Source organism: Leptosomus discolor, unplaced genomic scaffold (assembly GCF_034619465.1).
Source record: "Leptosomus discolor isolate bLepDis1 unplaced genomic scaffold, bLepDis1.hap2 HAP2_SCAFFOLD_28, whole genome shotgun sequence".
NCBI lineage: Eukaryota > Metazoa > Chordata > Aves > Leptosomiformes > Leptosomidae > Leptosomus > Leptosomus discolor.
The window spans coordinates 127024-197147 of record NW_028237857.1 but is presented as its reverse complement, the minus strand read 5'-3'; positions in this window follow the sequence as shown (position 1 = coordinate 197147).

Genomic DNA, 70124 nt, shown 5'->3' with positions numbered 1-70124 from the left:
CTCTACGTCGGGATTTAGCTTACTTCCGGCTCTACGTCGGGATTTAGCTTACTTCCGGCTCTACGTCGGGACGTGTGTTGGGCTCTACGTCGGGACGTGTGTTGGGCTCTACGTCGGGACGTGTGTTGGGCTCTGCGTCGGGACGTGTGTTGGGCTCTACGTCGGGATTTAGCTTACTTCCGGCTCTACGTCGGGATTTAGCTTACTTCCGGCTCTACGTCGGGATTTAGCTTACTTCCGGCTCTACGTTGGGATTTAGCTTACTTCCGGCTCTACGTCGGGACGTGTGTTGGGCTCTACGTCGGGACGTGTGTTGGGCTCTACGTCGGGACGTGTGTGGGGCTCTACGTCGGGACGTGTGTGGGGCTCTACGTCGGGACGTGTGTTGGGCTCTGCGTCGGGACGTGTGTTGGGCTCTACGTCGGGATTTAGCTTACTTCCGGCTCTACGTCGGGATTTAGCTTACTTCCGGCTCTACGTCAGGATTTAGCTTACTTCCGGCTCTACGTCGGGATTTAGCTTACTTCCGGCTCTACGTCGGGATTTAGCTTACTTCCGGCTCTACGTCGGGACGTGTGTTGGGCTCTACGTCGGGACGTGTGTTGGGCTCTACGTCGGGACGTGTGTGGGGCTCTACGTCGGGACGTGTGTGGGGCTCTACGTCGGGACGTGTGTGGGGCTCTACGTCGGGACGTGTGTGGGGCTCTACGTCGGGACGTGTGTGGGGCTCTACGTCGGGACGTGTGTGGGGCTCTACGTCGGGACGTGTGTGGGGCTCTACGTCGGGACGTGTGTTGGGCTCTACGTCAGGATTTAGCTTTCTTTCAGGTCTACGTCGGGACGTGTGTTGGGCTCTACCTCAGGATTTAGCTTACTTTCAGCTCTACGTGGGGACGTGTGTTGGGCTCTACCTCTGGATTTAGCTTACTTTCCGCTCTGCGTCGGGACGTGTGTTGGGCTCTACCTCAGGATTTAGCCTACTTTCCGCTCTGCGTCGGGACGTGTGTTGGGCTCTGCGTCGGGACGTGTGTTGGGCTCTACATCATGATTTAGCTTACTTTCAGCTCTACGTCGGAACGTGTGTTGGGCTCTACGTCGGGACGTGTGTGGGGCTCTACGTCGGGACGTGTGTGGGGCTCTACGTCGGGACGTGTGTGGGGCTCTACGTCGGGACGTGTGTGGGGCTCTACGTCGGGACGTGTGTGGGGCTCTACGTCGGGACGTGTGTTGGGCTCTACGTCAGGATTTAGCTTACTTTCAGCTCTACATCGGAACGTGTGTTGGGCTCTACGTCGGGACGTGTGTTTGGCTCTGCGTCGGGACGTGTGTGGGGCTCTACGTCGGGACGTGTGTGGGGCTCTACGTCGGGACGTGTGTTGGGCTCTGCGTCGGGACGTGTGTTGGGCTCTACATCATGATTTAGCTTACTTTCAGCTCTACATCGGAACGTGTGTTGGGCTCTACGTCGGGACGTGTGTTTGGCTCTGCGTCGGGACGTGTGTGGGGCTCTGCGTCGGGACGTGTGTGGGGCTCTGCGTCGGGACGTGTGTGGGGCTCTGCGTCGGGACGTGTGTTGGGCTCTGCGTCGGGACGTGTGTTGGGCTCTACGTCGGGACGTGTGTTGGGCTCTACGTCGGGACGTGTGTTGGGCTCTACGTCGGGACTTGTGTTGGGCTCTACGTCGGGACTTAGCTTACTTCCGGCTCTACGTCGGGATTTAGCTTACTTCCGGCTCTACGTCGGGATTTAGCTTACTTCCGGCTCTACGTCGGGATTTAGCTTACTTCCGGCTCTACGTCGGGATTTAGCTTACTTCCGGCTCTACGTCGGGATTTAGCTTACTTCCGGCTCTACGTCGGGACGTGTGTTGGGCTCTACGTCGGGACGTGTGTTGGGCTCTGCGTCGGGACGTGTGTTGGGCTCTGCGTCGGGACGTGTGTTGGGCTCTGCGTCGGGACGTGTGTGGGGCTCTACGTCGGGACGTGTGTGGGGCTCTACGTCGGGACGTGTGTGGGGCTCTACGTCGGGACGTGTTTGGGGCTCTACGTCGGGACGTGTGTGGGGCTCTACGTCGGGACGTGTGTGGGGCTCTACGTCGGGACGTGTGTGGGGCTCTACGTCGGGACGTGTGTGGGGCTCTACGTCGGGACGTGTGTGGGGCTCTACGTCGGGACGTGTGTGGGGCTCTACGTCGGGACGTGTGTGGGGCTCTACGTCGGGACGTGTGTGGGGCTCTACGTCGGGACGTGTGTTGCGCTCTGCGTCGGGACGTGCGTTGGGCTCTACCTCAGGATTTAGCTTACTTTCAGGTCTACGTCGCGACGTGTGTTGGGCTCTACATCGGGACGTGTGTTGGGCTCTACCTCAGGATTTAGCTTACTTTCCGCTCTGCGTCGGGACGTGTTTTGGGCTCTACCTCAGGATTTAGCTTACTTTCCGCTCTGCGTCGGGACGTGTGTTGGGCTCTACGTCGGGACGTGTGTTGGGCTCTGCGTCGGGACGTGTGTTGGGCTCTGCCTCGGGACGTGTGTTGGGCTCTACGTGGGGACGTGTGTTGGGCTCTACGTGAGGACGTGTGTTGGGCTCTACGTGGGGACGTGTGTTGGGCTCTACGTGGGGACGTGTGTTGGGCTCTACGTCGGGACGTGTGTTGGGCTCTACGTCGGGACGTGTGTTGGGCTCTACGTCGGGACGTGTGTTGGGCTCTACGTCGGGACGTGTGTTGGGCTCTACATCATGATTTAGCTTACTTTCAGCTCTACCTCGGAACGTGTGTTGGGCTCTACGTCGGGACGTGTGTGGGGCTCTACGTCGGTCCGTGTGTGGGGCTCTACGTCGGGACGTGTGTGGGGCTCTACGTCGGGACGTGTGTGGGGCTCTACGTCGGGACGTGTGTGGGGCTCTACGTCGGGACGTGTGTGGGGCTCTACGTCGGGACGTGTGTTGGGCTCTACGTCAGGATTTAGCTTACTTTCAGCTCTACATCGGAACGTGTGTTGGGCTCTACGTCGGGACGTGTGTTTGGCTCTGCGGCGGGACGTGTGTGGGGCTCTACGTCGGGACGTGTGTGGGGCTCTACGTCGGGACGTGTGTTGGGCTCTGCGTCGGGACGTGTGTTGGGCTCTACATCATGATTTAGCTTACTTTCAGCTCTACATCGGAACGTGTGTTGGGCTCTACGTCGGGACGTGTGTTTGGCTCTGCGTCGGGACGTGTGTGGGGCTCTGCGTCGGGACGTGTGTGGGGCTCTGCGTCGGGACGTGTGTGGGGCTCTGCGTCGGGACGTGTGTGGGGCTCTGCGTCGGGACGTGTGTGGGGCTCTGCGTCGGGACGTGTGTTGGGCTCTGCGTCGGGACGTGTGTTGGTCTCTACGTCGGGACGTGTGTTGGGCTGTACGTCGGGACGTGTGTTGGGCTCTACGTCGGGACGTGTGTTGGGCTCTACGTCGGGACTTAGCTTACTTCCGGCTCTACGTCGGGATTTAGCTTACTTCCGGCTCTACGTCGGGATTTAGCTTACTTCCGGCTCTACGTCGGGATTTAGCTTACTTCCGGCTCTACGTCGGGATTTAGCTTACTTCCGGCTCTACGTCGGGATTTAGCTTACTTCCGGCTCTACGTCGGGACGTGTGTTGGGCTCTACGTCGGGACGTGTGTTGGGCTCTACGTCGGGACGTGTGTTGGGCTCTGCGTCGGGACGTGTGTTGGGCTCTGTGTCGGGACGTGTGTTGGGCTCTGCGTTGGGACGTGTGTTGGGCTCTGCGTCGGGACGTGTGTGGGGCTCTGCGTCGGGACGTGTGTGGGGCTCTACGTCGGGACGTGTGTGGGGCTCTACGTCGGGACGTGTGTGGGGCTCTACGTCGGGACGTGTGTGGGGCTCTACGTCGGGACGTGTGTGGGGCTCTACGTCGGGACGTGTGTGGGGCTCTACGTCGGGACGTGTGTGGGGCTCTACGTCGGGACGTGTGTGGGGCTCTACGTCGGGACGTGTGTGGGGCTCTACGTCGGGACGTGTGTGGGGCTCTACGTCGGGACGTGTGTGGGGCTCTACGTCGGGACGTGCGTGGGGCTCTACGTCGGGACGTGTGTGGGGCTCTACGTCGGGACGTGTGTTGCGCTCTGCGTCGGGACGTGCGTTGGGCTCTACCTCAGGATTTAGCTTACTTTCAGGTCTACGTCGCGACGTGTGTTGGGCTCTACATCGGGACGTGTGTTGGGCTCTACCTCAGGATTTAGCTTACTTTCCGCTCTGCTTCGGGACGTGTTTTGGGCTCTACCTCAGGATTTAGCTTACTTTCCGCTCTGCGTCGGGACGTGTGTTGGGCTCTACGTCGGGACGTGTGTTGGGCTCTGCGTCGGGACGTGTGTTGGGCTCTACGTGGGGACGTGTGTTGGGCTCTACGTGGGGACGTGTGTTGGGCTCTACGTGAGGACGTGTGTTGGGCTCTACGTGGGGACGTGTGTTGGGCTCTACGTGGGGACGTGTGTTGGGCTCTACGTCGGGACGTGTGTTGGGCTCTACGTCGGGACGTGTGTTGGGCTCTACGTCGGGACGTGTGTTGGGCTCTACGTCGGGACGTGTGTTGGGCTCTGCGTCGGGACGTGTGTTGGGCTCTGCGTCGGGACGTGTGTTGGGCTCTGCGTCGGGACGTGTGTTGGGCTCTGCGTCGGGATTTAGCTTACTTCCGGCTCTACGTCGGGATTTAGCTTACTTCCGGCTCTACGTCGGGATTTAGCTTACTTCCGGCTCTACGTCGGGATTTAGCTTACTTCCGGCTCTACGTCGGGATTTAGCTTACTTCCGGCTCTATGTCGGGATTTAGCTTACTTCCGGCTCTACGTCGGGATTTAGCTTACTTCCGGCTCTACGTCGGGACGTGTGTTGGGCTCTACGTCGGGACGTGTGTTGGGCTCTATGTCGGGACGTGTGTTGGGCTCTACGTCTGGACGTGTGTTGGGCTCTGCGTCGGGACGTGTGTTGGGCTCTACGTCGGGATTTAGCTTACTTCCGGCTCTACGTCGGGATTTAGCTTACTTCCGGCTCTACGTCGGGATTTAGCTTACTTCCGGCTCTACGTCGGGATTTAGCTTACTTCCGGCTCTACGTCGGGACGTGTGTTGGGCTCTACGTCGGGACGTGTGTTGGGCTCTACGTCGGGACGTGTGTTGGGCTCTACGTCGGGACGTGTGTTGGGCTCTACGTCGGGACGTGTGTGGGGCTCTACGTCGGGACGTGTGTGGGGCTCTACGTCGGGACGTGTGTTGGGCTCTGCGTCGGGACGTGTGTTGGGCTCTACGTCGGGATTTAGCTTACTTCCGGCTCTACGTCGGGATTTAGCTTACTTCCGGCTCTACGTCGGGATTTAGCTTACTTCCGGCTCTACGTCGGGATTTAGCTTACTTCCGGCTCTACGTCGGGACGTGTGTTGGGCTCTACGTCGGGACGTGTGTGGGGCTCTACGTCGGGACGTGTGTGGGGCTCTACGTCGGGACGTGTGTGGGGCTCTACGTCGGGACGTGTGTGGGGCTCTACGTCGGGACGTGTGTGGGGCTCTACGTCGGGACGTGTGTGGGGCTCTACGTCGGGACGTGTGTGGGGCTCTACGTCGGGACGTGTGTGGGGCTCTACGTCGGGACGTGTGTGGGGCTCTACGTCGGGACGTGTGTTGGGCTCTACGTCAGGATTTAGCTTTCTTTCAGGTCTACGTCGGGACGTGTGTTGGGCTCTACCTCAGGATTTAGCTTACTTTCAGCTCTACGTGGGGACGTGTGTTGGGCTCTACCTCTGGATTTAGCTTACTTTCCGCTCTGCGTCGGGACGTGTGTTGGGCTCTACCTCAGGATTTAGCCTACTTTCCGCTCTGCGTCGGGACGTGTGTTGGGCTCTGCGTCGGGACGTGTGTTGGGCTCTACATCATGATTTAGCTTACTTTCAGCTCTACGTCGGAACGTGTGTTGGGCTCTACGTCGGGACGTGTGTGGGGCTCTACGTCGGGACGTGTGTGGGGCTCTACGTCGGGACGTGTGTGGGGCTCTACGTCGGGACGTGTGTGGGGCTCTACGTCGGGACGTGTGTGGGGCTCTACGTCGGGACGTGTGTTGGGCTCTACGTCAGGATTTAGCTTACTTTCAGGTCTACGTCGGGACGTGTGTTGGGCTCTACCTCAGGATTTAGCTTACTTTCAGCTCTACGTGGGGACGTGTGTTGGGCTCTACCTCTGGATTTAGCTTACTTTCCGCTCTGCGTCGGGACGTGTGTTGGGCTCTACCTCAGGATTTAGCCTACTTTCCGCTCTGCGTCGGGACGTGTGTTGGGCTCTACGTCGGGACGTGTGTTGGGCTCTGCGTCGGGACGTGTGTTGGGCTCTACATCATGATTTAGCTTACTTTCAGCTCTACATCGGAACGTGTGTTGGGCTCTACGTCGGGACGTGTGTTTGGCTCTGCGTCGGGACGTGTGTTGGGCTCTACGTCGGGACGTGTGTTGGGCTCTACGTCGGGACGTGTGTTGGGCTCTACGTCGGGACGTGTGTTGGGCTCTACGTCGGGACGTGTGTTGGGCTCTACGTCGGGACGTGTGTTGGGCTCTACGTCGGGACGTGTGTTGGGCTCTACGTCGGGACGTGTGTTGGGCTCTACCTCAGGATTTAGCTTACTTTCAGGTCTACGTGGGGACGTGTGTTGGGCTCTACCTCTGGATTTAGCTTACTTTCCGCTCTGCGTCGGGACGTGTGTTGGGCTCTACCTCAGGATTTAGCCTACTTTCCGCTCTGCGTCGGGACGTGTGTTGGGCTCTACGTCGGGACGTGTGTTGGGCTCTACGTCGGGACGTGTGTTGGGCTCTACGTCGGGACGTGTGTTGGGCTCTACGTCGGGACGTGTGTTGGGCTCTACATCAGGATTTAGCTTACTTTCAGGTCTACGTGGGGACGTGTGTTGGGCTCTACCTCTGGATTTAGCTTACTTTCCGCTCTGCGTCGGGACGTGTGTTGGGCTCTACCTCAGGATTTAGCCTACTTTCCGCTCTGCGTCGGGACGTGTGTTGGGCTCTGCGTCGGGACGTGTGTTGGGCTCTGCGTCGGGACGTGTGTTGGGCTCTGCGTCGGGACGTGTGTGGGGCTCTGCGTCGGGACGTGTGTGGGGCTCTGCGTCGGGACGTGTGTGCGGCTCTACGTCGGGACGTGTGTGGGGCTCTACGTCGGGACGTGTGTGGGGCTCTACGTCGGGACGTGTGTGGGGCTCTACGTCGGGACGTGCGTGGGGCTCTACGTCGGGACGTGTGTGGGGCTCTACGTCGGGACGTGCGTTGGGCTCTACCTCAGGATTTAGCTTACTTTCAGGTCTACGTCGCGACGTGTGTTGGGCTCTACGTCGGGATGTGTGTTGGGCTCTACCTCAGGATTTAGCTTACTTTCCGCTCTGCGTCGGGACGTGTGTTGGGCTCTACGTCGGGACGTGTGTTGGGCTCTACGTCGGGACGTGTGTTTGGCTCTTCCTCGGGACGTGTGTTTGGCTCTGCGTCGGGACGTGTGTTGGGCTCTGCCTCGGGACGTGTGTTTGGCTCTGCGTCGGGACGTGTGTTGGGCTCTACATCGGGACGTGTGTTGGGCTCTAGGTCGGGACGTGTGTTGGGCTCTAGGTCGGGACGTGTGTTGGGCTCTAGGTCGGGACGTGTGTTGGGCTCTACGTCGGGACGTGTGTTGGGCTCTACGTCGGGATTTAGCTTACTTCCAGCTCTACGTCGGGATTTAGCTTACTTCCAGCTCTACGTCGGGATTTAGCTTACTTTCAGCTCTACGTCGGGACGTGTGTTGGGCTCTAGGTCGGGACGTGTGTTGGGCTTTAGGTCGGGACGTGTGTTGGGCTCTACGTCGGGACGTGTGTTGGGCTCTGCGTCGGGACGTGTGTTGGGCTCTGCGTCGGGACGTGTGTTGAGCTCTACGTCTGGACGTGTGTTGGGCTCTACGTCGGGACGTGTGTTGGGCTCTACGTCGGGACGTGTGTTGGGCTCTACGTCGGGACGTGTGTTGGGCTCTACGTCGGGACGTGTGTTGGGCTCTAGGTCGGGACGTGTGTTGGGCTCTAGGTCGAGACGTGTGTTGGGCTCTACCTCAGGATTTAGCTTACTTTCAGCTCTACGTGGGGACGTGTGTTGGGCTCTACCTCAGGATTTAGCTTACTTTCCGCTCTGCGTCGGGACGTGTGTTGGGCTCTAGGTCGGGACGTGTGTTGGGCTCTAGGTCGGGACGTGTGTTGGGCTCTAGGTCGGGACGTGTGTTGGGCTCTAGGTCGGGACGTGTGTTGGGCTCTAGGTCGGGACGTGTGTTGGGCTCTAGGTCGGGACGTGTGTTGGGCTCTAGGTCGGGACGTGTGTTGGGCTCTACCTCAGGGTTTAGCTTACTTTCAGCTCTACGTGGGGACGTGTGTTGGGCTCTACCTCAGGATTTAGCTTACTTTCCGCTCTGCGTCGGGACGTGTGTTGGGCTCTACCTCAGGATTAAGCCTACTTTCCGCTCTGCGTCGGGACGTGTGTTGGGCTCTACGTCGGGATGTGTGTTGGGCTCTGCGTCGGGACGTGTGTTGGGCTCTACATCATGATTTAGCTTACTTTCAGCTCTACATAGGAACGTGTGTGGGGCTCTGCGTCGGGACGTGTGTGGGGCTCTGCGTCGGGACGTGTGTGGGGCTCTGCGTCGGGACGTGTGTGGGGCTCTGCGTCGGGACGTGTGTGGGGCTCTGCGTCGGGACGTGTGTGGGGCTCTGCGTCGGGACGTGTGTGGGGCTCTGCGTCGGGACGTGTGTGGGGCTCTACGTCGGGACGTGTGTGGGGCTCTACGTCGGGACGTGTGTGGGGCTCTACGTCGGGACGTGTGTTGGGCTCTGCGTCGGGACGTGTGTTGGGCTCTACATCAGGATTTAGCTTACTTTCAGCTCTACGTCGGGACGTGTGTTGGGCTCTACGTCGGGACGTGTGTTTGGCTCTGCCTCGGGCCGTGTGTTGGGCTCTGCGTCGGGACGTGTGTTTGGCTCTGCGTCGGGACGTGTGTTTGGCTCTGCGTCGGGACGTGTGTTTGGCTCTGCGTCGGGACGTGTGTTGGGCTCTACATCGGGACGTGTGTTGGGCTCTACCTCAGGATTTAGCTTACTTTCAGCTCTACGTGGGGACGTGTGTTGGGCTCTACCTCAGGATTTAGCTTACTTTCAGCTCTACGTGGGGACGTGTGTTGGGCTCTACCTAAGGATTTAGCTTACTTTCAGCTCTACGTCGGGACGTGTGTTGGGCTCTAGGTCGGGACGTGTGTTGGGCTCTAGGTCGGGACGTGTGTTGGGCTCTAGGTCGGGACGTGTGTTGGGCTCTACGTCGGGACGTGTGTTGGGCTCTAGGTCGGGACGTGGGTTGGGCTCTACGTCGGGACGTGTGTTGGGCTCTACGTCGGGACGTGTGTTGGGCTCTACGTCGGGACGTGTGTTGGGCTCTACGTCGGGACGTGTGTTGGGCTCTACGTCGGGACGTGTGTTGGGCTCTACGTCGGGACGTGTGTTGGGCTCTACGTCGGGACGTGTGTTGGGCTCTACCTCAGGATTTAGCTTACTTTCAGCTCTACGTGGGGACGTGTTTTGGGCTCTACCTCAGGATTTAGCTTACTTTCCGCTCTGCGTCGGGACGTGTGTTGGGCTCTACCTCAGGATTTAGCTTACTTTCAGCTCTGCGTCGGGACGTGTGTTGGGCTCGACCTCAGGATTTAGCTTACTTTCCGCTCTGCGTCGGGACGTGTGTTGGGCTTTACGTCGGGACGTGTGTTGGGCTGTACGTCGGGACGTGTGTTGGGCTGTACGTCGGGACGTGTGTTGGGCTCTCCGTCGGGATGTATGTTGGGCTCTACGTCAGGTTTTAGCTTACATTCAGCTCTACGTCGGGACGTGTGTTGGGCTCTACGTCGGGACGTGTGTTGGGCTCTACCTCAGGATTTAGCTTACTTTCAGCTCTACGTCGGGACATGTGTTGGGCTCTACGTCGGGACGAGTGTTGGGCTCTACGTCGGGACGTGTGTTGGGCTCTACGTCGGGACGTGTGTTGGGCTCTACGTCGGGACGTGTGTTGGGCTCTGCGTCGGGACGTGTGTTGGGCTCTGCGTCGGGACGTGTGTTGGGCTCTGCGTCGGGACGTGTGTTGGGCTCTGCGTCGGGACGTGTGTTGGGCTCTGCGTCGGGACGTGTGTTGGGCTCTACCTCAGGATTTAGCTTACTTTCCGCTCTGCGTCGGGACGCGTGTTGGGCTCTACCTCAGGATTTAGCTTACTTTCCGCTCTGCGTCGGGACGCGTGTTGGGCTCTACCTCAGGATTTAGCTTACTTTCCGCTCTGCGTCGGGACGTGTGTTGGGCTCTACCTCAGGATTTAGCTTACTTTCCGCTCTGCGTCGGGCTGTGTGTTGGGCTCTACCTCAGGATTTAGCTTACTTTCAGCTCTACGTCGGGACGTGTGTTGGGCTGTGCGTCGGGACGTGTGTTGGGCTCTACATCAGTATTTCGCTTACTTTCAGCGCTACATCGGAACGTGTGTTGGGCTCTGCGTCGGGACGTGTGTTGGGCTCTGCGTCGGGACGTGTGTTGGGCTCTGCGTCGGGACGTGTGTTGGGCTCTGCGTCGGGACGTGTGTTTGGCTCTGCGTCGGGACGTGTGTTGGGCTCTACGTCGGGACGTGTGTTGGGCTCTACGTCGGGACGTGTGTTGTGCTCTACGTCGGGACGTGTGTTGGGCTCTACGTCGAGACGTGTGATGGGCTCTACATCAGGATTTAGCTTACTTTCAGCTCTACGTCGGGACGTGTGTTGGGCTCTACGTCGGGACGTGTGTTGGGCTCTACGTCGGGACGTGTGTTGGGCTCTACGTCGGGACGTGTGTTGGGCTCTACGTCGGGACGTGTGTTGGGCTCTACGTCGGGACGTGTGTTGGGCTCTACGTCGGGACGTGTGTTGGGCTCTACGTCGGGACGTGTGTTGGGCTCTACGTCGGGACGTGTGTTGGGCTCTACGTCGGGACGTGTGTTGGGCTCTACGTCGGAACGTGTGTTGGGCTCTACATCAGGATTTAGCTTACTTTCAGGTCTACGTCGGGACGTGTGTTGGGCTCTACCTCAGGATTTAGCTTACTTTCAGTTCTACGTGGGGACGTGTGTTGGGCTCTACCTCTGGATTTAGCTTACTTTCCGCTCTGTGTCGGGACGTGTGTTGGGCTCTACCTCAGGATTTAGCCTACTTTCCGCTCTGCGTCGGGACGTGTGTTGGGCTCTACGTCGGGACGTGTGTTGGGCTCTACGTCGGGACGTGTGTTGGGCTCTACATCAGGATTTAGCTTACTTTCAGGTCTACGTGGGGACGTGTGTTGGGCTCTACCTCTGGATTTAGCTTACTTTCCGCTCTGCGTCGGGACGTGTGTTGGGCTCTACCTCAGGATTTAGCCTACTTTCCGCTCTGCGTCGGGACGTGTGTTGGGCTCTACGTCGGGACGTGTGTTTGGCTCTGCGTCGGGACGTGTGTTGGGCTCTGCTTCGGGACGTGTGTTGGGCTCTGCGTCGGGACGTGTGTGGGGCTCTGCGTCGGGACGTGTGTGGGGCTCTGCGTCGGGACGTGTGAGGGGCTCTGCGTCGGGACGTGTGTGGGGCTCTGCGTCGGGACGTGTGTGCGGCTCTGCGTCGGGACGTGTGTGGGGCTCTGCGTCGGGACGTGTGTGGGGCTCTGCGTCGGGACGTGTGTGCGGCTCTGCGTCGGGACGTGTGTGCGGCTCTGCGTCGGGACGTGTGTGGGGCTCTACGTCGGGACGTGTGTGGGGCTCTACGTCGGGACGTGCGTTGGGCTCTACCTCAGGATTTAGCTTACTTTCAGGTCTACGTCGCGACGTGTGTTGGGCTCTACGTCGGGATGTGTGTTGGGCTCTACCTCAGGATTTAGCTTACTTTCCGCTCTGCGTCGGGACGTGTGTTGGGCTCTACGTCGGGACGTGTGTTGGGCTCTGCGTCGGGACGTGTGTTGGGCTCTACATCAGGATTTAGCTTACTTTCAGCTCTACGTCGGGACGTGTGTTGGGCTCTACGTCGGGACGTGTGTTTGGCTCTTCCTCGGGACGTGTGTTTGGCTCTGCGTCGGGACGTGTGTTGGGCTCTGCCTCGGGACGTGTGTTTGGCTCTGCGTCGGGACGTGTGTTGGGCTCTACATCGGGACGTGTGTTGGGCTCTAGGTCGGGACGTGTGTTGGGCTCTAGGTCGGGACGTGTGTTGGGCTCTAGGTCGGGACGTGTGTTGGGCTCTAGGTCGGGACGTGTGTTGGGCTCTACGTCGGGACGTGTGTTGGGCTCTACGTCGGGACGTGTGTTGGGCTCTACGTCGGGATTTAGCTTACTTCCAGCTCTACGTCGGGATTTAGCTTACTTCCAGCTCTACGTCGGGATTTAGCTTACTTTCAGCTCTACGTCGGGACGTGTGTTGGGCTCTAGGTCGGGACGTGTGTTGGGCTTTAGGTCGGGACGTGTGTTGGGCTCTACGTCGGGACGTGTGTTGGGCTCTGCGTCGGGACGTGTGTTGGGCTCTGCGTCGGGACGTGTGTTGGGCTCTACGTCTGGACGTGTGTTGGGCTCTACGTCGGGACGTGTGTTGGGCTCTACGTCGGGACGTGTGTTGGGCTCTACGTCGGGACGTGTGTTGGGCTCTACGTCGGGACGTGTGTTGGGCTCTAGGTCGGGACGTGTGTTGGGCTCTAGGTCGGGACGTGTGTTGGGCTCTAGGTCGGGACGTTTGTTGGGCTCTACCTCAGGATTTAGCTTACTTTCAGCTCTACGTGGGGACGTGTGTTGGGCTCTACCTCAGGATTTAGCTTACTTTCCGCTCTGCGTCGGGACGTGTGTTGGGCTCTAGGTCGGGACGTGTGTTGGGCTCTAGGTCGGGACGTGTGTTGGGCTCTAGGTCGGGACGTGTGTTGGGCTCTAGGTCGGGACGTGTGTTGGGCTCTAGGTCGGGACGTGTGTTGGGCTCTAGGTCGGGACGTGTGTTGGGCTCTACCTCAGGGTTTAGCTTACTTTCAGCTCTACGTGGGGACGTGTGTTGGGCTCTACCTCAGGATTTAGCTTACTTTCCGCTCTGCGTCGGGACATGTGTTGGGCTCTACCTCAGGATTAAGCCTACTTTCCGCTCTGCGTCGGGACGTGTGTTGGGCTCTACGTCGGGACGTGTGTTGGGCTCTGCGTCGGGACGTGTGTTGGGCTCTACATCATGATTTAGCTTACTTTCAGCTCTACATAGGAACGTGTGTGGGGCTCTGCGTCGGGACGTGTGTGGGGCTCTGCGTCGGGACGTGTGTGGGGCTCTGCGTCGGGACGTGTGTGGGGCTCTGCGTCGGGACGTGTGTGGGGCTCTGCGTCGGGACGTGTGTGGGGCTCTGCGTCGGGACGTGTGTGGGGCTCTGCGTCGGGACGTGTGTGGGGCTCTACGTCGGGACGTGTGTGGGGCTCTACGTCGGGACGTGTGTGGGGCTCTACGTCGGGACGTGTGTTGGGCTCTGCGTCGGGACGTGTGTTGGGCTCTACATCAGGATTTATCTTACTTTCAGCTCTACGTCGGGACGTGTGTTGGGCTCTACGTCGGGACGTGTGTTTGGCTCTGCCTCGGGACGTGTGTTGGGCTCTGCGTCGGCACGTGTGTTTGGCTCTGCGTCGGGACGTGTGTTTGGCTCTGCGTCGGGACGTGTGTTGGGCTCTACATCGGGACGTGTGTTGGGCTCTACCTCAGGATTTAGCTTACTTTCCGCTCTGCGTCGGGACGTGTGTTGGGCTCTACCTCAGGATTTAGCTTACTTTCAGCTCTATGTGGGGACGTGTGTTGGGCTCTACCTAAGGATTTAGCTTACTTTCAGCTCTACGTCGGGACGTGTGTTGGGCTCTAGGTCGGGACGTGTGTTGGGCTCTAGGTCGGGACGTGTGTTGGGCTCTAGGTCGGGACGTGTGTTGGGCTCTAGGTCGGGATGTGTGTTGGGCTCTAGGTCGGGACGTGTGTTGGGCTCTACGTCGGGACGTGTGTTGGGCTCTAGGTCGGGACGTGTGTTGGGCTCTACGTCGGGACGTGTGTTGGGCTCTACGTCGGGACGTGTGTTGGGCTCTACGTCGGGACGTGTGTTGGGCTCTACGTCGGGACGTGTGTTGGGCTCTACGTCGGGACGTGTGTTGGGCTCTACCTCAGGATTTAGCTTACTTTCCGCTCTACGTGGGTACGTGTTTTGGGCTCTACCTCAGGATTTAGCTTACTTTCCGCTCTGCGTCGGGACGTGTGTTGGGCTCGACCTCAGGATTTAGCTTACTTTCAGCTCTGCGTCGGGACGTGTGTTGGGCTCGACCTCAGGATTTAGCTTACTTTCCGCTCTGCGTCGGGACGTGTGTTGGGCTGTACGTCGGGACGTGTGTTGGGCTGTACGTCGGGACGTGTGTTGGGCTGTACGTCGGGACGTGTGTTGGGCTCTCCGTCGGGATGTGTGTTGGGCTCTACGTCAGGTTTTAGCTTACATTCAGCTCTACGTCGGGACGTGTGTTGGGCTCTACGTCGGGACGTGTGTTGGGCTCTACCTCAGGATTTAGCTTACTTTCAGCTCTGCGTCGGGACGAGTGTTGGGCTCTACGTCGGGACGAGTGTTGGGCTCTACGTCGGGACGAGTGTTGGGCTCTACGTCGGGACGTGTGTTGGGCTCTACGTCGGGACGTGTGTTGGGCTCTACGTCGGGACGTGTGTTGGGCTCTGCGTCGGGACGTGTGTTGGGCTCTGCGTCGGGACGTGTGTTGGGCTCTGCGTCGGGACGTGTGTTGGGCTCTGCATCGGGACGTGTGTTGGGCTCTGCGTCGGGACGTGTGTTGGGCTCTGCGTCGGGACGTGTGTTGGGCTCTGCGTCGGGACGTGTGTTGGGCTCTGCGTCGGGACGTGTGTTGGGCTCTGCGTCGGGACGTGTGTTGGGCTCTACCTCAGGATTTAGCTTACTTTCCGCTCTGCGTCGGGACGCGTGTTGGGCTCTACCTCAGGATTTAGCTTACTTTCCGCTCTGCGTCGGGAAGCGTGTTGGGCTCTACCTCAGGATTTAGCTTACTTTCCGCTCTGCGTCGGGACGTGTGTTGGGCTCTACCTCAGTATTTAGCTTACTTTCCGCTCTGCGTCGGGCTGTGTGTTGGGCTCTACCTCAGGATTTAGCTTACTTTCAGCTCTACGTCGGGACGTGTGTTGGGCTGTGCGTCGGGACGTGTGTTGGGCTCTACATCAGTATTTCGCTTACTTTCAGCGCTACATCGGAACGTGTGTTGGGCTCTGCGTCGGGACGTGTGTTGGGCTCTGCGTCGGGACGTGTGTTGGGCTCTGCGTCGGGACGTGTGTTGGGCTCTGCGTCGGGACGTGTGTTGGGCTCTGCGTCGGGACGTGTGTTGTGCTCTACGTCGGGACGTGTGTTGGGCTCTACGTCGAGACGTGTGATGGGCTCTACATCAGGATTTAGCTTACTTTCAGCTCTACGTCGGGACGTGTGTTGGGCTCTACGTCGGGACGTGTGTTGGGCTCTCCGTCGGGACGTGTGTTGGGCTCTCCGTCGGGACATGTGTTGGGCTCTCCGTCGGGACGTGTGTTGGGCTCTCCGTCGGGACGTGTGTTGGGCTCTCCGTCGGGACGTGTGTTGGGCTCTCCGTCGGGACGTGTGTTGGGCTATCCGTCGGGACGTGTGTTGGGCTCTCCGTCGGGACGTGTGTTGGGCTCTACGTCAGGATTTCGCTTACTTTCAGCTCTACGTCGGGACGTGCGTTGGGCTCTACGTCGGGACGTGCGTTGGGCTCTACGTCGGGACGTGCGTTGGGCTCTACGTCGGGACGTGCGTTGGGCTCTACGTCGCGACCTGCTTTGGGCTCTTCGTCAGGATTTAGCTTACTTTCAGCTCTACGTCGGGACGTGTGTTGGGCTCTCCGTCGGGGCGAGTGTTGGGCTCTCCGTCGGGACGTGTGTTGGGCTCTCCGTCGGGACGTGTGTTGGGCTCTCCGTCGGGACGTGTGTTGGGCTCTCCGTCGGGACGTGTGTTGGACTCTACGTCGGGACGTGTGTTGGGCTCTACGTCGGGACGTGTGTTGGGCTCTCCGTCGGGACGTGTGTTGGACTCTACGTCGGGACGTGTGTTGGACTCTACGTCGGGACGTGTGTTGGACTCTACGTCGGGACGTGTGTTGGACTCAACGTCGGGACGTCTGTTGGACTCTACGTCGGGACGTGTGTGGGGCTCTACGTCGGGACGTGTGTTGGACTCTACATCAGGATTTAGCTTACTTTCAGGTCAATGTCGGGACGTGTGTTGGGCTCTACGTGGGGACGTGTGTTGGGCTCTACCTCAGGATTTAGCTTACTTTCCGCTCTGCGTCGGGACGTGTGTTGGGCTCTACCTCAGGATTTAGCTTACTTTCCGCTCTGCGTCGGGACGTGTGTTGGGCTCTACCTCAGGATTTAGCTTACTTTCCGCTCTGCGTCGGGACGTGTGTTGGGCTCTACCTCAGGATTTAGCTTACTTTCCGCTCTGCGTCGGGACGTGTGTTGGGCTCTACCTCAGGATTTAGCTTACTTTCCGCTCTGCGTCGGGACGTGTGTTGGGCTCTACCTCAGGATTTAGCTTACTTTCCGCTCTGCGTCGGGACGTGTGTTGGGCTCTACCTCAGGATTTAGCTTACTTTCCGCTCTGCGTCGGGACGTGTGTTGGGCTCTACCTCAGGATTTAGCTTACTTTCCGCTCTGCGTCGGGACGTGTGTTGGGCTCTACCTCAGGATTTAGCTTACTTTCCGCTCTACGTCGTGACGTGTGTTGGGCTGTGCGTCGGGACGTGTGTTGGGCTCTACATCAGGATTTAGCTTACTTTCCGCTCTACGTCGTGACGTGTGTTGGGCTCTGCGTCGGGACGTGTGTTGGGCTCTGCGTCGGGACGTGTGTTGGGCTCTGCGTCGGGACGTGTGTTGGGCTCTACGTCGGGACGTGTGTTGGGCTCTACCTCAGGATTTAGCTTACTTTCAGCTCGTACGTCGGGACGTGTGTTGGGCTCTACGTCGGGACGTGTGTTGGGCTCTACGTCGGGACGTGTGTTGGGCTCTACGTCGGGACGTGTGTTGGGCTCTACGTCGGGACGTGTGTTGGGCTCTACGTCGGGACGTGTGTTGGGCTCTGCGTCGTGACGTGTGTTGGGCTCTGCGTCGGGACGTGTGTTGGGCTCTGAGTCGGGACGTGTGTTGGGCTCTGCGTCGGGACGTGTGTTGGGCTCTACGTCGGGACGTGTGTTGGGCTCTACCTCAGGATTTAGCTTACTTTCAGCTCTACGTCGGGACGTGTGTTGGGCTGTACGTCGGGACGTGTGTTGGGCTGTACGTCGGGACGTGTGTTGGGCTCTCCGTCGGGACGTGTGTTGGGCTCTCCGTCGGGACGTGTGTTGGGCTCTACGTCAGGATTTAGCTTACATTCAGCTCTACGTCGGGACGTGTGTTGGGCTCTACGTCGGGACGTGTGTTGGGCTCTACGTCGGGACGTGTGTTGGGCTCTACCTCAGGATTTAGCTTACTTTCAGCTCTACGTCGGGACGTGTGTTGGGCTCTACGTCGGGACGTGTGTTGGGCTCTACGTCGGGACGTGTGTTGGGCTCTACGTCGGGACGTGTGTTGGGCTCTACGTCGGGACGTGTGTTGGGCTCTACCTCAGGATTTAGATTACTTTCCGCTCTGCGTCGGGACGTGTGTTGGGCTCTACCTCAGGATTTAGCTTACTTTCCGCTCTACGTCGGGACGTGTGTTGGGCTGTACGTCGGGACGTGTGTTGGGCTGTACGTCGGGACGTGTGTTGGGCTCTATGTCGGGACGTGTGTTGGGCTCTACGTCGGGACGTGTGTTGGGCTCTACGTCGGGACGTGTGTTGGGCTCTACGTCGGGACGTGTGTTGGGCTCTACGTCAGGATTTAGCTTACATTCAGCTCTACGTCGGGACGTGTGTTGGGCTCTACGTCGGGACGTGTGTGGGGCTCTACGTCGGGACGTGTGTGGGGCTCTACGTCGGGACGTGTGTGGGGCTCTACGTCGGGACGTGCGTGGGGCTCTACGTCGGGACGTGTGTGGGGCTCTACGTCGGGACGTGCGTTGGGCTCTACCTCAGGATTTAGCTTACTTTCAGGTCTACGTCGCGACGTGTGTTGGGCTCTACGTCGGGATGTGTGTTGGGCTCTACCTCAGGATTTAGCTTACTTTCCGCTCTGCGTCGGGACGTGTGTTGGGCTCTACGTCGGGACGTGTGTTGGGCTCTACGTCGGGACGTGTGTTTGGCTCTTCCTCGGGACATGTGTTTGGCTCTGCGTCGGGACGTGTGTTGGGCTCTGCCTCGGGACGTGTGTTTGGCTCTGCGTCGGGACGTGTGTTGGGCTCTACATCGGGACGTGTGTTGGGCTCTAGGTCGGGACGTGTGTTGGGCTCTAGGTCGGGACGTGTGTTGGGCTCTACGTCGGGACGTGTGTTGGGCTCTACGTCGGGATTTAGCTTACTTCCAGCTCTACGTCGGGATTTAGCTTACTTCCAGCTCTACGTCGGGATTTAGCTTACTTTCAGCTCTACGTCGGGACGTGTGTTGGGCTCTAGGTCGGGACGTGTGTTGGGCTTTAGGTCGGGACGTGTGTTGGGCTCTACGTCGGGACGTGTGTTGGGCTCTGCGTCGGGACGTGTGTTGGGCTCTGCGTCGGGACGTGTGTTGAGCTCTACGTCTGGACGTGTGTTTGGCTCTACGTCGGGACGTGTGTTGGGCTCTACGTCGGGACGTGTGTTGGGCTCTACGTCGGGACGTGTGTTGGGCTCTACGTCAGGATTTAGCTTACATTCAGCTCTACGTCGGGACGTGTGTTGGGCTCTACGTCGGGACGTGTGTGGGGCTCTACGTCGGGACGTGTGTGGGGCTCTACGTCGGGACGTGTGTGGGGCTCTACGTCGGGACGTGCGTGGGGCTCTACGTCGGGACGTGTGTGGGGCTCTACGTCGGGACGTGCGTTGGGCTCTACCTCAGGATTTAGCTTACTTTCAGGTCTACGTCGCGACGTGTGTTGGGCTCTACGTCGGGATGTGTGTTGGGCTCTACCTCAGGATTTAGCTTACTTTCCGCTCTGCGTCGGGACGTGTGTTGGGCTCTACGTCGGGACGTGTGTTGGGCTCTACGTCGGGACGTGTGTTTGGCTCTTCCTCGGGACATGTGTTTGGCTCTGCGTCGGGACGTGTGTTGGGCTCTGCCTCGGGACGTGTGTTTGGCTCTGCGTCGGGACGTGTGTTGGGCTCTACATCGGGACGTGTGTTGGGCTCTAGGTCGGGACGTGTGTTGGGCTCTAGGTCGGGACGTGTGTTGGGCTCTACGTCGGGACGTGTGTTGGGCTCTACGTCGGGATTTAGCTTACTTCCAGCTCTACGTCGGGATTTAGCTTACTTCCAGCTCTACGTCGGGATTTAGCTTACTTTCAGCTCTACGTCGGGACGTGTGTTGGGCTCTAGGTCGGGACGTGTGTTGGGCTTTAGGTCGGGACGTGTGTTGGGCTCTACGTCGGGACGTGTGTTGGGCTCTGCGTCGGGACGTGTGTTGGGCTCTGCGTCGGGACGTGTGTTGAGCTCTACGTCTGGACGTGTGTTGGGCTCTACGTCGGGACGTGTGTTGGGCTCTACGTCGGGACGTGTGTTGGGCTCTACGTCGGGACGTGTGTTGGGCTCTACGTCGGGACGTGTGTTGGGCTCTAGGTCGGGACGTGTGTTGGGCTCTAGGTCGGGACGTGTGTTGGGCTCTACCTCAGGATTTAGCTTACTTTCAGCTCTACGTGGGGACGTGTGTTGGGCTCTACCTCAGGATTTAGCTTACTTTCCGCTCTGCGTCGGGACGTGTGTTGGGCTCTAGGTCGGGACGTGTGTTGGGCTCTAGGTCGGGACGTGTGTTGGGCTCTAGGTCGGGACGTGTGTTGGGCTCTAGGTCGGGACGTGTGTTGGGCTCTAGGTCGGGACGTGTGTTGGGCTCTACCTCAGGGTTTAGCTTACTTTCAGCTCTACGTGGGGACGTGTGTTGGGCTCTACCTCAGGATTTAGCTTACTTTCCGCTCTGCGTCGGGACGTGTGTTGGGCTCTACCTCAGGATTAAGCCTACTTTCCGCTCTGCGTCGGGACGTGTGTTGGGCTCTACGTCGGGACGTGTGTTGGGCTCTGCGTCGGGACGTGTGTTGGGCTCTACATCATGATTTAGCTTACTTTCAGCTCTACATAGGAACGTGTGTGGGGCTCTGCGTCGGGACGTGTGTGGGGCTCTGCGTCGGGACGTGTGTGGGGCTCTGCGTCGGGACGTGTGTGGGGCTCTGCGTCGGGACGTGTGTGGGGCTCTGCGTCGGGACGTGTGTGGGGCTCTGCGTCGGGACGTGTGTGGGGCTCTACGTCGGGACGTGTGTGGGGCTCTACGTCGGGACGTGTGTGGGGCTCTACGTCGGGACGTGTGTTGGGCTCTGCGTCGGGACGTGTGTTGGGCTCTACATCAGGATTTAGCTTACTTTCAGCTCTACGTCGGGACGTGTGTTGGGCTCTACGTCGGGACGTGTGTTTGGCTCTGCCTCGGGACGTGTGTTGGGCTCTGCGTCGGGACGTGTGTTTGGCTCTGCGTCGGGACGTGTGTTTGGCTCTGCGTCGGGACGTGTGTTGGGCTCTACGTCGGGACGTGTGTTGGGCTCTACCTCAGGATTTAGCTTACTTTCAGCTCTACGTGGGGACGTGTGTTGGGCTCTACCTCAGGATTTAGCTTACTTTCAGCTCTACGTGGGGACGTGTGTTGGGCTCTACCTAAGGATTTAGCTTACTTTCAGCTCTACGTCGGGACGTGTGTTGGGCTCTAGGTCGGGACGTGTGTTGGGCTCTAGGTCGGGACGTGTGTTGGGCTCTAGGTCGGGACGTGTGTTGGGCTCTACGTCGGGACGTGTGTTGGGCTCTAGGTCGGGACGTGTGTTGGGCTCTACGTCGGGACGTGTGTTGGGCTCTACGTCGGGACGTGTGTTGGGCTCTACGTCGGGACGTGTGTTGGGCTCTACGTCGGGACGTGTGTTGGGCTCTACGTCGGGACGTGTGTTGGGCTCTACGTCGGGACGTGTGTTGGGCTCTACCTCAGGATTTAGCTTACCTTCAGCTCTACGTGGGGACGTGTTTTGGGCTCTACCTCAGGATTTAGCTTACTTTCCGCTCTGCGTCGGGACGTGTGTTGGGCTCTACCTCAGGATTTAGCTTACTTTCAGCTCTTCGTCGGGACGTGTGTTGGGCTCGACCTCAGGATTTAGCTTACTTTCCGCTCTGCGTCGGGACGTGTGTTGGGCTTTACGTCGGGACGTGTGTTGGGCTGTACGTCGGGACGTGTGTTGGGCTGTACGTCGGGACGTGTGTTGGGCTCTCCGTCGGGATGTGTGTTGGGCTCTACGTCAGGTTTTAGCTTACATTCAGCTCTACGTCGGGACGTGTGTTGGGCTCTACGTCGGGACGTGTGTTGGGCTCTACCTCAGGATTTAGCTTACTTTCAGCTCTACGTCGGGACATGTGTTGGGCTCTACGTCGGGACGAGTGTTGGGCTCTACGTCGGGACGTGTGTTGGGCTCTACGTCGGGACGTGTGTTGGGCTCTACGTCGGGACGTGTGTTGGGCTCTGCGTCGGGACGTGTGTTGGGCTCTGCGTCGGGACGTGTGTTGGGCTCTGCGTCGGGACGTGTGTTGGGCTCTGCGTCGGGACGTGTGTTGGGCTCTACCTCAGGATTTAGCTTACTTTCCGCTCTGCGTCGGGACGCGTGTTGGGCTCTACCTCAGGATTTAGCTTACTTTCCGCTCTGCGTCGGGACGCGTGTTGGGCTCTACCTCAGGATTTAGCTTACTTTCCGCTCTGCGTCGGGACGTGTGTTGGGCTCTACCTCAGGATTTAGCTTACTTTCCGCTCTGCGTCGGGCTGTGTGTTGGGCTCTACCTCAGGATTTAGCTTACTTTCAGCTCTACGTCGGGACGTGTGTTGGGCTGTGCGTCGGGACGTGTGTTGGGCTCTACATCAGTATTTCGCTTACTTTCAGCGCTACATCGGAACGTGTGTTGGGCTCTGCGTCGGGACGTGTGTTGGGCTCTGCGTCGGGACGTGTGTTGGGCTCTGCGTCGGGACGTGTGTTGGGCTCTGCGTCGGGACGTGTGTTGGGCTCTACGTCGGGACGTGTGTTGGGCTCTACGTCGGGACGTGTGTTGTGCTCTACGTCGGGACGTGTGTTGGGCTCTACGTCGAGACGTGTGATGGGCTCTACATCAGGATTTAGCTTACTTTCAGCTCTACGTCGGGACGTGTGTTGGGCTCTACGTCGGGACGTGTGTTGGGCTCTACGTCGGGACGTGTGTTGGGCTCTACGTCGGGACGTGTGTTGGGCTCTACGTCGGGACGTGTGTTGGGCTCTACGTCGGGACGTGTGTTGGGCTCTACGTCGGGACGTGTGTTGGGCTCTACATCAGGATTTAGCTTACTTTCAGGTCTACGTCGGGACGTGTGTTGGGCTCTACCTCAGGATTTAGCTTACTTTCAGTTCTACGTGGGGACGTGTGTTGGGCTCTACCTCTGGATTTAGCTTACTTTCCGCTCTGTGTCGGGACGTGTGTTGGGCTCTACCTCAGGATTTAGCCTACTTTCCGCTCTGCGTCGGGACGTGTGTTGGGCTCTACGTCGGGACGTGTGTTGGGCTCTACGTCGGGACGTGTGTTGGGCTCTACGTCGGGACGTGTGTTGGGCTCTACGTCGGGACGTGTGTTGGGCTCTACGTCGGGACGTGTGTTGGGCTCTACATCAGGATTTAGCTTACTTTCAGGTCTACGTGGGGACGTGTGTTGGGCTCTACCTCTGGATTTAGCTTACTTTCCGCTCTGCGTCGGGACGTGTGTTGGGCTCTACCTCAGGATTTAGCCTACTTTCCGCTCTGCGTCGGGACGTGTGTTGGGCTCTACGTCGGGACGTGTGTTTGGCTCTGCGTCGGGACGTGTGTTGGGCTCTGCTTCGGGACGTGTGTTGGGCTCTGCGTCGGGACGTGTGTGGGGCTCTGCGTCGGGACGTGTGTGGGGCTCTGCGTCGGGACGTGTGTGGGGCTCTGCGTCGGGACGTGTGTGCGGCTCTGCGTCGGGACGTGTGTGGGGCTCTACGTCGGGACGTGTGTGGGGCTCTACGTCGGGACGTGTGTGCGGCTCTGCGTCGGGACGTGTGTGCGGCTCTGCGTCGGGACGTGTGTGGGGCTCTACGTCGGGACGTGTGTGGGGCTCTACGTCGGGACGTGTGTGGGGCTCTACGTCGGGACGTGCGTTGGGCTCTACCTCAGGATTTAGCTTACTTTCAGGTCTACGTCGCGACGTGTGTTGGGCTCTACGTCGGGATGTGTGTTGGGCTCTACCTCAGGATTTAGCTTACTTTCCGCTCTGCGTCGGGACGTGTGTTGGGCTCTACGTCGGGACGTGTGTTGGGCTCTGCGTCGGGACGTGTGTTGGGCTCTACATCAGGATTTAGCTTACTTTCAGCTCTACGTCGGGACGTGTGTTGGGCTCTACGTCGGGACGTGTGTTTGGCTCTTCCTCGGGACGTGTGTTTGGCTCTGCGTCGGGACGTGTGTTGGGCTCTGCCTCGGGACGTGTGTTTGGCTCTGCGTCGGGACGTGTGTTGGGCTCTACATCGGGACGTGTGTTGGGCTCTAGGTCGGGACGTGTGTTGGGCTCTAGGTCGGGACGTGTGTTGGGCTCTAGGTCGGGACGTGTGTTGGGCTCTACGTCGGGACGTGTGTTGGGCTCTACGTCGGGACGTGTGTTGGGCTCTACGTCGGGATTTAGCTTACTTCCAGCTCTACGTCGGGATTTAGCTTACTTCCAGCTCTACGTCGGGATTTAGCTTACTTTCAGCTCTACGTCGGGACGTGTGTTGGGCTCTAGGTCGGGACGTGTGTTGGGCTTTAGGTCGGGACGTGTGTTGGGCTCTACGTCGGGACGTGTGTTGGGCTCTGCGTCGGGACGTGTGTTGGGCTCTGCGTCGGGACGTGTGTTGGGCTCTACGTCTGGACGTGTGTTGGGCTCTACGTCGGGACGTGTGTTGGGCTCTACGTCGGGACGTGTGTTGGGCTCTACGTCGGGACGTGTGTTGGGCTCTACGTCGGGACGTGTGTTGGGCTCTAGGTCGGGACGTGTGTTGGGCTCTAGGTCGGGACGTGTGTTGGGCTCTAGGTCGGGACGTGTGTTGGGCTCTACCTCAGGATTTAGCTTACTTTCAGCTCTACGTGGGGACGTGTGTTGGGCTCTACCTCAGGATTTAGCTTACTTTCCGCTCTGCGTCGGGACGTGTGTTGGGCTCTAGGTCGGGACGTGTGTTGGGCTCTAGGTCGGGACGTGTGTTGGGCTCTAGGTCGGGACGTGTGTTGGGCTCTAGGTCGGGACGTGTGTTGGGCTCTAGGTCGGGACGTGTGTTGGGCTCTAGGTCGGGACGTGTGTTGGGCTCTAGGTCGGGACGTGTGTTGGGCTCTACCTCAGGGTTTAGCTTACTTTCAGCTCTACGTGGGGACGTGTGTTGGGCTCTACCTCAGGATTTAGCTTACTTTCCGCTCTGCGTCGGGACATGTGTTGGGCTCTACCTCAGGATTAAGCCTACTTTCCGCTCTGCGTCGGGACGTGTGTTGGGCTCTACGTCGGGACGTGTGTTGGGCTCTGCGTCGGGACGTGTGTTGGGCTCTACATCATGATTTAGCTTACTTTCAGCTCTACATAGGAACGTGTGTTTGGCTCTGCGTCGGGACGTGTGTGGGGCTCTGCGTCGGGACGTGTGTGGGGCTCTGCGTCGGGACGTGTGTGGGGCTCTGCGTCGGGACGTGTGTGGGGCTCTGCGTCGGGACGTGTGTGGGGCTCTACGTCGGGACGTGTGTGGGGCTCTACGTCGGGACGTGTGTGGGGCTCTACGTCGGGACGTGTGTTGGGCTCTGCGTCGGGACGTGTGTTGGGCTCTACATCAGGATTTAGCTTACTTTCAGCTCTACGTCGGGACGTGTGTTGGGCTCTACGTCGGGACGTGTGTTTGGCTCTGCCTCGGGACGTGTGTTGGGCTCTGCGTCGGCACGTGTGTTTGGCTCTGCGTCGGGACGTGTGTTTGGCTCTGCGTCGGGACGTGTGTTGGGCTCTACATCGGGACGTGTGTTGGGCTCTACCTCAGGATTTAGCTTACTTTCCGCTCTGCGTCGGGACGTGTGTTGGGCTCTACCTCAGGATTTAGCTTACTTTCAGCTCTACGTGGGGACGTGTGTTGGGCTCTACCTAAGGATTTAGCTTACTTTCAGCTCTACGTCGGGACGTGTGTTGGGCTCTAGGTCGGGACGTGTGTTGGGCTCTAGGTCGGGACGTGTGTTGGGCTCTAGGTCGGGACGTGTGTTGGGCTCTAGGTCGGGACGTGTGTTGGGCTCTACGTCGGGACGTGTGTTGGGCTCTAGGTCGGGACGTGTGTTGGGCTCTACGTCGGGACGTGTGTTGGGCTCTACGTCGGGACGTGTGTTGGGCTCTACGTCGGGACGTGTGTTGGGCTCTACGTCGGGACGTGTGTTGGGCTCTACGTCGGGACGTGTGTTGGGCTCTACCTCAGGATTTAGCTTACTTTCCGCTCTACGTGGGTACGTGTTTTGGGCTCTACCTCAGGATTTAGCTTACTTTCCGCTCTGCGTCGGGACGTGTGTTGGGCTCGACCTCAGGATTTAGCTTACTTTCAGCTCTGCGTCGGGACGTGTGTTGGGCTCGACCTCAGGATTTAGCTTACTTTCCGCTCTGCGTCGGGACGTGTGTTGGGCTGTACGTCGGGACGTGTGTTGGGCTGTACGTCGGGACGTGTGTTGGGCTGTACGTCGGGACGTGTGTTGGGCTGTACGTCGGGACGTGTGTTGGGCTCTCCGTCGGGATGTGTGTTGGGCTCTACGTCAGGTTTTAGCTTACATTCAGCTCTACGTCGGGACGTGTGTTGGGCTCTACGTCGGGACGTGTGTTGGGCTCTACCTCAGGATTTAGCTTACTTTCAGCTCTGCGTCGGGACGAGTGTTGGGCTCTACGTCGGGACGAGTGTTGGGCTCTACGTCGGGACGAGTGTTGGGCTCTACGTCGGGACGTGTGTTGGGCTCTACGTCGGGACGTGTGTTGGGCTCTGCGTCGGGACGTGTGTTGGGCTCTGCGTCGGGACGTGTGTTGGGCTCTGCGTCGGGACGTGTGTTGGGCTCTGCGTCGGGACGTGTGTTGGGCTCTGCGTCGGGACGTGTGTTGGGCTCTGCGTCGGGACGTGTGTTGGGCTCTGCGTCGGGACGTGTGTTGGGCTCTACCTCAGGATTTAGCTTACTTTCCGCTCTGCGTCGGGACGCGTGTTGGGCTCTGCCTCAGGATTTAGCTTACTTTCCGCTCTGCGTCGGGAAGCGTGTTGGGCTCTACCTCAGGATTTAGCTTACTTTCCGCTCTGCGTCGGGACGTGTGTTGGGCTCTACCTCAGTATTTAGCTTACTTTCCGCTCTGCGTCGGGCTGTGTGTTGGGCTCTACCTCAGGATTTAGCTTACTTTCAGCTCTACGTCGGGACGTGTGTTGGGCTGTGCGTCGGGACGTGTGTTGGGCTCTACATCAGTATTTCGCTTACTTTCAGCGCTACATCGGAACGTGTGTTGGGCTCTGCGTCGGGACGTGTGTTGGGCTCTGCGTCGGGACGTGTGTTGGGCTCTGCGTCGGGACGTGTGTTGGGCTCTGCGTCGGGACGTGTGTTGTGCTCTACGTCGGGACGTGTGTTGGGCTCTACGTCGAGACGTGTGATGGGCTCTACATCAGGATTTAGCTTACTTTCAGCTCTACGTCGGGACGTGTGTTGGGCTCTACGTCGGGACGTGTGTTGGGCTCTACGTCGGGACGTGTGTTGGGCTCTACGTCGGGACGTGTGTTGGGCTCTACGTCGGGACGTGTGTTGGGCTCTACGTCGGGACGTGCGTTGAGCTCTACGTCAGGATTTAGCTTACTTTCAGCTCTACGTCGGGACGTGCGTTGGGCTCTACGTCGGGACGTGCGTTGGGCTCTACGTCGGGACGTGCGTTGGGCTCTACGTCGGGACGTGCGTTGGGCTCTACGTCGGGACGTGCGTTGGGCTCTACGTCGGGACGTGCGTTGGGCTCTACGTCGGGACGTGCGTTGGGCTCTACGTCGCGACCTGCGTTGGGCTCTACGTCGCGACCTGCGTTGGGCTCTTCGTCAGGATTTAGCTTACTTTCAGCTCTACGTCGGGACGTGTGTTGGGCTCTCCGTCGGGGCGAGTGTTGGGCTCTCCGTCGGGACGTGTGTTGGGCTCTCCGTCGGGACGTGTGTTGGGCTCTACGTCGGGACGTGTGTTGGGCTCTGCGTCGGGACGTGTGTTGGGCTCTGCGTCGGGACGTGTGTTGGGCTCTGCGTCGGGACGTGTGTTGGGCTCTGCGTCGGGACGTGTGTTGGCCTCTGCGTCGGGACGTGTGTTGGGCTCTACCTCAGGATTTAGCTTACTTTCCGCTCTGCGTCGGGACGCGTGTTGTGCTCTGCCTCAGGATTTAGCTTACTTTCCGCTCTGCGTCGGGAAGCATGTTGGGCTCTACCTCAGGATTTAGCTTACTTTCCGCTCTGCGTCGGGACGTGTGTTGGGCTCTACCTCAGTATTTAGCTTACTTTCCGCTCTGCGTCGGGCTGTGTGTTGGGCTCTACCTCAGGATTTAGCTTACTTTCAGCTCTACGTCGGGACGTGTGTTGGGCTGTGCGTCGGGACGTGTGTTGGGCTCTACATCAGTATTTCGCTTACTTTCAGCGCTACATCGGAACGTGTGTTGGGCTCTGCGTCGGGACGTGTGTTGGGCTCTGCGTCGGGACGTGTGTTGGGCTCTGCGTCGGGACGTGTGTTGGGCTCTGCGTCGGGACGTGTGTTGGGCTCTACGTCGGGACGTGTGTTGGGCTCTACGTCGGGACGTGTGTTGGGCTCTACGTCGAGACGTGTGATGGGCTCTACATCAGGATTTAGCTTACTTTCAGCTCTACGTCGGGACGTGTGTTGGGCTCTACGTCGGGACGTGTGTTGGGCTCTACGTCGGGACGTGTGTTGGGCTCTACGTCGGGACGTGTGTTGGGCTCTACGTCGGGACGTGTGTTGGGCTCTACGTCGGGACGTGCGTTGAGCTCTACGTCAGGATTTAGCTTACTTTCAGCTCTACGTCGGGACGTGCGTTGGGCTCTACGTCGGGACGTGCGTTGGGCTCTACGTCGGGACGTGCGTTGGGCTCTACGTCGGGACGTGCGTTGGGCTCTACGTCGGGACGTGCGTTGGGCTCTACGTCGCGACCTGCGTTGGGCTCTACGTCGCGACCTGCGTTGGGCTCTTCGTCAGGATTTAGCTTACTTTCAGCTCTACGTCGGGACGTGTGTTGGGCTCTCCGTCGGGGCGAGTGTTGGGCTCTCCGTCGGGACGTGTGTTGGGCTCTCCGTCGGGACATGTGTTGGGCTCTCCGTCGGGACGTGTGTTGGACTCTACGTCGGGACGTGTGTTGGACTCTACGTCGGGACGTGTGTTGGACTCAACGTCGGGACGTGTGTTGGACTCTACGTCGGGACGTGTGTGGGGCTCTACGTCGGGACGTGTGTTGGACTCTACATCAGGATTTAGCTTACTTTCAGGTCAATGTCGGGACGTGTGTTGGGCTCTACGTGGGGACGTGTGTTGGGCTCTACCTCAGGATTTAGCTTACTTTCCGCTCTGCGTCGGGACGTGTGTTGGGCTCTACCTCAGGATTTAGCTTACTTTCCGCTCTGCGTCGGGACGTGTGTTGGGCTCTACCTCAGGATTTAGCTTACTTTCCGCTCTGCGTCGGGACGTGTGTTGGGCTCTACCTCAGGATTTAGCTTACTTTCCGCTCTGCGTCGGGACGTGTGTTGGGCTCTACCTCAGGATTTAGCTTACTTTCCGCTCTGCGTCGGGACGTGTGTTGGGCTCTACCTCAGGATTTAGCTTACTTTCCGCTCTGCGTCGGGACGTGTGTTGGGCTCTACCTCAGGATTTAGCTTACTTTCCGCTCTGCGTCGGGACGTGTGTTGGGCTCTACCTCAGGATTTAGCTTACTTTCCGCTCTGCGTCGGGACGTGTGTTGGGCTCTACCTCAGGATTTAGCTTACTTTCCGCTCTACGTCGTGACGTGTGTTGGGCTGTGCGTCGGGACGTGTGTTGGGCTCTACATCAGGATTTAGCTTACTTTCCGCTCTACGTCGTGACGTGTGTTGGGCTCTGCGTCGGGACGTGTGTTGGGCTCTGCGTCGGGACGTGTGTTGGGCTCTGCGTCGGGACGTGTGTTGGGCTCTACGTCGGGACGTGTGTTGGGCTCTACCTCAGGATTTAGCTTACTTTCAGCTCGTACGTCGGGACGTGTGTTGGGCTCTACGTCGGGACGTGTGTTGGGCTCTACGTCGGGACGTGTGTTGGGCTCTACATCGGGACGTGTGTTGGGCTCTACGTCGGGACGTGTGTTGGGCTCTACGTCGGGACGTGTGTTGGGCTCTGCGTCGGGACGTGTGTTGGGCTCTGCGTCGGGACGTGTGTTGGGCTCTGCGTCGGGACGTGTGTTGGGCTCTACGTCGGGACGTGTGTTGGGCTCTACCTCAGGATTTAGCTTACTTTCAGCTCTACGTCGGGACGTGTGTTGGGCTGTACGTCGGGACGTGTGTTGGGCTGTACGTCGGGACGTGTGTTGGGCTCTCCGTCGGGACGTGTGTTGGGCTCTCCGTCGGGACGTGTGTTGGGCTCTACGTCAGGATTTAGCTTACATTCAGCTCTACGTCGGGACGTGTGTTGGGCTCTACGTCGGGACGTGTGTTGGGCTCTACGTCGGGACGTGTGTTGGGCTCTACCTCAGGATTTAGCTTACTTTCAGCTCTACGTCGGGACGTGTGTTGGGCTCTACGTCGGGACGTGTGTTGGGCTCTACGTCGGGACGTGTGTTGGGCTCTACGTCGGGACGTGTGTTGGGCTCTACGTCGGGACGTGTGTTGGGCTCTACCTCAGGATTTAGATTACTTTCCGCTCTGCGTCGGGACGTGTGTTGGGCTCTACCTCAGGATTTAGCTTACTTTCCGCTCTACGTCGGGACGTGTGTTGGGCTGTACGTCGGGACGTGTGTTGGGCTGTACGTCGGGACGTGTGTTGGGCTCTATGTCGGGACGTGTGTTGGGCTCTACGTCGGGACGTGTGTTGGGCTCTACGTCGGGACGTGTGTTGGGCTCTACGTCGGGACGTGTGTTGGGCTCTACGTCAGGATTTAGCTTACATTCAGCTCTACGTCGGGACGTGTGTTGGGCTCTACGTCGGGACGTGTGTTGGGCTCTACCTCAGGATTTAGCTTACTTTCAGCTCTCCGTCGGGACGTGTGTTGGGCTCTCCGTCAGGACGTGTGTTGGGCTCTCCGTCGGGACGTGTGTTGGGCTCTACGTCGGGACGTGTGTTGGGCTCTACGTCGGGACGTGTGTTGGCTCTACGTCGGGACGTGTGTTGGGCTCTACGTCGGGACGTGTGTTGGGCTCTACGTCGGGACGTGTGTTGGGCTCTACGTCGAGACGTGTGATGGGCTCTACCTCAGGATTTAGCTTACTTTCTGCTCTGCGTCGGGACGTGTGTTGGGCTCTACGTCGGGACGTGTGTTGGGCTCTACGTCGGGACGTGTGTTGGGCTGTACGTCGGGACGTGTGTTGGGCTGTACGTCGGGACGTGTGTTGGGCTGTACGTCGGGACGTGTGTTGGGCTCTACGTCGGGACGTGTGTTGGGCTCTACGTCGGGACTTGTGTTGGGCTCTACGTCGGGACGTGTGTTGGGCTCTACGTCGGGACGTGTGTTGGGCTCTACCTCAGGATTTAGCTTACTTTCAGCTCTGCGTCGGGACGTGTGTTGGGCTCTACGTCGGGACGTGTGTTGGGCTCTGCGTCGGGACGTGTGTTGGGCTCTACATCAGGATTTAGCTTACTTTCAGCTCTACGTCGGGACGTGTGTTGGGCTCCACGTCGGGACGTGTGTTGGGCTCTACGTCGGGACGTGTGTTGGGCTCTACGTCGGGACGTGTGTTGGGCTCTACCTCAGGATTTAGCTTATTTCAGCTCTGCGTCGGGACGTGTGTTGGGCTCTACGTCGGGACGTGTGTTGGGATCTACGTCGGGACGTGTGTTGGGCTCCACGTCGGGACGTGTGTGGGGCTCCACGTCGGGACGTGTGTTGGGCTCCACGTCGGGACGTGTGTTGGGCTCCACGTCGGGACGTGTGTGGGGCTCCACGTCGGGACGTGTGTGGGGCTCCACGTCGGGACGTGTGTGGGGCTCTACGTCGGGACGTGTGTGGGGCTCTACCTCAGGATTTAGCTTACTTTCAGCTCTACGTCGGGACATGTGTTGGGCTCTACCTCAGGATTTAGCTTACTTTCGGCTCTACGTCGGGACGTGTGTTGGACTCTACGTCGGGACGTGTGTTGGAATTTACGTCGGGACTTGCGTTGGGCTCTACCTCAGGATTTAGCTTACTTTCAGCTCTACGTGGGGACGTGTGTTGGGCTCTACCTCAGGATTTAGCTTACTTTCAGCTCTGCGTCGGGACGTGTGTTGGGCTCTGCGTCGGGACGTGTGTTGGGCTCTACGTCGGGACGTGTGTTGGGCTCTACGTCGGGACGTGTGTTGGGCTCTACGTCGGGACGTGTGTGGGGCTCCACGTCGGGACGTGTGTTGGGCTCTGCGTCGATACGTGTGTTGGGCTCTACATCAGGATTTAGCTTACTTTCAGCTCTACGTCGGGACGTGTGTTTGCCTCTGCGTCGGTACGTGTGTTTGGCTCTGCGTCGGGACGTGTGTTTGGCTCTGCGTCGGGACGTGTGTTGGGCTCTGCGTCGGGACGTGTGTTGGGCTCTGCGTCGGGACGTGTGTTGGGCTCTACGTCGGGACGTGTGTTGGGCTCTACCTCAGGATTTAGCTTACTTTCAGCTCTACGTCGGGACGTGTGTTGGGCTGTACGTCGGGACGTGTGTTGGGCTGTACGTCGGGACGTGTGTTGGGCTGTACGTCGGGACGTGTGTTGGGCTCTCCGTCGGGACGTGTGTTGGGCTCTCCGTCGGGACGTGTGTTGGGCTCTCCGTCGGGACGTGTGTTGGGCTCTACGTCAGGATTTAGCTTACATTCAGCTCTACGTCGGGACGTGTGTTGGGCTCTAAATCAGGATTTAGCTGACTTTCAGCTCTACGTCGGGACGTGTGTTGGGCTCTATGTCGGGACGTGTGTTGGGCTCTACGTCGGACGTGTGTTGGGCTCTCCGTCGGGACGTGTGTTGGGCTCTACGTCGGGACGTGTGTTGGGCTATACGTCGGGACGTGTGTTGGGCTCTACCTCAGGATTTAGCTTACTTTCAGCTCTGCGTCGGGACGTGTGTTGGGCTCTACGTCGGGACGTGTGTTGGGCTCTGCGTCGGGACGTGTGTTGGGCTCTACATCAGGATTTAGCTTACTTTCAGCTCTACGTCGGGACGTGTGTTGGGCTCCACGTCGGGACGTGTGTTGGGCTCTACGTCGGGACGTGTGTTGGGCTCTACGTCGGGACGTGTGTTGGGCTCTACGTCGGGACGTGTGTTGGGCTCTACCTCAGCATTTAGCTTACTTTCAGCTCTGCGTCGGGACGTGTGTTGGGCTCTACGTCGGGACGTGTGTTGGGCTCTACTTCGGGACGTGTGTTGGGCTCCACGTCGGGACGTGTGTGGGGCTCCACGTCGGGACGTGTGTGGGGCTCCACGTCGGGACGTGTGTGGCGCTCCACGTCGGGACGTGTGTGGCGCTCCACGTCGGGACGTGTGTGGGGCTCCACGTCGGGACGTGTGTGGGGCTCCACGTCGGGACGTGTGTGGGGCTCCACGTCGGGACGTGTGTGGGGCTCTACGTCGGGACGTGTGTGGGGCTCTACCTCAGGATTTAGCTTACTTTCAGCTCTACGTCGGGACGTGTGTTGGGCTCTACCTCAGGATTTAGCTTACTTTCAGCTCTACGTCGGGACGTGTGTTGGACTCTACGTCGGGACGTGTGTTGGACTTTACGTCGGGACGTGCGTTGGGCTCTACCTCAGGATTTAGCTTACTTTCAGCTCTACGTGGGGACGTGTGTTGGGCTCTACCTCAGGATTTAGCTTACTTTCAGCTCTGCGTCGGGACGTGTGTTGGGCTCTACGTCGGGACGTGTGTTGGGCTCTACGTCGGGACGTGTGTTGGGCTCTACGTCGGGACGTGTGTTGGGCTCTACGTCGGGACGTGTGTTGGGCTCTACGTCGGGACGTGTGTGGGGCTCCACGTCGGGACTTGTGTGGGGCTCCACGTCGGGACTTGTGTGGGGCTCCACGTCGGGACTTGTGTGGGGCTCCACGTCGTGACGTGTGTTGGGCTCTACGTCGGGACGTGTGTTGGGCTCTGCGTCGGTACGTGTGTTGGGCTCTACATCAGGATTTAGCTTACTTTCAGCTCTACGTCGGGACGTGTGTTGGGCTCTACGTCGGGACGTGTGTTTGGCTCTTCGTCGGGACGTGTGTTTGCCTCTGCGTCGGGACGTGTGTTTGCCTCTGCGTCGGTACGTGTGTTTGGCTCTGCGTCGGGACGTGTGTTGGGCTCTGCGTCGGGACGTGTGTTGGGCTCTGCGTCGGGACGTGTGTTGGGCTCTGCGTCGGGACGTGTGTTGGGCTCTACCTCAGGATTTAGCTTACTTTCAGCTCTACGTCGGGACGTGTGTTGGGCTGTACGTCGGGACGTGTGTTGGGCTCTCCGTCGGGACGTGTGTTGGGCTCTCCGTCGGGACGTGTGTTGGGCTCTCCGTCGGGACGTGTGTTGGGCTCTCCGTCAGGATTTAGCTTACATTCAGCTCTACGTCGGGACGTGTGTTGGGCTCTACGTCGGGACGTGTGTTGGGCTCTACCTCAGGATGTAGCTTACTTTCAGCTCTACGTCGGGACGTGTGTTGGGCTCTACGTCGGGACGTGTGTTGGGCTCTACGTCGGGACGTGTGTTGGGCTCTACGTCGGGACGTGTGTTGGGCTCTACCTCAGGATTTAGCTTACTTTCCGCTCTGCGTCGGGACGTGTGTTGGGCTCTACCTCAGGATTTAGCTTACTTGCCGCTCTACGTCGGGACGTGTGTTGGGCTGTACGTCGGGACGTGTGTTGGGCTGTACGTCGGGACGTGTGTTGGGCTCTACGTCGGGACGTGTGTTGGGCTCTACGTCGGGACGTGTGTTGGGCTCTACCTCAGGATTTAGCTTACTTTCCGCTCTGCGTCGGGACGCGTGTTGGGCTCTACGTCAGGATTTAGCTTACTTTCCGCTCTGCGTCGGGACGTGTGTTGGGCTCTACGTCGAGACGTGTGATGGGCTCTACCTCAGGATTTAGCTTACTTTCCGCTCTGCGTCGGGACGTGTGTTGGGCTCTACCTCAGGATTTAGCTTACTTTCAGCTCTACGTCGGGACGTGTGTTGGGCTGTACGTCGGGACGTGTGTTGGGCTCTACGTCGGGACGTTTGTTGGGCTCTACGTCGGGACGTTTGTTGGGCTCTACGTCGGGACGTTTGTTGGGCTCTACGTCGGGACGTGTGTTGGGCTCTACGTCGGGACGTGTGTTGGGCTCTACCTCAGGATTTAGCTTACTTTCCGCTCTGCGTCGGGACGCGTGTTGGGCTCTACCTCAGGATTTAGCTTACTTTCCGCTCTGCGTCGGGACGCGTGTTGGGCTCTACCTCAGGATTTAGGTTACTTTCCGCTCTGCGTCGGGACGCGTGTTGGGCTCTACCTCAGGATTTAGCTTACTTTCCGCTCTGCGTCAGGACGCGTGTTGGGCTCTACCTCAGGATTTAGCTTACTTTCAGCTCTACGTCGGGACGTGTGTTGGGCTGTGCGTCGGGACGTGTGTTGGACTCTACATCAGGATTTCGCTTCCTTTCAGCTCTACATCGGAACGTATGTTGGGCTCTGCGTCGGGACGTGTGTTGGGCTCTACGTCGGGACGTGTGTTGGGCTCTACGTCGGGACGTGTGTTGGGCTCTACGTCGGGACGTGTGTTGGGCTCTGCGTCGGGACGTGTGTTGGGCTCTACGTCGGGACGTGTGTTGGGCTCTGCGTCGGGACGTGTGTTGGGCTCTACGTCGGGACGTGTGTTGGGCTCTACGTCGGGACGTGTGTTGGGCTCTACGTCGAGACGTGTGATGGGCTCTAAATCAGGATTTAGATTACTTTCAGCTCTACGTCGGGACGTGTGTTGGGCTCTACGTCGGGACGTGTGTTGGGCTCTACGTCGGGACGTGTGTTGGGCTCTACGTCGGGACGTGTGTTGGGCTCTACCTCAGGATTTAGCTTACTTTCATCTCTATGTCGGGACGTGTGTTGGGCTGTACGTCGGGACGTGTGTTGGGCTGTACGTCGGGACGTGTGTTGGGCTCTCCATCGGGACGTGTGTTGGGCTCTACGTCAGGATTTAGCTTACATTCAGCTCTACGTCGGGACGTGTGTTGGGCTCTACGTCTGGACGTGTCTTGGGCTCTACCTCAGGATTTAGCTTACTTTCAGCTCTACGTCGGGACGTGTGTTGGGCTCTACGTCGGGACGTGTGTTGGGCTCTACGTCGGGACGTGTGTTGGGCTCTACCTCAGGATTTAGCTTACTTTCCGCTCTGCGTCGGGACGTGTGTTGTGCTCTACCTCAGGATTTAGCTTACTTTCCGCTCTACGTCGGGACGTGTGTTGGGCTGTACGTCGGGACGTGTGTTGGGCTGTACGTCGGGACGTGTGTTGGGCTGTACGTCGGGACGTGTGTTGGGCTGTACGTCGGGACGTGTGTTGGGCTGTACGTCGGGACGTGTGTTGGGCTCTCCGTCGGGACGTGTGTTGGGCTCTCCGTCGGGACGTGTGTTGGGCTCTCCGTCGGGACGTGTGTTGGGCTCTCCGTCGGGACGTGTGTTGGGCTCTCCGTCGGGACGTGTGTTGGGCTCTACGTCAGGATTTAGCTTACATTCAGCTCTACGTCGGGACGTGTGTTGGGCTCTACGTCGGGACGTGTGTTGGGCTCTACCTCAGGATTTAGCTTACTTTCAGCTCTACGTCGGGACGTGTGTTGGGCTGTACGTCGGGACGTATGTTGGGCTGTACGTCGGGACGTGTGTTGGGCTGTACGTCGGGACGTGTGTTGGGCTCTACCTCAGGATTTAGCTTACTTTCCGCTCTGCGTCGGGACGTGTGTTGGGCTCTACCTCAGGATTTAGCTTACTTTCAGCTCTACGTCGGGACGTGTGTTGGGCTGTACGTCGGGACGTTTGTTGGGCTGTACGTCGGGACGTGTGTTCGGCTGTACGTCGGGACGTTTGTTGGGCTGTACGTCGGGACGTCTGTTGGGCTGTACGTCGGGACGTGTGTTGGGCTGTACGTCGGGACGTGTGTTGGGCTCTACGTCGGGACGTGTGTTGGGCTCTGCGTCGGGACGTGTGTTGGGCTCTGCGTTGGGACGTGTGTGGGGCTTGCGTCGGGACGTGTGTGGGGCTCTGCGTCGGGACGTGTGTGGGGCTCTGCTTCGGGAAGTGTGTGGGGCTCTACGTCGGGACGTGTGTGGGGCTCTACGTCGGGACGTGTGTGGGGCTCTACGTCGGGACGTGTGTGGGGCTCTACGTCGGGACGTGTGTGGGGCTCTACGTCGGGACGTGTGTGGGGCTCTACGTCGGGACGTGTGTTGCGCTCTGCGTCGGGACGTGTGTTGGGCTCTACCTCAGGATTTAGCTTACTTTCAGCTCTACTTCGGGACGTGTGTTGGGCTGTACGTCGGGACGTGTGTTGGGCTGTACGTCGGGACGTGTGTTGGGCTCTCCGTCGGGACGTGTGTTGGGCTCTCCGTTGGGACGTGTGTTGGGCTCTACCTCAGGATTTAGCTTACTTTCAGCTCTACGTCGGGACGTGTGTTGGGCTCTACGTCGGGACGTGTGTTGGGCTCTACGTCGGGACGTGTGTTGGGCTCTACGTCGGGACGTGTGTTGGGCTCTACCTCAGGATTTAGCTTACTTTCCGCTCTGCGTTGGGACGTGTGTTGGGCTCTACCTCAGGATTTAGCTTACTTTCAGCTCTACGTCGGGACGTGTGTTGGGCTCTACGTCGGGACGTGTGTTGGGCTCTACGTCGGGACGTGTGTTGGGCTCTACGTCGGGACGTGTGTTGGGCTCTACGTCGGGACGTGTGTTGGGCTCTACGTCGGGACGTGTGTTGGGCTCTACCTCAGGATTTAGCTTACTTTCAGCTGTGCGTCGGGACGTGTGTTGGGCTCTACGTCGGGACGTGTGTTGGGCTCTGCGTCGGGACGTGTGTTGGGCTCTACATCAGGATTTAGCTTACTTTCAGCTCTACGTCGGGACGTGTGTTGGGCTCCACGTCGGGACGTGTGTTGGGCTCTACGTCGGGACGTGTGTTGGGCTCTACGTCGGGACGTGTGTTGGGCTCTACGTCGGGACGTGTGTTGGGCTCTACCTCAGGATTTAGCTTACTTTCAGCTCTGCGTCGGGACGTGTGTTGGGCTCTACGTCGGGACGTGTGTTGGGCTCTACGTCGGGACGTGTGTTGGGCTCTACGTCGGGACGTGTGTTGGGCTCTACGTCGGGACGTGTGTTGGGCTCCACGTCGGGACGTGTGTGGGGCTCCACGTCGGGACGTATGTTGGGCTCTACGTCGGGACGTGTGTTGGGCTCTACGTCGGGACGTGTGTTGGGCTCCACGTCGGGACGTGTCTTGGGCTCTACGTCGGGACGTGTGTGGGGCTCCACGTCGGGACGTGTGTTGGGCTCTACGTCGGGACGTGTGTTGGGCTCTGCGTCGGTACCTGTGTTGGGCTCTACATCAGGATTTAGCTTACTTTCAGCTCTACGTCGGGACGTGTGTTGGGCTCTACGTCGGGACGTGCGTTGGGCTCTACGTCGGGACGTGCGTTGGGCTCTACGTCGGGACGTGAGTTGGGCTCTACGTCGGGACCTGCGTTGGGCTCTACGTCGGGACCTGCGTTGGGCTCTACGTCGGGACGTGTGTTGGGCTCTGCGTCGGGACGTGTGTTGGGCTCTGCGTCGGGACGTGTGTTGGGCTCTACATCAGGATTTAGCTTACTTTCAGCTCTACATCGGAACGTGTTTTGGGCTCTACGTCGGGACGTGTGTTGGGCTCTGCGTCGGGACGTGTGTGGGGCTCTGCGTCGGGACGTGTGTTGATCTCTGCGTCAGGACGTGTGTTGGGCTCTGCGTCGGGACGTGTGTGGGGCTCTACGTCGGGACGTGTGTGGGGCTCTACGTCGGGACGTGTGTGGGGCTCTACGTCGGGACGTGTGTGGGGCTCTACGTCGGGACGTGTGTTGCGCTCTGCGTCGGGACGTGCGTTGGGCTCTACCTCGGGATTTAGCTTACTTTCAGGTCTACGTCGGGACGTGTGTTGGGCTCTACATCGGGACATGTGTTGGGCTCTACCTCAGGATTTAGCTTACTTTCAGCTCTACGTGGGGACGTGTCTTGGGCTCTACCTCAGGATTTAGCTTACTTTCCGCTCTGCGTCGGGACGTGTTTTGGGCTCTACCTCAGGATTTAGCTTACTTTCCGCTCTGCGTCGGGACGTGTGTTGGGCTCTACGTCGGGACGTGTGTTGGGCTCTGCGTCGGGACGTGTGTTGGGCTCTACATCAGGATTTAGCTTACTTTCAGCTCTACGTCGGGACGTGTGTTGGGTTCTACGTCGGGACGTGTGTTTGGCTCTGCGTCGGGATGTGTGTTTGGCTCTGCGTCGGGATGTGTGTTTGGCTCTGCGTCGGGACGTGTCTTGGGCTCTACGTCAGGATTTAGCTTACTTTCCGCTCTGCGTTTGGACGTGTGTTGGGCTCTACCTCAGGATTATCTTACTTTCTGCTCTACGTGGGGACGTGTGTTGGGCTCTCCCTCAGGATTTAGCTTACTTTCAGCTCTACGTCGGGACGTGTGTTGGACTCTACGTCGGGACGTGTGTTGGACTCTACGTCGGGACGTGTGTTGGACTCTACGTCGGGACGTGTGTTGGGCTCTACCTCAGGATTTAGCTTACTTTCCGCTCTGCGTCGGGACGTGTGTTGGGCTCTACCTCAGGATTTAGCTTACTTTCAGCTCTACGTCGGGACGTGTGTTGGGCTCTAGGTCGGGACGGGTGTTGGGCTCTACGTCGGGACGGGTGTTGGGCTCTACGTCGGGACGTGTGTTGGGATCTAGGTCGGGACGTGTGTTGGGCTCTAGGTCGGGACGTGTGTTGGGCTCTAGGTCGGGACGTGTGTTGGGCTCTAGGTCGGGACGTGTGTTGGGCTCTACGTCGGGACCTGTGTTGGGCTCTACGTCGGGACGTGTGTTGGGCTCTACGTCGGGACGTGTGTTGGGCTCTACGTCGGGACGTGTGTTGGGCTCTACGTCGGGACGTGTGTTGGGCTCTACGTCGGGACGTGTGTTGGGCTCTAGGTCGGGACGTGTGTTGGGCTCTACCTCAGGATTTAGCTTACTTTCAGCTCTACGTGGGGACGTGTGTTGGGATCTACCTCAGGATTTAGCTTACTTTCCGCTCTGCGTCGGGACGTGTGTTGGGCTCTAGGTCGGGACGTGTGTTGGGCTGTACGTCGGGACGTGTGTTGGGCTCGACGTCGGGACGTGTGTTGGGCTCTACGTCGGGACGTGTGTTGGGCTCTACGTCGGGACGTGTGTTGGGCTCTACGTCGGGACGTGTGTTGGGCTCTGAGTCGGGACGTGTGTTGGGCTCTGCGTCGGGACGTGTGTTGGGCTCTGCGTCGGGACGTGTGTGGGGCTCTGCGTCGGGACGTGTGTGGGGCTCTACGTCGGGACGTGTGTGGGGCTCTACGTCGGGACGTGTGTTTGGCTCTGCGTCGGGACGTGTGTGGGGCTCTGCGTCGGGACGTGTGTTGGGCTCTGCGTCGGGACGTGTGTTGGGCTCTGCGTCGGGACGTGTGTGGGGCTCTGCGTCGGGACGTGTGTGGGGCTCTGCTTCGGGACGTGTGTGGGGCTCTACGTCGGGACGTGTGTGGGGCTCTACGTCGGGACGTGTGTGGGGCTCTACGTCGGGACGTGTGTGTGGCTCTACGTCGGGACGTGTGTGGGGCTCTACGTCGGGACGTGTGTTGCGCTCTGCGTCGGGACGTGTGTTGGGCTCTACCTCAGGATTTAGCTTACTTTCAGCTCTACTTCGGGACGTGTGTTGGGCTGTACGTCGGGACGTGTGTTGGGCTGTACGTCGGGACGTGTGTTGGGCTCTCCGTCGGGACGTGTGTTGGGCTCTACGTCAGGATTTAGCTTACATTCAGCTCTACGTCGGGACGTGTGTTGGGCTCTACGTCGGGACGTGTGTTGGGCTCTACCTCAGGATTTAGCTTACTTTCAGCTCTACGTCGGGACGTGTGTTGGGCTCTACGTCGGGACGTGTGTTGGGCTCTCCGTCGGGACGTGTGTTGGGCTCTCCGTCGGGACGTGTGTTGGGCTCTACGTCGGGACGTGTGTTGGGCTCTACGTCGGGACGTGTGTTGGCTCTACGTCGGGACGTGTGTTGGGCTCTACGTCGGGACGTGTGTTGGGCTCTACGTCGGGACGTGTGTTGGGCTCTACGTCGAGACGTGTGATGGGCTCTACCTCAGGATTTAGCTTACTTTCCGCTCTGCGTCGGGACGTGTGTTGGGCTCTACCTCAGGATTTAGCTTACTTTCAGCTCTACGTCGGGACGTGTGTTGGGCTCTACGTCGGGACGTGTGTTGGGCTGTACGTCGGGACGTGTGTTGGGCTGTACGTCGGGACGTGTGTTGGGCTCTACGTCGGGACGTGTGTTGGGCTCTACGTCGGGACGTGTGTTGGGCTCTACGTCGGGACGTGTGTTGGGCTCTACGTCGGGACGTGTGTTGGGCTCTACCTCAGGATTTAGCTTACTTTCAGCTCTGTGTCGGGACGTGTGTTGGGCTCTACGTCGGGACGTGTGTTGGGCTCTGCGTCGGGACGTGTGTTGGGCTCTGCGTCGGGACGTGTGTTGGGCTCTACATCAGGATTTAGCTTACTTTCAGCTCCACGTCGGGACGTGTGTTGGGCTCCACGTCGGGACGTGTGTTGGGCTCTGCGTCGGGACGTGTGTTGGGCTCTACGTCGGGACGTGTGTTGGGCTCTACGTCGGGACGTGTGTTGGGCTCTACCTCAGGATTTAGCTTACTTTCAGCTCTGCGTCGGGACGTGTGTTGGGCTCTACGTCGGGACGTGTGTTGGGCTGTACGTCGGGACGTGTGTTGGGCTCTACGTCGGGACGGGTGTTGGGCTCTACGTCGGGACGTGTGTTGGGATCTAGGTCGGGACGTGTGTTGGGCTCTAGGTCGGGACGTGTGTTGGGCTCTACGTCGGGACGTGTGTTGGGCTCTACGTCGGGACGTGTGTTGGGCTCTACGTCGGGACGTGTGTTGGGCTCTACGTCGGGACGTGTGTTGGGCTCTACGTCGGGACGTGTGTTGGGCTCTACGTCGGGACGTGTGTTGGGCTCTACGTCGGGACGTGTGTTGGGCTCTACGTCGAGACGTGTGATGGGCTCTACCTCAGGATTTAGCTTACTTTCCGCTCTGCGTCGGGACGTGTGTTGGGCTCTACCTCAGGATTTAGCTTACTTTCAGCTCTACGTCGGGACGTGTGTTGGGCTCTACGTCGGGACGTGTGTTGGGCTGTACGTCGGGACGTGTGTTGGGCTCTACGTCGGGACGTGTGTTGGGCTCTACGTCGGGACGTGTGTTGGGCTCTACGTCGGGATGTGTGTTGGGCTCTACGTCGGGACGTGTGTTGGGCTCTACGTCGGGACGTGTGTTGGGCTCTACCTCAGGATTTAGCTTACTTTCAGCTCTGCGTCGGGACGTGTGTTGGGCTCTACGTCGGGACGTGTGTTGGGCTCTGCGTCGGGACGTGTGTTGGGCTCTACATCAGGATTTAGCTTACTTTCAGCTCTACGTCGGGACGTGTGTTGGGCTCCACGTCGGGACGTGTGTTGGGCTCTACGTCGGGACGTGTGTTGGGCTCTACGTCGGGACGTGCGTTGGGCTCTACCTCAGGATTTAGCTTACTTTCAGCTCTGCGTCGGGACGTGTGTTGGGCTCTACGTCGGGACGTGTGTTGGGCTCTACGTCGGGACGTGTGTTGGGCTCTACGTCGGGACGTGTGTGGGGCTCCACGTCGGGACGTGTGTGGGGCTCCACGTCGGGACGTGTGTGGGGCTCCACGTCGGGACGTGTGTGGGGCTCCACGTCGGGACGTGTGTGGGGCTCTACGTCGGGACGTGTGTGGGGCTCTACCTCAGGATTTAGCTTACTTTCAGCTCTACGTCGGGACGTGTGTTGGGCTCTACCTCAGGATTTAGCTTACTTTCAGCTCTACGTCGGGACGTGTGTTGGACTCTACGTCGGGACGTGTGTTGGACTTTACGTCGGGACGTGCGTTGGGCTCTACCTCAGGATTTAGCTTACTTTCAGCTCTACGTGGGGACGTGTGTTGGGCTCTACCTCAGGATTTAGCTTACTTTCAGCTCTGCGTCGGGACGTGTGTTGGGCTCTGCGTCGGGACGTGTGTTGGGCTCTACGTCGGGACGTGTGTTGGGCTCTACGTCGGGACGTGTGTGGGGCTCCACGTCGGGACGTGTGTTGGGCTCTGCGTCGGTACGTGTGTTGGGCTCTACATCAGGATTTAGCTTACTTTCAGCTCTACGTCGGGACGTGTGTTTGCCTCTGCGTCGCTACGTGCGTTTGGCTCTGCGTCGGGACGTGTGTTTGGCTCTGCGTCGGGACGTGTGTTGGGCTCTACGTCAGGATTTAGCTTACATTCAGCTCTACGTCGGGACGTGTGTTGGGCTCTACGTCGGGACGTGTGTTGGGCTCTACCTCAGGATTTAGCTTACTTTCAGCTCCACGTCGGGACGTGTGTTGGGCTCTACGTCGGGACGTGTGTTGGGCTCTACGTCGGGACGTGTGTTGGGCTCTACGTCGGGATTTAGCTTACTTTCAGCTCTACGTCGGGACGTGTGTTTGCCTCTACGTCGGGACGTGTGTTTGCCTCTGCGTCGGTACGTGTGTTTGGCTCTGCGTCGGGACGTGTGTTGGGCTCTCCGTCGGGACGTGTGTTGGGCTCTACGTCAGGATTTAGCTTACATTCAGCTCTCCGTCGGGACGTGTGTTGGGCTCTACGTCAGGATTTAGCTTACATTCAGCTCTACGTCGGGACGTGTGTTGGGCTCTACGTCGGGACGTGTGTTGGGCTCTACCTCAGGATTTAGCTTACTTTCAGCTCTACGTCGGGACGTGTGTTGGGCTCTACGTCGGGACGTGTGTTGGGCTCTACGTCGGGACGTGTGTTGGGCTGTACGTCGGGACGTGTGTTGGGCTCTACGTCGGGACGTGTGTTGGGCTCTACGTAGGGACGTGTGTTGGGCTCTACGTCGGGACGTGTGTTGGGCTCTACCTCAGGATTTAGCTTACTTTCAGCTCTGCGTCGGGACGTGTGTTGGGCTCCACGTCGGGACGTGTGTTGGGCTCCACGTCGGGACGTGTGTGGGGCTCCACGTCGGGACGTGTGTGGGGCTCCACGTCGGGACGTGTGTGGGGCTCCACGTCGGGACGTGTGTGGCGCTCCACGTCGGGACGTGTGTGGCGCTCCACGTCGGGACGTGTGTGGGGCTCCACGTCGGGACGTGTGTTGGGCTCCACGTCGGGACGTGTGTGGGGCTCCACGTCGGGACGTGTGTGGGGCTCCACGTCGGGACGTGTGTGGGGCTCTACGTCGGGACGTGTGTGGGGCTCTACCTCAGGATTTAGCTTACTTTCAGCTCTACGTCGGGACGTGTGTTGGGCTCTACCTCAGGATTTAGCTTACTTTCAGCTCTACGTCGGGACGTGTGTTGGACTCTACGTCGGGACGTGTGTTGGACTTTACGTCGGGACGTGCGTTGGGCTCTACCTCAGGATTTAGCTTACTTTCAGCTCTACGTGGGGACGTGTGTTGGGCTCTACCTCAGGATTTAGCTTACTTTCAGCTCTGCGTCGGGACGTGTGTTGGGCTCTACGTCGGGACGTGTGTTGGGCTCTACGTCGGGACGTGTGTTGGGCTCTACGTCGGGACGTGTGTTGGGCTCTACGTCGGGACGTGTGTTGGGCTCCACGTCGGGACGTGTGTGCGGCTCCACGTCGGGACGTGTGTGGGGCTCCACGTCGGGACGTGTGTGGGGCTCCACGTCGGGACGTGTGTGGGGCTCCACGTCGGGACGTGTGTTGGGCTCTACGTCGGGACGTGTGTTGGGCTCTGCGTCGGTACGTGTGTTGGGCTCTACATCAGGATTTAGCTTACTTTCAGCTCTACGTCGGGACGTGTGTTGGGCTCTACGTCGGGACGTGTGTTTGGCTCTTCGTCGGGACGTGTGTTTGCCTCTGCGTCGGGACGTGTGTTTGCCTCTGCGTCGGTACGTGTGTTTGGCTCTGCGTCGGGACGTGTGTTTGGCTCTGCGTCGGGACGTGTGTTGGGCTCTGCGTCGGGACGTGTGTTGGGCTCTGCGTCGGGACGTGTGTTGGGCTCTGCGTCGGGACGTGTGTTGGGCTCTGCGTCGGGACGTGTGTTGGGCTCTACCTCAGGATTTAGCTTACTTTCAGCTCTACGTCGGGACGTGTGTTGGGCTGTACGTCGGGACGTGTGTTGGGCTGTACGTCGGGACGTGTGTTGGGCTCTCCGTCGGGACGTGTGTTGGGCTCTCCGTCGGGACGTGTGTTGGGCTCTACGTCGGGACGTGTGTTGGGCTCTACGTCGAGACGTGTGTTGGGCTCTACGTCGGGACGTGTGTTGGGCTCTACGTCGAGACGTGTGATGGGCTCTACCTCAGGATTTAGCTTACTTTCAGCTCTACGTCGGGACGTGTGTTGGGCTCTACGTCGGGACGTGTGTTGGGCTGTACGTCGGGACGTGTGTTGGGCTGTACGTCGGGACGTGTGTTGGGCTCTACGTCGGGACGTGTGTTGGGCTCTACGTCGGGACGTGTGTTGGGCTCTACGTCGGGACGTGTGTTGGGCTCTACGTCGGGATGTGTGTTGGGCTCTACGTCGGGACGTGTGTTGGGCTCTACGTCGGGACGTGTGTTGGGCTCTACCTCAGGATTTAGCTTACTTTCAGCTCTGCGTCGGGACGTGTGTTGGGCTCTACGTCGGGACGTGTGTTGGGCTCTGCGTCGGGACGTGTGTTGGGCTCTACATCAGGATTTAGCTTACTTTCAGCTCTACGTCGGGACGTGTGTTGGGCTCCACGTCGGGACGTGTGTTGGGCTCTACGTCGGGACGTGTGTTGGGCTCTACGTCGGGACGTGTGTTGGGCTCTACCTCAGGATTTAGCTTACTTTCAGCTCTGCGTCGGGACGTGTGTTGGGCTCTACGTCGGGACGTGTGTTGGGCTCTACGTCGGGACGTGTGTTGGGCTCTACGTCGGGACGTGTGTGGGGCTCCACGTCGGGACGTGTGTGGGGCTCCACGTCGGGACGTGTGTGGGGCTCCACGTCGGGACGTGTGTGGGGCTCTACGTCGGGACGTGTGTGGGGCTCTATCTCAGGATTTAGCTTACTTTCAGCTCTACGTCGGGACGTGTGTTGGGCTCTACCTCAGGATTTAGCTTACTTTCGGCTCTACGTCGGGACGTGTGTTGGACTCTACGTCGGGACGTGTGTTGGACTTTACGTCGGGACGTACGTTGGGCTCTACCTCAGGATTTAGCTTACTTTCAGCTCTACGTGGGGACGTGTGTTGGGCTCTACCTCAGGATTTAGCTTACTTTCAGCTCTGCGTCGGGACGTGTGTTGGGCTCTGCGTCGGGACGTGTGTTGGGCTCTACGTCGGGACGTGTGTTGGGCTCTACGTCGGGACGTGTGTTGGGCTCTACGTCGGGACGTGTGTGGGGCTCCACGTCGGGACGTGTGTTGGGCTCTGCGTCGGTACGTGTGTTGGGCTCTACATCAGGATTTAGCTTACTTTCAGCTCTACGTCGGGACGTGTGTTTGGCTCTGCGTCGCTACGTGTGTTTGGCTCTGCGTCGGGACGTGTGTTTGGCTCTGCGTCGGGACGTGTGTTGGGCTATACGTCAGGATTTAGCTTACATTCAGCTCTACGTCGGGACGTGTGTTGGGCTCTACGTCGGGACGTGTGTTGGGCTCTACCTCAGGATTTAGCTTACTTTCAGCTCTACGTCGGGACGTGTGTTGGGCTCTACGTCGGGACGTGTGTTGGGCTCTACGTCGGGACGTGTGTTGGGCTCTACGTCGGGATTTAGCTTACTTTCAGCTCTACGTCGGGACGTGTGTTTGCCTCTACGTCGGGACTTGTGTTTGCCTCTGCGTCGGTACGTGTGTTTGGCTCTGCGTCGGGACGTGTGTTGGGCTCTCCGTCGGGACGTGTGTTGGGCTCTACGTCAGGATTTAGCTTACATTCAGCTCTACGTCGGGACGTGTGTTGGGCTCTACGTCGGGACGTGTGTTGGGCTCTACCTCAGGATTTAGCTTACTTTCAGCTCTACGTCGGGACGTGTGTTGGGCTCTACGTCGGGACGTGTGTTGGGCTCTACGTCGGGACGTGTGTTGGGCTGTACGTCGGGACGTGTGTTGGGCTCTACGTCGGGACGTGTGTTGGGCTCTACGCCGGGACGTGTGTTGGGCTCTACGTCGGGACGTGTGTTGGGCTCTACGTCGGGACGTGTGTTGGGCTCTACCTCAGGATTTAGCTTACTTTCAGCTCTGCGTCGGGACGTGTGTAGGGCTCTACGTCGGGACGTGTGTTGGGCTCTGCGTCGGGACGTGTGTTGGGCTCTACATCAGGATTTAGCTTACTTTCAGCTCTACGTCGGGACGTGTGTTGGGCTCCGCGTCGGGACGTGTGTTGGGCTCTACGTCGGGACGTGTGTTGGGCTCTACGTCGGGACGTGTGTTGGGCTCTACCTCAGGATTTAGCTTACTTTCAGCTCTGCGTCGGGACGTGTGTTGGGCTCTACGTCGGGACGTGTGTTGGGCTCCACGTCGGGACGTGTGTGGGGCTCCACGTCGGGACGTGTGTGGCGCTCCACGTCGGGACGTGTGTGGCGCTCCACGTCGGGACGTGTGTGGCGCTCCACGTCGGGACGTGTGTGGGGCTCCACGTCGGGACGTGTGTTGGGCTCCACGTCGGGACGTGTGTGGGGCTCCACGTCGGGACGTGTGTGGGGCTCTACGTCGGGACGTGTGTGGGGCTCTACCTCAGGATTTAGCTTACTTTCAGCTCTACGTCGGGACGTGTGTTGGGCTCTACCTCAGGATTTAGCTTACTTTCAGCTCTACGTCGGGACGTGTGTTGGACTCTACGTCGGGACGTGTGTTGGACTTTACGTCGGGACGTGCGTTGGGCTCTACCTCAGGATTTAGCTTACTTTCAGCTCTACGTGGGGACGTGTGTTGGGCTCTACCTCAGGATTTAGCTTACTTTCAGCTCTGCGTCGGGACGTGTGTTGGGCTCTACGTCGGGACGTGTGTTGGGCTCTACGTCGGGACGTGTGTTGGGCTCTACGTCGGGACGTGTGTTGGGCTCCACGTCGGGACGTGTGTGCGGCTCCACGTCGGGACGTGTGTGGGGCTCCACGTCGGGACGTGTGTGGGGCTCCACGTCGGGACGTGTGTTGGGCTCTACGTCGGGACGTGTGTTGGGCTCTGCGTCGGTACGTGTGTTGGGCTCTACATCAGGATTTAGCTTACTTTCAGCTCTACGTCGGGACGTGTGTTGGGCTCTACGTCGGGACGTGTGTTTGGCTCTTCGTCGGGACGTGTGTTTGCCTCTGCGTCGGGACGTGTGTTTGCCTCTGCGTCGGTACGTGTGTTTGGCTCTGCGTCGGGACGTGTGTTTGGCTCTGCGTCGGGACGTGTGTTGGGCTCTGCGTCGGGACGTGTGTTGGGCTCTGCGTCGGGACGTGTGTTGAGCTCTACGTCGGGACGTGTGTTGGGCTCTACCTCAGGATTTAGCTTACTTTCAGCTCTACGTCGGGACGTGTGTTGGGCTGTACGTCGGGACGTGTGTTGGGCTGTACCTCGGGACGTGTGTTGGGCTCTCCGTCGGGACGTGTGTTGGGCTCTCCGTCGGGACGTGTGTTGGGCTCTACGTCAGGATTTAGCTTACATTCAGCTCTACGTCGGGACGTGTGTTGGGCTCTACGTCGGGACGTGTGTTGGGCTCTACCTCAGGATTTAGCTTACTTTCAGCTCTACGTCGGGACGTGTGTTGGGCTCTACGTCGGGACGTGTGTTGGGCTCTACGTCGGGACGTGTGTTGGGCTCTGCGTCGGGACGTGTGTTGGGCTCTACCTCAGGATTTAGCTTACTTTCCGCTCTACGTCGGGACGTGTGTTGGGCTGTACGTCGGGACGTGTGTTGGGCTGTACGTCGGGACGTGTGTTGGGCTCTACGTCGGGACGTGTGTTGGGCTCTACGTCGGGACGTGTGTTGGGCTCTACGTCGGGACGTGTGTTGGGCTCTACCTCAGGATTTAGCTTACTTTCCGCTCTGCGTCGGGACGCGTGTTGGGCTCTACGTCAGGATTTAGCTTACTTTCCGCTCTGCGTCGGGACGTGTGTTGGGCTCTACGTCGAGACATGTGATGGGCTCTACCTCAGGATTTAGCTTACTTTCCGCTCTGCGTCGGGACGTGTGTTGGGCTCTACCTCAGGATTTAGCTTACTTTCAGCTCTACGTCGGGACGTGTGTTGGGCTGTACGTCGGGACGTGTGTTGGGCTCTACGTCGGGACATGTGTTGGGCTCTACGTCGGGACGTGTGTTGGGCTCTACGTCGGGACGTTTGTTGGGCTCTACGTCGGGACGTTTGTTGGGCTCTACGTCGGGACGTTTGTTGGGCTCTACGTCGGGACGTGTGTTGGGCTCTACGTCGGGACGTGTGTTGGGCTCTACCTCAGGATTTAGCTTACTTTCCGCTCTGCGTCGGGACGCGTGTTGGGCTCTACCTCAGGATTTAGCTTACTTTCCGCTCAGCGTCGGGACGCGTGTTGGGCTCTACCTCAGGATTTAGGTTACTTTCCGCTCTGCGTCGGGACGCGTGTTGGGCTCTACCTCAGGATTTAGCTTACTTTCCGCTCTGCGTCGAGACGCGTGTTGGGCTCTACCTCAGGATTTAGCTTACTTTCAGCTCTACGTCGGGACGTGTGTTGGGCTGTGCGTCGGGACGTGTGTTGGGCTCTACATCAGGATTTCGCTTACTTTCAGCTCTACATCGGAACGTGTGTTGGGCTCTGCGTCGGGACGTGTGTTGGGCTGTACGTCGGGACGTGTGTTGGGCTGTACGTCGTGACGTGTGTTGGGCTCTACGTCGGGACGTGTGTTGGGCTCTACGTCGGGACGTGTGTTGGGCTCTACGTCGGGACGTGTGTTGGGCTCTACGTCGGGACGTGTGTTGGGCTCTACCTCAGGATTTAGCTTACTTTCATCTCTACGTCGGGACGTGTGTTGGGCTGTACGTCGGGACGTGTGTTGGGCTCTCCGTCGGGACGTGTGTTGGGCTCTCCGTCGGGACGTGTGTTGGGCTCTACGTCAGGATTTAGGTTACATTCAGCTCTACGTCGGGACGTGTGTTGGGCTCTACGTCTGGACGTGTGTTGGGCTCTACGTCGGGACGTGTGTTGGGCTCTACGTCGGGACGTGTGTTGGGCTCTACGTCGGGACGTGTGTTGGGCTCTACGTCGGGACGTGTGTTGGGCTCTACCTCAGGATTTAGCTTACTTTCCGCTCTGCGTCGGGACGTGTGTTGTGCTCTACCTTAGGATTTAGCTTACTTTCCGCTCTACGTCGGGACGTGTGTTGGGCTGTACGTCGGGACGTGTGTTGGGCTGTACGTCGGGACGTGCGTTGGGCTGTACGTCGGGACGTGTGTTGGGCTGTACGTCGGGACGTGTGTTCGGCTCTCCGTCGGGACGTGTGTTGGGCTCTCCGTCGGGACGTGTGTTGGGCTCTACGTCAGGATTTAGCTTACATTCAGCTCTACGTCGGGACGTGTGTTGGGCTCTACGTCGGGACGTGTGTTGGGCTCTACCTCAGGATTTAGCTTACTTTCAGCTCTACGTCGGGACGTGTGTTGGGCTCTACGTCGGGACGTGTGTTGGGCTCTACGTCGGGACGTGTGTTGGGCTCTACGTCGGGACGTGTGTTGGGCTCTACCTCAGGATTTAGTTTACTTTCCGCTCTGCGTCGGGACGTGTGTTGGGCTCTACCTCAGGATTTAGCTTACTTTCCGCTCTACGTCGGGACGTGTGTTGGGCTGTACGTCGGGACGTGTGTTGGGCTGTACGTCGGGACGTGTGTTGGGCTGTACGTCGGGACGTGTGTTGGGCTCTACGTCGGGACGTGTGTTGGGCTGTACGTCGGGACGTGTGTTGGGCTCTACGTCGGGACGTGTGTTGGGCTCTACGTCGGGACGTGTGTTGGGCTCTACCTCAGGATTTAGCTTACTTTCAGCTCTACGTCGGGACGTGTGTTGGGCTGTACGTCGGGACGTGTGTTGGGCTGTACGTCGGGACGTGTGTTGGGCTCTACGTCGGGACGTGTGTTGGGCTCTACGTCGGGACGTGTGTTGGGCTCTACCTCAGGATTTAGCTTACTTTCCGCTCTGCGTCGGGACGCGTGTTGGGCTCTACCTCAGGATTTAGCTTACTTTCTGCTCTGCGTCGGGACGTGTGTTGGGCTCTACGTCGAGACGTGTGATGGGCTCTACCTCAGGATTTAGCTTACTTTCCGCTCTGCGTCGGGACGTGTGTTGGGCTCTACCTCAGGATTTAGCTTACTTTCCGCTCTACGTCGGGACGTGTGTTGGGCTGTACGTCGGGACGTGTGTTGGGCTGTACGTCGGGACGTGTGTTGGGCTCTACGTCGGGACGTGTGTTGGGCTCTACGTCGGGACGTGTGTTGGGCTCTACGTCGGGACGTTTGTTGGGCTCTACGTCGGGACGTGTGTTGGGCTCTACCTCAGGAATTAGCTTACTTTCCGCTCTGCGTCGGGACGCGTGTTGGGCTCTACCTCAGGATTTAGCTTACTTTCCGCTCTGCGTCGGGACGCGTGTTGGGCTCTACCTCAGGATTTAGCTTACTTTCCGCTCTGCGTCGGGACGCGTGTTGGGCTCTACCTCAGGATTTAGCTTACTTTCCGCTCTGCGTCGGGACGCGTGTTGGGCTCTACCTCAGGATTTAGCTTACTTTCAGCTCTACGTCAGGACGTGTGTTGGTCTGTGCGTCGGGACGTGTGTTGGGCTCTACATCAGGATTTCGCTTACTTTCAGCTCTACATCGGAACGTGTGTTGGGCTCTGCGTTGGGACGTGTGTTGGGCTCTGCGTCGGGACGTGTGTTGGGCTCTGCGTCGGGACGTGTGTTGGGCTGTACGTCGGGACGTGTGTTGGGCTCTGCGTCGGGACGTGTGTTGGGCTCTGCGTCGGGACGTGTGTTGGGCTCTACGTCGGGACGTGTGTTGGGCTCTACGTCGAGACGTGTGATGGGCTCTAAATCAGGATTTAGATTACTTTCAGCTCTACGTCGGGACGTGTGTTGGGCTCTACGTCGGGACGTGTGTTGGGCTCTACGTCGGGACGTGTGTTGGGCGCTACGTCGGGACGTGTGTTGGGCTCTACCTCAGGATTTAGCTTACTTTCAGCTCTACGTCGGGACGTGCGTTGGGCTCTACGTCGGGACGTGCGTTGGGCTCTACGTCGGGACGTGCGTTGGGCTCTACGTCGGGACGTGCGTTGGGCTCTACTTCGGGACGTGCGTTGGGCTCTACGTCGGGACGTGCGTTGGGCTCTGCGTCGGGACCTGCGTTGGGCTCTGCGTCGGGACGTGTGTTGGGCTCTACGTCGGGACGTGTGTTGGGCTCTACGTCGGGACGCGTGTTGGGCTCTACCTCAGGATTTAGCTTACTTTCCGCTCTGCGTCGGGACGCGTGTTGGGCTCTACCTCAGGATTTAGCTTACTTTCTGATCTGCGTCGGGACGTGTGTTGGGCTCTACGTCGAGACGTGTGATGGGCTCTACCTCAGGATTTAGCTTACTTTCCGCTCTACGTCGGGACGTGTGTTGGGCTCTACCTCAGGATTTAGCTTACTTTCCGCTCTACGTCGGGACGTGTGTTGGGCTGTACGTCGGGACGTGTGTTGGGCTCTACGTCGGGACGTGTGTTGGGCTCTACGTCGGGACGTGTGTTGGGCTCTACGTCGGGACGTGTGTTGGGCTCTACGTCGGGACGTGTGTTGGGCTCTACGTCGGGACGTGTGTTGGGCTCTACGTCGGGACGTGTGTTGGGCTCTACGTCGGGACGTTTGTTGGGCTCTACGTCGGGACGTGTGTTGGGCTCTACGTTGGGACGTGTGTTGGGCTCTACCTCAGGATTTAGCTTACTTTCCGCTCTGCGTCGGGACGCGTGTTGGGCTCTACCTCAGGATTTAGCTTACTTTCAGCTCTACGTCAGGACGTGTGTTGGTTTGTGCGTCGGGACGTGTGTTGGGCTCTACATCAGGATTTCGCTTACTTTCAGCTCTACATCGGAACGTGTGTTGGGCTCTGCGTCGGGACGTGTGTTGGGCTCTGCGTCGGGACGTGTGTTGGGCTCTGCGTCGGGACGTGTGTTGGGCTGTACGTTGGGACGTGTGTTGGGCTCTGCGTCGGGACGTGTGTTGGGCTCTGCGTCGGGACGTGTGTTGGGCTCTACGTCGGGACGTGTGTTGGGCTCTACGTCGGGACGTGTGTTGGGCTCTACCTCAGGATTTAGCTTACTTTCAGCTCTACGTCGGGACGTGTGTTGGGCTCTACCTCAGGATTTAGCTTACTTTCAGCTCTACGTCGGGACGTGCGTTGGGCTCTACGTCGGGACGTGCGTTGGGCTCTACGTCGGGACGTGCGTTGGGCTCTACGTCGGGACGTGCGTTGGGCTCTACGTCGGGACGTGCGTTGGGCTCTACGTCGGGACGTGTGTTGGGCTCTACCTCAGGATTTAGCTTACTTTCAGCTCTACGTCGGGACGTGCGTTGGGCTCTACGTCGGGACGTGCGTTGGGCTCTACGTCGCGACCTGCGTTGGGCTCTACGTCGTGACCTGCGTTGGGCTCTACGTCGCGACCTGCGTTGGGCTCTACGTCGCGACCTGCGTTGGGCTCTACGTCGCGACCTGCGTTGGGCTCTACGTCGCGACCTACGTTGGGCTCTTCGTCAGAATTTAGCTTACTTTCAGCTCTACGTCGGGACGTGTGTTGGGCTCTCCGTCGGGGCGAGTGTTGGGCTCTCCGTCGGGGCGTGTGTTGGGCTCTCCGTCGGGACGTGTGTTGGGCTCTCCGTCGGGACGTGTGTTGGGCTCTACGTGGGGATTTAGCTTACTTCCAGCTCTCCGTCGGGACGTGTGTTGGGCTCTCCGTCGGGACGTGTGTTGGGCTCTACGTGGGGATTTTGCTTACTTCCAGCTCTACGTCGAGATGTGTGTTGGACTCTACGTCGGGACGTGTGTTGGACTCTACGTCGGGACGTGTGTTGGACTCTACGTCGGGACGTGTGTTGGACTCTACGTCGGGACGTGTGTTAGGCTCTACATCAGGATTTAGCTTACTTTCAGGTCAATGTCGGGACGTGTGTTGGGCTCTACGTCGGGACGTGTGTTGGGCTCTACCTCAGGATTTAGCTTACTTTCCGCTCTGCGTCGGGACGTGCGTTGGGCTCTACCTCAGGATTTAGCTTACTTTCCGCTCTGCGTCGGGACGTGCGTTGGGCTCTACCTCAGGATTTAGCTTACTTTCCGCTCTGCGTCGGGACGTGCGTTGGGCTCTACCTCAGGATTTAGCTTACTTTCCGCTCTGCGTCGGGACGTGTGTTGGGCTCTACCTCAGGATTTAGCTTACTTTCCGCTCTGCGTCGGGACGTGTGTTGGGCTCTACCTCAGCATTTAGCTTACTTTCAGCTCTACGTCGGGACGTGTGTTGGGCTGTGCGTCGGGACGTGTGTTGGGCTCTACATCAGGATTTCGCTTACTTTCAGCTCTACATCGGAATGTGTGTTGGGCTCTGCGTCGGGACGTGTGTTGGGCTCTGCGTCGGGACGTGTGTTGGGCTCTGCGTCGGGACGTGTGTTGGGCTCTACGTCGGGACGTGTGTTGGGCTCTACATCAGGATTTAGCTTACTTTCAGCTCTACGTCGGGACGTGCGTTGGGCTCTACGTCGGGACGTGCGTTGGGCTCTACGTCGGGACGTGAGTTGGGCTCTACGTCGGGACGTGCGTTGGGCTCTACGTCGGGACGTGCGTTGGGCTCTACGTCGGGACGTGCGTTGGGCTCTGCGTCGGGACGTGTGTTGGGCTCTACGTCGGGACGTGTGTTGGGCTCTACGTCGGGACGTGTGTTGGGCTCTACCTCAGGATTTAGCTTACTTTCAGCTCTACGTCGGGACGTGTGTTGGGCTGTACGTCGTGACGTGTGTTGGGCTCTACGTCGGGACGTGTGTTGGGCTCTACGTCGGGACGTGTGTTGGGCTCTACGTCGGGACGTGTGTTGGGCTCTACGTCGGGACGTGTGTTGGGCTCTACGTCGGGACGTGTGATGGGCTCTACGTCGGGACATGTGTTGGGCTCTACCTCAGGATTTAGCTTACTTTCCGCTCTGCGTCGGGACGCGTGTTTGGCTCTACCTCAGGATTTAGCTTACTTTCCGCTCTGCGTCGGGACGTGTGTTGGGCTCTACCTCAGGATTTAGCTTACTTTCCGCTCTGCGTCGGGACGTGTGTTGGGCTCTACCTCAGGATTTAGCTTACTTTCAGCTCTACGTCAGGACGTGTGTTGGGCTCTACGTCGGGACGTGTGTTGGGCTCTACGTTGGGACGTGTGTTGGGCTCTACGTCGGGACGTGTGTTGGGCTCTAAATCAGGATTTAGATTACTTTCAGCTCTACGTCGGGACGTGTGTTGGGCTCCACGTCGGGACGTGTGTGGGGCTCCACGTCGGGACGTGTGTGGGGCTCCACGTCGGGACGTGTGTGGGGCTCTACGTCGGGACGTGTGTGGGGCTCTACCTCAGGATTTAGCTTACTTTCAGCTCTACGTCGGGACGTGTGTTGGGCTCTACCTCAGGATTTAGCTTACTTTCAGCTCTACGTCGGGACGTGTGTTGGACTCTACGTCGGGACGTGTGTTGGACTTTACGTCGGGACGTGCGTTGGGCTCTACCTCAGGATTTAGCTTACTTTCAGGTCTACGTGGGGACGTGTGTTGGGCTCTACCTCAGGATTTAGCTTACTTTCAGCTCTGCGTCGGGACGTGTGTTGGGCTCTACGTCGGGACGTGTGTTGGGCTCTGCGTCGGGACGTGTGTTGGGCTCTACATCAGGATTTAGCTTACTTTCAGCTCTACGTCGGGACGTGTGTTGGGCTCTACGTCGGGACGTGTGTTTGGCTCCTCGTCGGGACGTGTGTTTGCCTCTGCGTCGGGACATGTGTTTGGCTCTGCGTCGGTACGTGTGTTTGGCTCTGCGTCGGGACGTGTGTTTGGCTCTGCGTCGGGACGTGTGTTGGGCTCTGCGTCGGGACGTGTGTTGGGCTCTACGTCGGGACGTGTGTTGGGCTCTAGCTCAGGATTTAGCTTACTTTCAGCTCTACGTCGGGACGTGTGTTGGGCTCTACGTCGGGACGTGTGTTGGGCTCTACGTCGGGACGTGTGTTGGGCTCTACCTCAGGATTTAGCTTACTTTCAGCTCTACGTCGGGACGTGTGTTGGGCTGTACGTCGGGACGTGTGTTGGGCTCTACGTCGGGACGTGTGTTGGGCTCTACGTCGGGACGTGTGTTGGGCTCTACGTCGGGACGTGTTTTGGGCTCTGCGTCGGGACGTGTGTTGGGCTCTGCGTCGGGACGTGTGTTGGGCTCTGCGTCGGGACGTGTGTTGGGCTCTACCTCAGGATTTAGCTTACTTTCCGCTCTGCGTCGGGACGCGTGTTGGGCTCTACCTCAGGATTTAGCTTACTTTCCGCTCTGCGTCGGGACGTGTGTTGGGCTCTACGTCGAGACGTGTGATGGGCTCTACCTCAGGATTTAGCTTACTTTCCGCTCTGCGTCGGGACGTGTGTTGGGCTCTACCTCAGGATTTAGCTTACTTTCAGCTCTACGTCGGGACGTGTGTTGGGCTGTACGTCGGGACGTGTGTTGGGCTCTACGTTGGGACGTGTGTTGGGCTCTACGTCGGGACGTGTGTTGGGCTCTACGTCGGGACGTTTGTTGGGCTCTACGTCGGGACGTTTGTTGGGCTCTACGTCGGGACGTGTGTTGGGCTCTACGTCGGGACGTTTGTTGGGCTCTACGTCGGGACGTGTGTTGGGCTCTACGTCGGGACGCGTGTTGGGCTCTACCTCAGGATTTAGCTTACTTTCCGGTCTGCGTCGGGACGCGTGTTGGGCTCTACCTCAGGATTTAGCTTACTTTCCGCTCTGCGTCGGGACGCGTGTTGGGCTCTACCTCAGGATTTAGCTTACTTTCCGCTCTGCGTCGGGACGTGTGTTGGGCTCTACGTCGAGACGTGTGATGGGCTCTACCTCAGGATTTAGCTTACTTTCCGCTCTGCGTCGGGACGTGTGTTGGGCTCTACCTCAGGATTTAGCTTACTTTCAGCTCTACGTCGGGACGTGTGTTGGGCTGTACGTCGGGACGTGTGTTGGGCTGTACGTCGGGACGTGTGTTGGGCTCTACGTCGGGACGTGTGTTGGGCTCTACCTCAGGATTTAGCTTACTTCCAGCTCTACGTCGGGACGTGTGTTGGGGTGTACGTCGAGACGTGTGTTGGGCTGTACGTCGGGACGTGTGTTGGGCTGTACGTCGGGACGTGTGTTGGGCTCTCCGTCGGGACGTGTGTTGGGCTCTACGTCAGGATTTAGCTTACATTCAGCTCTACGTCGGGACGTGTGTTGGGCTCTACGTCGGGACGTGTGTTGGGCTCTACGTCGGGACGTGTGTTGGGCTCTACGTCGGGACGTGTGTTGGGCTCTACGTCGGGACGTGTGTTGGGCTCTACGTCGGGACGTGTGTTGGGCTCTACCTCAGGATTTAGCTTACTTTCAGCTCTACGTGGGGACGTGTGTTGGGCTCTACGTTGGGACGTGTGTTGGGCTCTACGTCGGGACGTGTGTTGGGCTCTACGTCGGGACGTGTGTTGGGCTCTACGTCGGGACGTGTGTTGGGCTCTACCTCAGGATTTAGCTTACTTTCCGCTCTGCGTCGGGACGTGTGTTGGGCTCTACCTCAGGATTTAGCTTACTTTCCGCTCTGCGTCGGGACGTGTGTTGGGCTCTACCTCAGGATTTAGCTTACTTTCCGCTCTGCGTCGGGACGTGTATTGGGGTCTACCTCAGGATTTAGCTTACTTTCCGCTCTGCGTCGGGACGTGTGTTGGGCTGTGCGTCGGGACGTGTGTTGGGCTCTACATCAGGATTTCGCTTACTTTCAGCTCTACATCGGAACGTGTGTTGGGCTCTGCGTCGGGATGTGTGTTGGGCTCTGCGTCGGGACGTGTGTTGAGCTCTGCGTCGGGACGTGTGTTGGGCTCTGCGTCGGGACGTGTGTTGGGCTCTACGTCGGGTCGTGTGTTGGGCTCTACGTCGGGACGTGTGTTGGGCTCTACGTCGAGACGTGTGATGGGCTCTAAATCAGGATTTAGATTACTTTCAGCTCTACGTCGGGACGTGTGTTGGGCTCTACGTTGGGACGTGTGTTGGGCTCTACGTCGGGACGTGTGTTGGGCTCTACTTCGGGACGTGTGTTGGGCTCTACGTCGGGACGTGTGTTGGGCTCTACGTCGGGACGTGTGTTGGGCTCTACCTCAGGATTTAGCTTAATTTCAACTCTACGTCGGGACCTGCGTTAAGCTCTACGTCGGGACGTGCGTTGGGCTCTACGTCGGGACGTGCATTGGGCTCTACGTCGGGACGTGCGTTGGGCTCTACGTCGGGACGTGCGTTGGGCTCTACGTCGGGACCTGCGTTGGGCTCTACGTCGGGACGTGCGTTGGGCTCTACGTCGGGACCTGCGTTGGGCTCTACGTCGGGACGTGCGTTGGGCTCTACGTCGGGACCTGCGTTGGGCTCTACGTCGGGACGTGCGTTGGGCTCTACGTCGGGACGTGCGTTGGGCTCTACCTCAGGATTTAGCTTACTTTCAGCTCTACGTCGGGACGTGCGTTGGGCTCTACGTCGCGACCTGCGTTGGGCTCTACGTCGCGACCTACGTTGGGCTCTTCGTCAGGATTTAGCTTACTTTCAGCTCTACGTCGGGACGTGTGTTGGGCTCTCCGTCGGGGCGAGTGTTGGGCTCTCCGTCGGGGCGCGTGTTGGGCTCTCCGTCGGGACGCGTGTTGGGCTCTCCGTCGGGACGTGTGTTGGGCTCTCCGTCGGGACGTGTGTTGGGCTCTCCGTCGGGACGTGTGTTGGGCTCTACGTGGGGATTTAGCTTACTTCCAGCTCTACGTCGGGACGTGTGTTGGACTCTACGTCGGGACGTGTGTTGGACTCTACGTCGGGACGTGTGTTGGACTCTACGTCGGGACGTGTGTTGGGCTCTACCTCAGGATTTAGCTTACTTTCCGCTCTGCGTCGGGACGTGCGTTGGGCTCTACCTCAGGATTTAGCTTACTTTCCGCTCTGCGTCGGGACGTGTGTTGGGCTCTACCTCAGGATTTAGCTTACTTTCCGCTCTGCGTCGGGACGTGTGTTGGGCTCTACCTCAGGATTTAGCTTACTTTCCGCTCTGCGTCGGGACGTGTGTTGGGCTCTACCTCAGGATTTAGCTTACTTTCCGCTCTGCGTCGGGACGTGTGTTGGGCTCTACCTCAGGATTTAGCTTACTTTCCGCTCTGCGTCGGGACGTGTGTTGGGCTCTACCTCAGGATTTAGCTTACTTTCAGCTCTACGTCGGGACGTGTGTTGGGCTCTGCGTCGGGACGTGTGTTGGGCTCTACCTCAGGATTTAGCTTACTTTCCGCTCTGCGTCGGGACGCGTGTTGGGCTCTACCTCAGGATTTAGCTTACTTTCCGCTCTGCGTCGGGACGTGTGTTGATCTCTACGTCGAGACGTGTGATGGGCTCTACCTCAGGATTTAGCTTACTTTCCGCTCTGCGTCGGGACGTGTGTTGGGCTCTACCTCAGGATTTACCTTACTTTCAGCTCTACTTCGGGACGTGTGTTGGGCTGTACGTCGGGACGTGTGTTGGGCTGTACGTCGGGACGTGGGTTGGGCTCTACGTCGGGACGTGTGTTGGGCTCTACGTCGGGACGTTTGTTGGGCTCTACGTCGGGACGTTTGTTGGGCTCTACGTCGGGACGTGTGTTGGGCTCTACGTCGGGACGTTTGTTGGGCTCTACGTCGGGACGTGTGTTGGGCTCTACGTCGGGACGCGTGTTGGGCTCTACCTCAGGATTTAGCTTACTTTCCGCTCTGCGTCGGGACGCGTGTTGGGCTCTACCTCAGGATTTAGCTTACTTTCCGGTCTGCGTCGGGACGCGTGTTGGGCTCTACCTCAGGATTTAGCTTACTTTCCGGTCTGCGTCGGGACGCGTGTTGGGCTCTACCTCAGGATTTAGCTTACTTTCAGCTCTACATCGGAACGTGTGTTGGGCTGTGCGTCGGGACGTGTGTTGGGCTCTACATCAGGATTTCGCTTCCTTTCAGCTCTACATCGGAACGTGTGTTGGGCTCTGCGTCGGGACGTGTGTTGGGCTCTCCGTCGGGACGTGTGTTGGGCTCTGCGTCGGGACGTGTGTTGGGCTCTACGTCGGGACGTGTGTTGGGCTCTACGTCGGGACGTGTGTTGGGCTCTACGTCGGGACGTGTGTTGGGCTCTAAATCAGGATTTAGATTACTTTCAGCTCTACGTCGTGACGTGTGTTGGGCTCTACGTCGGGACGTGTGTTGGGCTCTACGTCGGGACGTGTGTTGGGCTCTACGTCGGGACGTGTGTTGGGCTCTACGTCGGGACGTGTGTTGGGCACTACGTCGGGACGTGTGTTGGGCTCTACGTCGGGACGTGTGTTGGGCTCTACGTCGGGACGTGTGTTGGGCTCTACGTCGGGACGTGTGTTGGGCTCTACCTCCGGATTTAGCTTAATTTCAGCTCTACGACGGGACGTGCGTTGGGCTCTACGTCGGGACGTGCGTTGGGCTCTACGTCGGGACGTGCGTTGGGCTCTACGTCGGGACGTGCGTTGGGCTCTACGTCGGGACCTGCGTTGGGCTCTACGTTGGGACGTGCGTTGGGCTCTACGTCGGGACCTGCGTTGGGCTCTGCGTCGGGACGTGCGTTGGGCTCTACGTCGGGACCTGCGTTGGGCTCTACGTCGGGACGTGCGTTGGGCTCTACATCGGGACCTGCGTTGGGCTCTACGTCGGGACGTGCGTTGGGCTCTACGTCGGGACGTGCGTTGGGCTCTACCTCAGGATTTAGCTTACTTTCAGCTCTACGTCGGGACCTGCGTTGGGCTCTACGTCGCGACCTGCGTTGGGCTCTACGTCGCGACCTGCGTTGGGCTCTACGTCGCGACCTACGTTGGGCTCTTCGTCAGGATTTAGCTTACTTTCAGCTCTACGTCGGGACGTGTGTTGGGCTCTCCGTCGGGGCGAGTGTTGGGCTCTCCGTCGGGGCGTGTGTTGGGCTCTCCGTCGGGACGTGTGTTGGGCTCTCTGTCGGGACGTGTGTTGGGCTCTCTGTCGGGACGTGTGTTGGGCTCTCCGTCGGGACGTGTGTTGGGCTCTACGTGGGGATTTAGCTTACTTCCAGCTCTACGTCGGGACGTGTGTTGGACTCTACGTCGGGACGTGTGTTGGACTCTACGTCGGGACGTGTGTTGGACTCTACGTCGGGACGTGTGTTGGACTCTACCTCAGGATTTAGCTTACTTTCCGCTCTGCGTCGGGACGTGCGTTGGGCTCTACCTCAGGATTTAGCTTACTTTCCGCTCTGCGTCGGGACGTGTGTTGGGCTCTACCTCAGGATTTAGCTTACTTTCCGCTCTGCGTCGGGACGTGTGTTGGGCTCTACCTCAGGATTTAGCTTACTTTCCGCTCTGCGTCGGGACGTGTGTTGGGCTCTACCTCAGGATTTAGCTTACTTTCCGCTCTGCGTCGGGACGTGTGTTGGGCTCTACCTCAGGATTTAGCTTACTTTCAGCTCTACGTCGGGACGTGTGTTGGGCTGTGCGTCGGGACGTGTGTTGGGCTCTACATCAGGATTTCGCTTACTTTCAGCTCTACATCGGAATGTGTGTTGGGCTCTGCGTCGGGACGTGTGTTGGGCTCTGCGTCGGGACGTGTGTTGGGTCTACGTCGGGACGTGTGTTGGGCTCTACGTCGGGACGTGTGTTTGGCTCTACGTCGGGACGTGTGTTGGGCTCTACGTCGAGACGTGTGTTGGGCTCTACGTCGGGACGTGTGATGGGCTCTACGTCGGGACGTGTGATGGGCTCTACGTCGGGACGTGTGTTGGGCTCTACCTCAGGATTTAGCTTACTTTCCGCTCTGCGTCGGGACGCGTGTTGGGCTCTACCTCAGGATTTAGCTTACTTTCCGCTCTGCGTCGGGACGTGTGTTGGGCTCTACCTCAGGATTTAGCTTACTTTCCGCTCTGCGTCGGGACGTGTGTTGGGCTCTACCTCAGGATTTAGCTTACTTTCAGCTCTACGTCGGGACGTGTGTTGGGCTGTGCGTCGGGACGTGTGTTGGGCTCTACATCAGGATTTCGCTTACTTTCAGCTCTACATCGGAACGTGTGTTGGGCTCTGCGTCGGGACGTGTGTTGGGCTCTGCGTCGGGACGTGTGTTGGGCTCTGCGTCGGGACGTGTGTTGGGCTCTGCGTCGGGACGTGTGTTGGGCTCTGCGTCGGGACGTGTGTTGGGCTCTACGTCGGGACGTGTGTTGGGCTCTACGTCGGGACGTGTGTTGGGCTCTAAATCAGGATTTAGATTACTTTCAGCTCTACGTCGGGACGTGTGTTGGGCTCTACGTCGGGACGTGTGTTGGGCTCCACGTCGGGACGTGTGTGGGGCTCCACGTAGGGACGTGTGTGGGGCTCTACCTCAGGATTTAGCTTACTTTCAGCTCTACGTCGGGACGTGTGTTGGGCTCTACCTCAGGATTTAGCTTACTTTCAGCTCTACGTCGGGACGTGTGTTGGACTCTGCGTCGGGACGTGTGTTGGACTTTACGTCGGGACGTGCGTTGGGCTCTACCTCAGGATTTAGCTTACTTTCAGCTCTACGTGGGGACGTGTGTTGGGCTCTACCTCAGGATTTAGCTTACTTTCAGCTCTGCGTCGGGACGTGTGTTGGGCTCTACGTCGGGACGTGTGTTGGGCTCTACGTCGGGACGTGTGTTGGGCTCTACGTCGGGACGTGTGTTGGGCTCTACGTCGGGACGTGTGTGGGGCTCTACGTCGGGACGTGTGTGGGGCTCTACGTCGGGACGTGTGTTGGGCTCTACGTCGGGACGTGTGTTGGGCTCTACATCAGGATTTAGCTTACTTTCAGCTCTACGTCGGGACGTGTGTTGGGCTCTACGTCGGGACGTGTGTTTGGCTCGTCGTCGGGACGTGTGTTGGGCTCTACGTCGGGACGTGTGTTTGCCTCTGCGTCGGGACGTGTGTTTGGCTCTGCGTCGGGACGTGTGTTTGGCTCTGCGTCGGGACGTGTGTTGGGCTCTGCGTCGGGACGTGTGTTGGGCTCTGCGTCGGGACGTGTGTTGGGCTCTACGTCGGGACGTGTGTTGGGCTCTACCTCAGGATTTAGCTTACTTTCAGCTCTACGTCGGGACGTGTGTTGGGCTGTACGTCGGGACGTGTGTTGGGCTGTACGTCGGGACGTGTGTTGGGCTCTCCGTCGGGACGTGTGTTGGGCTCTACGTCAGGATTTAGCTTACATTCAGCTCTACGTCGGGACGTGTGTTGGGCTCTACGTCGGGACGTGTGTTGGGCTCTACCTCAGGATTTAGCTTACTTTCAGCTCTACGTCGGGACGTGTGTTGGGCTCTACGTCGGGACGTGTGTTGGGCTCTACGTCGGGACGTGTGTTGGGCTCTACGTCAGGACGTGTGTTGGGCTCTACGTCGGGACGTGTGTTGGGCTCTACGTCGGGACGTGTGTTGGGCTCTACCTCATGATTTAGCTTGCTTTCCGCTCTGCGTCGGGACGTGTGTTGGGCTCTACCTCAGGATTTAGCTTACTTTCCGCTCTGCGTCGGGACGTGTGTTGGTCTGTACGTCGGGACGTGTGTTGGGCTGTACGTCGGGACGTGTGTTGGGCTCTACCTCGGGACGTGTGTTGGGCTCTACGTCGGGACGTGTGTTGGGCTCTACCTCAGGATTTAGCTTACTTTCCGCTCTGCGTCGGGACGCGTGTTGGGCTCTACCTCAGGATTTAGCTTACTTAACGCTCTGCGTCGGGACGTGTGTTGGGCTCTACGTTGAGACGTGTGATGGGCTCTACCTCAGGATTTAGCTTACTTTCCGCTCTGCGTCGGGACGTGTGTTGGGCTCTACCTCAGGATTTAGCTTACTTTCAGCTCTACGTCGGGACGTGTGTTGGGCTGTACGTCGGGACGTGTGTTGGGCTGTACGTCGGGACTTGTGCTGGGCTCTACGTCGGGACGTGTGTTGGGCTCTACGTCGGGACGTGTGTTGGGCTCTACGTCGGGACGTGTGTTGGGCTCTACGTCGGGACGTTTGTTGGGCTCTACGTCGGGACGTGTGTTGGGCTCTACGTCGGGACGTTTGTTGGGCTCTACGTCGGGACGTGTGTTGGGCTCTACGTCGGGATGTGTTATGGGCTCTACCTCAGGATTTAGCTTACTTTCCGCTCTGCGTCGGGACGCGTGTTGGGCTCTACCTCAGGATTTAGCTTACTTTCTGGTCTGCGTCGGGACGCGTGTTGGGCTCTACCTCAGGATTTAGCTTACTTTCCGCTCTGCGTCGGGACGCGTGTTGGGCTCTACCTCAGGATTTAGCTTACTTTCCGCTCTACGTCGGGACGTGTGTTGGGCTCTACCTCAGGATTTAGCTTACTTTCAGCTCTACGTCGGGACGTGCGTTGGGCTCTACGTCGGGACGTGCGTTGGGCTCTACGTCGGGACGTGCGTTGGGCTCTACGTCGGGACGTGCGTTGGGCTCTACTTCGGGACGTGCGTTGGGCTCTACGTCGGGACCTGCGTTGGGCTCTACGTCGGGACGTGCGTTGGGCTCTACGTCGGGACGTGCGTTGGGCTCTACGTCGGGACGTGCGTTGGGCTCTACGTCGGGACGTGCGTTGGGCTCTACGTCGGGACGTGTGTTGGGCTCTATGTCGGGACGTGTGTTGGGCTCTACATCAGGATTTAGCTTACTTTCAGCTGTACGTCGGGACGTGTGTTGGGCTCTACGTCGAGACATGTGTTGGGCTCTACATCAGGATTTAGCTTACTTTCAGCTCTACGTCGGGACGTGCGTTGGGCTCTACGTCGGGACGTGCGTTGGGCTTTACGTCGGGACGTGCGTTGGGCTCTACATCAGGATTTAGCGTACTTTCAGCTCTACGTCGGGACGTGTGTTGGGCTCTACGTCGGGACATGTGTTGGGTTCTACGTCGCGACGTGTGTTGGGCTCTACGTCGAGACGTATGTTGGGCTCTACATCAGGATTTAGCTTACTTTCAGCTCTACGTCGGGACGTGTGTTGGGCTCTACGTCGGGACGTGTGTTGGGCTCTACGTCGGGACGTGTGTTGGGTTCTACATCAGGATTTAGCTTACTTTGAGTTCTACGTCGGGACGTGTGTTGGGCTCTACGTTGGGATGTGTGTTGGGCTCTACATCAGGATTTAGCTTACTTTCAGCTCTACGTGGGGACGTGTTTTCGGATCGACATCAGGATTTAGCTTACTTTCAGCTCTACTTCGGGACGTGTCTTGGGCTCTACGTCAGGACGTGTGTGGGGCTCTACGTCGGGACGTGTGTTGGGCTCTTCGTCGGGACGTCTCTTGGGCTCTACATCAGGATTTAGCTTACTTTCAGCTCTACGTCGGGACGTGTGTTGGGCTCTACGTCGGTACTTGTGTTGGGCTCTACGTCGGGACGTGTGTTGGGCTCTACGTCGGGACTTGTGTTGGGCTCTACGTCGCGACGTGTGTTGGGCTCTACGTCGCGACGTGTGTTGGGCTCTACGTCGCGACGTGTGTTGGGCTCTACGTCGAGACGTATGTTGGGCTCTACATCAGGGTTTACCTTACTTTCAGCTCTACGTCGGGACGTGAGTTCGTGTCTACGTTGGGACGTGGGTTCGTGTCTACGTCGGGACGTGTGCTGGGCTCTATGTCGGGACGTGTGCTGGGCTCTACGTCGGGACATGTGCTGGGCTCTACGTCGCGACGTGTGTTGGGCTCTACGTCGCGACGTGTGTTGGAGTCTGCCTCGGGACGTGTGTTGGGCTCTACGTCGGGACGTGTGTTGGACTCTACGTCGGGACGTGTGTTGGGCTCTACATCAGGATTTAGCTTACTTTCAGCTCTACGTCAGGACGTGTGTTGGGCTCTACATCAGGGTTTAGCGTACTTTCAGCTCTACGTCGGGACGTGTGTTGGGCTCTACGTCGGGACGTGTGTTGGGCTCTACGTTGGGACGTCTGTTGGGCTCTACGTCGGGACGTGTGTTGGGCTCTAGATCAGGATTTAGCTTACTTTCAGCTCTACGAGGGCACGTGTGTTGGGCTCGACATCAGGATTTAGCTTACTTTCAGCTCTACGTCGGGAAATGTGTTATGCTCTTTGTCGGGACGTGTGTTGGGCTCTACATCAGATTTAGCTTTCTTTCAGCTCTACGTCGGGACTTGTGTTGGGCTCTACATCAGGATTTAGCTTGTTTTCAGCTCTACGTCGGGACGTGTGTTGGGCTCTACATCGGGACGTGTGTTGGGCTCTACATCAGGATTTAGCTTACTTACAGCTCTACGTCGGGACATGTGTTGGGCTCTGCGTTGGGACGTGTGTTGGGCTCTACATCAGGACTTAGCTTACTTTCAGCTGTACGTTGGGACGTGTGTTGGGCTCTACGTTGGGACGTGTGTTGGGCTCTACATCAGGATTTAGCTTACTTTCAGCTCAACGTCGGGATGTGTGTTGGGCTCTACGTCGGGATGTCTGTTGGGCTCTACGTCGGGACGTGTGTTGGGTTCTACATCAGGATTTAGCTTACTTTCACCTCTACGTCGGGACGTGTGTTGGGCTCTATGTCGGGACCTGTGTTGGGCTTTACGTCGGGACCTGTGTTGGGCTCTACGTCGGGATGTGTGTTGGGCTCTACGTCGGGATGTGTGTTGGGCTCTACGTCGGGACGTGTGTTGGGCTCTACATCAGGATTTAGCTTACTTTCAGCTCTACGTCGGGACGTGTGTTGGGCTCTACTTCGGGACGTGTGTTGGGCTCCACATCAGCATTTCGCTTACTTTCAGCTCTACGTCGGGACGTGTGTTGGGCTCTACGTCGGGACGTCTATTGGGCTCTACATCAGGATTTAGCTTACTTTCAGCTCTACGTCGGGACGTGTGTTGGGCTCTACGTCGGGACGTGTGTTGGGCTCTACGTCTGGACGTGTGTTGGGCTCTACGTCGGGACGTGTGTTGGGCTCTACATCAGGATTTAGCTTACTTTCATCTCTACGTCGGGACGTGTGTTGGGCACTACGTCGGGACGTGTGTTGGGCTCTACGTCGGGACGTGTGTTGGGCTCTACGTCGGGACGTGTGTTGGTCTCTACATCAGGATTTGGCATACTTTCAGCTCTACGTCGGGAAATGTGTTATGCTCTTTGTCGGGACGTGTGTTGGGCTCTACGTCGGGACGTGTGTTGGGCTCTACATCAGGACTTAGCTTACTTTCAGCTCTACGTTGGGACGTGTGTTGGGCTCTACGTCGGGACGTGTGTTGGGCTCTACATCAGGATTTAGCTTACTTTCAGCTCAACGTCTGGATGTGTATTGGGCTCTACGTCGGGATGTCTGTTGGGCTCTACGTCGGGACGTGTGTTGGGTTCTACATCAGGATTTAGCTTACTTTCACCTCTACGTCGGGACGTGTGTTGGGCTCTACGTCGGGACGTGTGTTGGGCTCTATGTCGGGACGTGTGTTGGGCTTTACGTCGGGACGTGTGTTGGGCTCTACGTCGGGATGTGTGTTGGGCTCTACGTCGGGACGTGTGTTGTGCTGTACGTCAGGATTTAGCTTACTTTCAGCTGTACGTCGGGACGTGTGTTGGGCTCTACATCAGGATTTAGCTTACTTTCAGCTCTACGTCGGGACGTGTGTTGGGCTCTACGTCGAGACATGTGTTGGGCTCTACATCAGGATTTAGCTTACTTTCAGCTCTACGTCGGGACGTGCGTTGGGCTCTACGTCGGGACGTGCGTTGGGCTTTACGTCGGGACGTGCGTTGGGCTCTACATCAGGATTTAGCGTACTTTCAGCTCTACGTCGGGACATGTGTTGGGTTCTACGTCGCGACGTGTGTTGGGCTCTACGTCGAGACGTATGTTGGGCTCTACATCAGGATTTAGCTTACTTTCAGCTCTACGTCGGGACGTGTGTTGGGCTCTACGTCGGTACTTGTGTTGGGCTCTACGTCGGGACGTGTGTTGGGCTCTACGTCGGGACGTGTGTTGGGTTCTACATCAGGATTTAGCTTACTTTGAGTTCTACGTCGGGACGTGTGTTGGGCTCTACGTTGGGATGTGTGTTGGGCTCTACATCAGGATTTAGCTTACTTTCAGCTCTACGTGGGGACGTGTTTTCGGATCGACATCAGGATTTAGCTTCCTTTCAGCTCTACTTCGGGACGTGTCTTGGGCTCTACGTCAGGACGTGTGTTGGGCTCTACGTCGGGACGTGTGTTGGGCTCTTCGTCGGGACGTCTCTTGGGCTCTACATCAGGATTTAGCTTACTTTCAGCTCTACGTCGGGACGTGTGTTGGGCTCTACGTCGGTACTTGTGTTGGGCTCTACGTCGGGACGTATGTTGGGCTCTACGTCGGGACTTGTGTTGGGCTCTACGTCGCGACGTGTGTTGGGCTCTACGTCGCGACGTGTGTTGGGCTCTACGTCGAGACGTGTGTTGGGCTCTACATCAGGGTTTACCTTACTTTCAGCTCTACGTCGGGACGTGAGTTCGTGTCTACGTCGGGACGTGGGTTCGTGTCTACGTCGGGACGTGTGCTGGGCTCTATGTCGGGACGTGTGCTGGGCTCTACGTCGGGACATGTGCTGGGCTCTACGTCGCGACGTGTGTTGGGCTCTACGTCGCGACGTGTGTTGGAGTCTGCCTCGGGACGTGTGTTGGGCTCTACGTCGGGACGTGTGTTGGACTCTACGTCGGGACGTGTGTTGGGCTCTACATCAGGATTTAGCTTACTTTCAGCTCTACGTCAGGACGTGTGTTGGGCTCTACATCAGGGTTTAGCGTACTTTCAGCTCTACGTCGGGACGTGTGTTGGGCTCTACGTCGGGACGTGTGTTGGGCTCTACGTTGGGACGTCTGTTGGGCTCTACGTCGGGACGTGTGTTGGGCTCTAGATCAGGATTTAGCTTACTTTCAGCTCTACGAGGGGACGTGTGTTGGGCTCGACATCAGGATTTAGCTTACTTTCAGCTCTACGTCGGGAAATGTGTTATGCTCTTTGTCGGGACGTGTGTTGGGCTCTACATCAGATTTAGCTTTCTTTCAGCTCTACGTCAGGACTTGTGTTGGGCTCTACATCAGGATTTAGCTTGTTTTCAGCTCTACGTCGGGACGTGTGTTGGGCTCTACATCGGGACGTGTGTTGGGCTCTACATCAGGATTTAGCTTACTTACAGCTCTACGTCGGGACATGTGTTGGGCTCTACGTTGGGACGTGTGTTGGGCTCTACATCAGGACTTAGCTTACTTTCAGCTCTACGTTGGGACGTGTGTTGGGCTCTACGTTGGGACGTGTGTTGGGCTCTACATCAGGATTTAGCTTACTTTCAGCTCAACGTCGGGATGTGTGTTGGGCTCTACGTCGGGATGTCTGTTGGGCTCTACGTCGGGACGTGTGTTGGGTTCTACATCAGGATTTAGCTTACTTTCACCTCTACGTCGGGACGTGTGTTGGGCTCTACGTCGGGACGTGTGTTGGGCTCTATGTCGGGACGTGTGTTGGGCTCTATGTCGGGACGTGTTTTGGGCTTTACGTCGGGACCTGTGTTGGGCTCTACGTCGGGATGTGTGTTGGGCTCTACGTCGGGATGTGTGTTGGGCTCTACGTCGGGACGTGTGTTGGGCTCTACATCAGGATTTAGCTTACTTTCAGCTCTACGTCGGGACGTGTGTTGGGCTCTACTTCGGGACGTGTGTTGGGCTCCACATCAGCATTTCGCTTACTTTCAGCTCTACGTCGGGACGTGTGTTGGGCTCTACGTCGGGACGTCTATTGGGCTCTACATCAGGATTTAGCTTACTTTCAGCTCTACGTCGGGACGTGTGTTCGGCTCTACGTCGGGAAATGTGTTATGCTCTTTGTCGGGACGTGTGTTGGGCTCTACGTCGGGACGTGTGTTGGGCTCTACATCAGGACTTAGCTTACTTTCAGCTCTACGTTGGGACGTGTGTTGGGCTCTACGTTGGGATGTGTGTTGGGCTCTACATCAGGATTTAGCTTACTTTCAGCTCAACGTCTGGATGTGTATTGGGCTCTACGTCGGGATGTCTGTTGGGCTCTACGTCGGGACGTGTGTTGGGTTCTACATCAGGATTTAGCTTACTTTCACCTCTACGTCGGGACGTGTGTTGGGCTCTACGTCGGGACGTGTGTTGGGCTCTATGTCGGGACGTGTGTTGGGCTTTACGTCGGGACGTGTGTTGGGCTCTACGTCGGGATGTGTGTTGGGCTCT